Source organism: Haematobia irritans, chromosome 5 (genome assembly GCF_050003625.1).
Source record: "Haematobia irritans isolate KBUSLIRL chromosome 5, ASM5000362v1, whole genome shotgun sequence".
Classification (NCBI taxonomy): Eukaryota; Metazoa; Arthropoda; class Insecta; order Diptera; family Muscidae; genus Haematobia; species Haematobia irritans.
The window spans coordinates 60640691-60712779 of NC_134401.1; the positions used below are offsets into that span (position 1 = coordinate 60640691).

General features: G+C 33.7%; 2 protein-coding genes and 1 long non-coding RNA gene across 4 annotated transcripts in view; 2 read left to right on the top strand and 1 right to left on the bottom strand.

Moving 5' to 3' along the window:
• Nucleotides 1–1067: 1067 nt before the first annotated feature.
• LOC142238448 (tsukushi) lies at nucleotides 1068–26505 on the top strand. Of its 2 annotated transcripts, XM_075310088.1 has the most exons (7): nucleotides 1068–1217; nucleotides 1650–1894; nucleotides 11025–11564; nucleotides 11624–11811; nucleotides 25503–25597; nucleotides 25666–25778; nucleotides 25843–26505. In XM_075310088.1, the coding sequence occupies exons 2-7, from the start codon at nucleotides 1730–1732 to the stop codon at nucleotides 26287–26289; spliced, it is 1548 nt and encodes a 515-aa protein (XP_075166203.1). In that variant the 5' UTR covers nucleotides 1068–1217; nucleotides 1650–1729; the 3' UTR covers nucleotides 26290–26505. The 2 variants fall into 2 exon arrangements, with proteins under 2 accessions (XP_075166203.1, XP_075166204.1); XM_075310089.1 differs by lacking the exon at nucleotides 1068–1217 and having other exon boundaries at nucleotides 1632–1894.
• A 6038-nt stretch (nucleotides 26506–32543) lies between these two features.
• LOC142238363 (uncharacterized) lies at nucleotides 32544–33387 on the bottom strand. The gene is made up of 2 exons (XR_012722709.1): nucleotides 33306–33387; nucleotides 32544–32758 (listed from the first exon to the last, which is right to left on the bottom strand). It is a non-coding gene; the product is annotated as an uncharacterized LOC142238363 (long non-coding RNA).
• A 9695-nt stretch (nucleotides 33388–43082) lies between these two features.
• Fatp2 (Fatty acid transport protein 2) overlaps nucleotides 43083–72089 on the top strand; it is a 158910-nt gene continuing 129903 nt past the window's right edge. Inside the window, exon 1 of the mRNA XM_075313392.1 lies at nucleotides 43083–44214. Within this exon, the coding sequence (XP_075169507.1) occupies nucleotides 44179–44214 (36 nt within the window). The 5' untranslated portion in view covers nucleotides 43083–44178. The remainder of the gene's footprint in view (nucleotides 44215–72089) is intronic.

Below are 72089 nucleotides of genomic sequence, written 5' to 3' on the forward strand. Positions count from 1 at the left end.
CATAACGGGCTCTAGTTATATATAGCCCTCAGATAAATCGATCACCAATCACACAAACATTGGTCCATATCAAGTTCATGATTGTATATAGCCCCCATATAAGCGACCCCCATACTTCAATTCTGGCTCTCTACGTACCGTGCAAAAATCCATACCGATTCGTAATTATTTGTAGACTTACCTATACACACCTTTTGTGTCAAATATGTACCACGTATGGACTAACTCACAATTTAGAAAACAATGGTAAGAAGTTTTAAGATACCACAACCCAAGTAATTCGATTGTGGATGACAGTCTTTCGTAGAAGTTTCTATGCAATCTATGGTGGAGGGATTCGGCCTGGCCGAAGTTACGGCCGTATATACTTGTTTTTTTTTTTGGTTTGAATTAGTCTTTATGAAATGTTTTTACATCCCGTAAAAGAATCAACTTTTATCACATAAAGTATGTATGTACTTTTCTTCCAAACAAACTTCCTTACAGCGAAAAGCAAATGTTCACCGTCTAAAGAGATGGAATATGATCACCTCTAGAAGGTGATCATATTCCTTCTCTGCATACAATGGCAAATCCTTTATTGGTAATTTCCCTAATTTACATTATCAAAATAACTTCCATAAAAGTGAAAATGATACATTTCACAGGTAAGAATTAATTGTGTGGTCTTTTTATTATTAAATTTTACAATATTTAATTGTCTAAACTTCACAGATATTCTCAGTGTATATCACTCCATGCAAAGTATTGAGTGACTAATTGCCACATAAGTTCCATTACAAATATTAATATCAAAACTTGAAAACATTTATTTGTAAATCCAAACAAAGAAGTGTCTCCCAAAATATTTTGGTAAAAAAGCTATATAAAGAAAGAGAAATGGTAATTTTTGATTCTCTTAAAAATTCTGCACCTGCAGTTTGTTGTTTGGAATATGCGAACAATTGGAGCTAATTCCCCACATTTATGAGAGATAGAGAATACACTGTTGGTATGGCCGATAAGATAAGGCCCGAATCGTTACCCAAAATGTTGATAAAACAAAAACGATTCCACTCTACGGATATAAAATTCTAGTCAAAGAGGGCCAGTAATTGTTCGAGTGGTGAAGTGTTTTGTTGTGGTGGCTAAAAGCAATACCAAAATTTCCTTAGGGAGTTCATTCCGAATCGTCCGCCCACCCTACAAAGTTATCGCAGTGCATTACAGGAATAAGTGTGAGTTTTAATTATGGCCTAAAATTTTACATGAAATAGTGTCAGTTGTATAACCCCCATGATTGTGAAATTCTTTTGGTGGCGTTCCTAAAGTATTTGCCAACAAATCTATTCGATACCTGATAAATTTATAAATTCTTGTGCTTGCTTGTCTATTTACGACTAAACTGTTAACAATAAGGTTTTTGTTTGCGTCGTATAAAGTGAAAAATGTGATAAGATCAGTCCAATAGGGAAAAATGATAAGAGTCCACTTAGCCGACGCGTTGAGTCACTATCAATATCATGTCAACTTCTTTCTCTATCTAGAGCGGAGTGTGTGATATCAATTAAAAGCCAAATTAAGAAACTTGGAAACACTACTAATCAATAACTTAACAGTGTCATTTACAAAAAAAAAAAAAAACAGTGAGTAAATTTCCTTAATTGCAGATATTTGAAAATTTCGATTTTCTCTCCAAATCTTGGTCGAACTAGTTCCGCGAATCAGCTAAATTTTGATACACATTGAAATGACTCGACACTGGAGATTAATCACGTTGGCATGCTGCATTTTGGTATGCCAGCTAAACTTTCTGCATGCCGTGGACCAGACAACCCAAAAAGCAGTACCCTTAGCAAATTCAACAGCAGCACCATCATCTACAACATCCGCTCCAACAACCCCCAAACCAAAGGTAAGCTAATCAATTTTGCAATATAAATGCATTCTATTGTTGTTTTTATACCCTCCATCATAGGATGGGGGTATATTAACTTTGTCATTCCGTTTGTAACACATCGAAATGTTGCTCTAAGACCCCATAAAGTATATATATTCTGGGTGGTGAAATTCTGAGTCGATCTAAGCATGTCCGTCCGTCCGTCTGTTGAAATCACGCTAACTTCCGAACGAAACAAGCTATCGACTTGAAACTTGGCACAAGTAGTTGTTATCGATGTAGGTCGGATCGTATTGAAAATGGGCCATATCGGTCCACTTTTACGTATAGCCCCCATATAAAGGGACCCTCAGATTTGGCTTGTGGAGCCTCTAACAGAAGCATATTTCATCCGATCCGGCTGAAATTTGGTATATGGTCTCTAACAACCATGCAAAAATTGGTCCACATCGGTCCATAATTATATATAGCCCCCATATAAACCGATCCCCAGATTTGGGTTGCGGAGCCTCTAAGAGAAGCATATTTCCTCCGATCCGGCTGAAATTTGGTACATGATGTTGGTATATGGTCTCTAACAACCATGCAAAAATTGGTCCACATCGGTCCATAATTATATATAGACCCCATATAAACCGATCTCCAGATTTGGCTTGCGAAGCCTCAAAGAGAAGCAAATTGCATCCGATCTGGCTGAAATTTGGTACATGGTATTGGTATATGGTCTCTAATGCGCTTTACAGACTATCAGTTATTCCGGATGGAATGTCGGTGTTTGTAAAGAATCTTACAGTGTGTCGGATCGATACGACTTGTCGGCGATGACTAAATAATCGGTAAATGTGTTATCGATCCCATAAACATGCAGCAGTATCGATTATGCCTTCGGACTTAACTTATAATGTGCACAATATATGGGATATGTTCGACACGAGCACTGTCGTCCGGAAAAACTGATAGTCTGTAAAGCGCATAACATCCGTGAAAAAATTGGTCCACATCGGTCCATAATTATATATAGCGCCCATATAAAACGATCCCAAGATTTGGGTTGCGGAGCCTCAAAGAGAAGCAAATTTCATCCGATCCGCCTGAAATTTGGTACATGATATTGTTATATGGTCTCTAATAACCATGCAAAAATTGGTCCACATCTGTTCATAATTATATATAGCCCCATATAAGCCGATCCCCAGATTTGGCTTGCGAAGTCTCCAAGAGAAGCAAATTTCATCCAATCCGGTTGTAATTTTGAACATGGTGTTAGTATATGATCTTTACCAACCGTGCCAGAATTGGTCCATATCGGTCCATAATTATATATATATATAAAACGTTCTCCAGATTCGACCTCCGGAGCCTCTTGGAGGAGCAAAATTCATCCGATCCGGTTCAAATTAGGAACGTGGTGTTAGTAAATGGTCGCTAACAACGATACCAAAATTGGTCCAATCACACAAAAATTGGTCCATATCGGTTCATAATCATGGTTGCCACTAGAGCCAAAAATAATCTACGAAAATTTTATTTATATAGAAAATTTTGTCAAAATTTTATTTATATAGAAAATTTTGTCAAAATTTTATTTATATAGGAAATTTTGTCAAAATTTTATTTCTATAGAAAATTTTGTCAAAATTTCATTTCTAGAGAAAATTTTGTTAAAATTTTATTCGGTTCATAATAAAATTTTCATCATTGTCAAAATTTTGTTTCTATAAAAAATTTTGTCAAAATTTTATTTCTATAGAAAATTTTGTTCAAATTTTATTCGGTTCATAATCATGGTTGCCACTCGAGCCAACAATAATCTACCAAGATTTTATTTCTATATAATATTTTGTCAAGAGTTTATTTCTATAGAAAATTTTGTTAAAATTTTATTTCTGTAGAAATTTTTGTCAAAATTTTCTTTCTATAGAAAATTTTGTCAAAATTTTTATTCCTATAGAAAATTTTGTCAAAATTTTATTTCTAGAGAAAATTTTGTTAAAATTTTATTCGGTTCATAATAAAATTTTCATCATTGTCTAAATTTTATTTCTATAAAAAATTTTGTCAAAATTTTATTTCTATAGAAAATTTTGTTCAAATTTTATTCGGTTCATAATCATGGTTGCCACTCGAGCCAAAAATAATCTACCAAGATTTTATTTCTATAGAAAATTTTGCCAAACGTTTATTTCTATAGAAAATTTTGTTAAAATTTTATTTCTGTAGAAATTTTTGTCAAAATTTTCTTTCTATAGAAAATTTTGTGAAAATTTTTATTTCTATAGAAAATTTTGTTAAAATTTTATTTCTATAGAAAATTTTGTTAAAATTTTATTCGGTTCATAATAAAATTTTCATCATTGTCAAAATTTTGTTTCTATAAAAAATTTTGTCAAAATTTTATTTCTATAGAAAATTTTGTTCAAATTTTATTCGGTTCATAATCATGGTTGCCACTCGAGCCAACAATAATCTACCAAGATTTTATTTCTATATAATATTTTGTCAAGAGTTTATTTCTATAGAAAATTTAGTCAAAATTTTATTTCTATAGAAAATTTTGTCAATATTTTACTTCTAGAGAAAATTTTGTTAAAATTTTATTCGGTTCATAATAAAATTTTCATCATTGTCAAAATTTTATTTCTATAAAAAATTTTGTCAAAATTTTATTTCTATAGAAAATTTTGTTCAAATTTTATTCGGTTCATAATCATGGTTGCCACTCGAGCCAAAAATAATCTACCAAGATTTTATTTCTATAGAAAATTTTGTCAAAAGTTTATTTCTATAGAAAATTTTGTTAACATTTTATTTCTGTAGAAATTTTTGTCAAAATTTTCTTTCTATAGAAAATTTTGTCAAAATTTTTATTTCTATAGAAAATTTTGTTAAAATTTTATTTCTATAGAAAATTTTGTTAAAATTTTATTTCTGTAGAAAATTTTGTCAACATTTTATGTCTACTTTGTCAAACTGAATTATATACGTATTGGATCGATCTTTTTTGATTTAATATATACCACGTATGGACTTACATACAATTTAGAAGATGGTGTTAGGAGGTTTTAAGATACCAAGCGTTACCGCAACTTAAGTAATTCGATTGTGGATGGCAGTGTTTAGAAGAAATTTCTACGCAATCCATGATGGAGGGTACATAAGCTTCGGCCTGGTCGAACTTACGGCCGTATATACTTGTTTTTTTCTTAATTGCTTAATTTAAATCAGAAACACTGACATAACATCACATCTAACTAACTGAAAAGTTGACTTCCGTCCTATGACAATCCCAATTAAAATTCAAATTCAAATTGTTGCAACCGTGGTGCGTTAAAAACATGATCAACAGTACTACAATCAATTGAAAATTTTTACTCGAGAAATATACCTTTTATACATTTTATGAAAATATTTTCTGATTGGAGAATCGCATTATAACCGCTTACTTAATCCAATAAACGCCAAAAAATATGTTATAGATAAACATGAGTATTATTATTGCATGCGATATTTTATCTCATCCCTAAAGTATGCTCAGTATTTCATATTTTTCTTCTTTATGTTACCAGATGTTTTATTATCGCTTGACTCGTAGAATTTACTTCTTTCTGAATACTCGTACATTAAGGCCGGTATTCTAATGAGCGAAATTAATAAATGTTAGATAAATTGTATTTTATACTAAACAAGCTTTTCGGCAGTTTTGTAATTGATTGACTGTTCTATGTTTGTTCGGCTGTTTCTATTTTGTTTTAGCGTGCGTCAAAGATGAACACTAGCGAAGTGAAAATACACAATATTTTACAATTTTTCTTCCCTCTCGGCCGTGTACACTTGACATTGACGTAAGTCATCCACTTTTCATTGCTAATTCAACGATTTTGTGGCGATTCTGCAGAGATTCGAAGTCTACGGGAATTAATTCCCCCAAGAAATAAGGCCCCAAATAGGAAAAGAAATCATGCCCAAGTTTTATAAAAATAAGGACACATTTATTTATCACAAATGACGTTTAGTGATCTTGGAGAACATAGATATAAAAACAACTTCAATTATGACTTTAGTATATATTTAATTATTTTAAGCCAACATGTAAGTTATTTTATAATGCCCCAGCAAAAAAATGGAAGTTCTTCCAAAGGCACAACTTTAAAAGCACTTCCAGAAATTGCACTCCCAATGATGTTCTTTATTTTAACTACCCAGGAAGTTCTTTTAATTCAATTTTTATAACTTGTTGTTTTTTATACTTTTAATGGATTATTTAAACTTTTTTTGCTTCAAATAGGTTAAAAATAGAGTAAGAATACACAAAATGGTACAAATCATTTAAATTTTGTCAAAAAAATGCTAAATCCAATCTGAAAAAATTGTGAATTTTTGAAAATGTTTGAGGTCACACGTTTCCGACAAGCGTTAGAATCCATTAAAAATTATAAAAATTATTTATTTGAAAAAATATCACAGAATTTTTTAATTTACATCCAAAACATTGAATTCGTATCACACCTACACTGAAAAAAATATTGTCGTGAAATCAAAGATTTCATGTCTTTAAAATACGAATACAAATTTTGCTTAGCATAGAAGACGCATTTCTCTAAAATAAAGTTATTTTCCTTGTCCAAAAGTCGATAAACTTTTCAATGAAGTCGTATTGTCCTTATAATTAAGTGATTTGACTTAAAAATGGGTATCTTAACATGAAAGAAAAAATTTATAGGCTAAGGTCAACTTGACTTTAATAATTCAGAAAAATTCTTTAAATTTAATGAAATTGTCTTTAAATTTGTTGTCTTTTTGCATCTTGACTACAAAGCAAAAAATCGTTCAAATATAGGACATGTTTTTCAAAACTTTATTTTAAAGAAGTTTTTTACTTCAAGCATAGCATAATTTCTACTGGAAGCCGAGTCCTAATTTGGAAAATAAAGTTGCCGTTAACTCGTTTTTAAAGCACTTTGATAGCATATGAAGAAAAAAAGCTGAGAAAGCGAAAAATTAAAATTTGCTTCCTAGAAGCAAGTACACAAAACCTAAATTTAAAAGAGAGTTGTGTCTTAAAAGTATCCTTACTTGTATTCTCCGCTTCTTTGGCTCGGAATCAATACCAAATTTTTTAAAGTAAAGACAAAATCTTTGGAACCGAGTATGCTTTTTTTCCAGTGTAAAGAAGTGATGCAAATTCAGTGCAATGGCTGTTGAAATGGAGGACTTCCGTCCTATGACAAGCCCATGTTAAATTCATCGCTTCTGCGTCAATTTTGCACCACTTCCGGATCCAAAAAGAACATTTTCACTTTCTTGGCGTCGCTTTTTTAGCTGGGACGTAATAGGAGAGCAGAATTGCGAAAAGTTTTACAATTTTGCTCAAGTATAGTGGTAGGAAAAAACATCACCAGAATTTGTTGGTCGTTTTTGAAATTTAATGCTATCGAGAATACAACACATGAAAGAAATGGCGAAATAAAACCAAGATGTTGTACAAGTTGCAAAGAATTTTACTCGAACAAAATCTTTATTTTATTTCGCCAACTGAAAAAATGTAGTTTGTGTTCGATTCTTACAATTCATTGCAAGCATTCATTCAATGCGGTAACTGTAATGGTACCAGTCTACAGGTTTAGTAAAGTATTGTAAGTTGTACAATAAAAAAAAAGTTTATTTGGACCCAAAGATTTAGACCTTCCCTTAAGTATTTTGGTATTGATTTTGAGCCAAAGATGCGGCTTCTTAAAAAAAATACATTTTTTAGCGACCTATCTGTCTTTAAATCTAGGATCAATAAAATTAAAATTAGGGTACTGATCTCATTTATCGAACTTTAATTCTTTTTTCGCGGTGTATTAATAACGCTATTACGTACAACCAAATGCCAGTTTCAAATTTTTAGCGGATACTTCAAACTAAAAAATGTTTTCTAATTCCAAAAAAAAAACTTAAAACCAAAGATACCAAATCTTCAAGATAAGTTTTAGCCTATATTTGAAGCGTTTTTATCTTAAATTTAAAGATTCAACATTTCAGTTAATTTAAGGACGATTTCTTTAAATCAAAAATATGTTGCTTTACTTAAGAAAATTTTGCCTTAGGACAGACATGCGGCTTTAACGGAGCCGCATGATGCAAAGATTATAAATTTTATTTTAATTAAAATTTCCTTATTAAAAAAAAAATTGTGCTTAATATTTTGTTAAGTGCGCATCCCAAAATTAAGGTTGCGTAATCTTGATAATCACGTAAATACTTTTTTCAGTGTAGTAACAAACTGAAATGAAACAAGTATATATAGCAGAACTGATCCCAGGCAGATCAGTTAAACCAGTACGCTTCCTGAAGATAAATGTAAAGATTTTAACTATGAAGACTAGATGAGATTCTGAATTAATAAGAACCATTTTTTATTTGAATTTTAGAGGAATCATAAACATCTCTTGTAAGTGTGGAAGAAAATGATGAAATAACGTCTTGATTTGAAATCTAAAATCTGTAGATTTTTACCCCAATTATTTAAATGATTACGAGAAGTAAAATCTGGAAATTTTACATTCAGTTTCAAGCAACTTTCATGATCAGTGCACCTTCTGTACCTTCAAGATCTGAAATCGGTCTATATGGAGGCCTTACCAAATGGACCGATAAAAAGTAAATCATATACACTTTTTTGTGGGTCTAAAATGCCAGCATATTTTACGAGAAGTAAAATCTGGAAATTTTACATTCAGTTTCAAGCAATTTCCATGATCAGTGCACCTTCTGTACTTTCAAGATCTGGGAATCGGTCTATATGGAGGCCTTACCAATTGGACCGATAAAAACTAAATCATATACACTTTTTTGTGGGTCTAAAATGCCAGCATATTTTCAATTTGTGGCAAATCGGACAAAATCGGGAGATCGGTCTAATGGGGGCTATGCCAAAAACATGGTGGGATACACACAATATTCAGCACATCTATTTGTAGTTCTAGAATCTGGACCCCAAATCGGAGGGCTGGTTTATAAGGGGGCTACATCAAAAACTGTACCGATAGGTTAGGTTAGGTGACAGCCCGATATATCGGACTCACTTAGACTATTCAGTCCATTGTGATATCACTGAGTACTGTACCGATACACAATATATTCGCCATTTATGGTCCTATAATACCTCTAGATTACCAACTTCATGAAAATTTGATAAAAACTACAGATTCTAGAAGCCCAAGAAGTAAAATCGGGAGATCGGTCTATATGGGGGCTATACCAAAACATGGACCAAGTAAAATCGGGAGATCGGTCTATATGGGGGCTATACCAAAACATGGACCGATACTCACCATTTTCGGCACAACTCTTTATGGCCTTGAACACTTGCAGATTTCTAATTTCAGGCAAATTGGATAAAAACTACGGATTCTAGAAGCCCAAGAAATAAAATCGGGAGATCGGTCTATATGGGGGCTATATCAAAACATGGTCCGATAATCACCATTTATGGTCCTAGAATACCCCTAGATTTCCAATTTCAGACAAATTGGATAAAAACTACGGTTTCTATAATCCCATGACCCCAAATCGGGGGATCGGTTTATATGGGAGCTATATAAAAACCTGGACCGATATAGCCCATCTTCGAACTTGGCCTGCGTACAGACAAAAGAAGATCCTGTACCAAATTTCAGGACGATAGTTCCATTATTGAAGACAGTAGCGTGATTACAACAGACGGATAGACAGACAGACAGACATGCTTATATCGTCTTAGAATTTCTCCCTGATCAAGAATATATATACTTTATATAGTCCGAAGTCGATATTTCAATTTGTTCCAAACGGAATGACAAACTTATTATACCACCGTCACCATTCTATGGTGGTGGGTATAATAATACCCCCAAAAAAACATTGGGATTTATTTTCATCATTGAATTAGGGCGTTCTTGCCAAATTAAATAACACCCTAGACGTTATTATGAAAGAAGACCCCAAATATAATTGTTCTTGTTATGTACCTAAAGGTTTTGGGGCTTTATTTAATTTCCGTTTTGGGGTCTTATAACTTGGGGGCTTGTTACCCGAAGACGATTCGCAGATGGAAATTTGTCGACGAGTTTACATCGTATGCAGCGTTATTCAAAAGATTTAAATAATGTTATGTGCAATCTGGCAATCGAATCAGAGGCCTTTACATGTCAGTGACTTCGAATTCCTTCAGACCGATCACACTGTCAAGAGAAATAACAATTTGACTTTTATGCGTCGTTTGAGTGAATCTATTCTTAAAAATAGACAGGAATTGTGGTTCGACAACTATGGGTTCATTCATTTTTCCAATATCGTTTCGGAACCACCTGTTTCAGTTGAACTTGGCATAAAGATTTGTCAGAATAAATAAAAAAAATTTAAAATTATGTTCCATGAAAGAAGAGTTTTCTTTTCACACGGACGAAAAAGACTGTTTTTCATATGTTTGGGTGTAAAAATTATATGTCTGGAAGTCAATCTTTTAACACAATATTTTTAAGTGGAAGCATATAATGTTCATAAACTAGCATAACATGTTTGGGACATATATGTTAATATGTTAGAACATATTATGTTTGGGACATAAAATGTTTGTAATTATAATATGCTTAGATGCAAACATATACTAATTTGGAAATAGTGTATAAACATATATGTGTTTAGAAAGAGAGACCTAGATAGTATGCTGCAAGTAAAATAATGGAAGTAACCAATTGGCGCCTTAAAAATATATCCACACATAGAAAATTTCATTACATTTTTTTACTACCAGTGTATGCCCTAAGGAGAAACATAATATGTTTGAACAATACAAACAATATTTTGTTTGGACCAATCCTGAAAATATTTATGCTTGAAGCCAAATATGTTTGGGGTATATGTTACAGAAGCGATTTTTTTGAGGGTGCAGGAGCGAAATTGTATTCTTTAACAGTTTGTCATCAAATCGGGATTATTTGTTCTTAAAGAAAATGCTTACATTAAAGGGGAGTTTTTTTTATTTTGGTTTAAAGTTTTGTTGTTCCCGAGGAACATATTTTTTCTTGGGGTGTACAAACTATAATTTACTATAATTTTGTATCTCCTTTGTTCGTTCTAAAAAGTTTCTAATTTTCCAATTTCTCTTTTCCTCCATTTACAGATTAAAATTGCCGACAGTGATTTGTGTAAGAAAAAATGTTCCTGTGATTTGAAATATTTTCAAATCGATTGCAGTAGTAAATCCCTTAAAACGTTGTTTAGTAAAGATGATTGGAATACCCTATTGAATGGCGATGTCATGTTTTCAACCATAAAAATGAACAATAATAGCATTACGCACATACCCGTTTTGCCTGCATATCCTGTCGAGAATTTATATCTTAGTTTCAATCAAATCAATAATATCAGCCTAGGAGCATTCCAAAATCTTAATAAATTGGCTAAACTGGATTTGTCCCATAATAATATAACCACCAAAATATTGGATCGAGATGTATTCAAGGGGAAATATTCCGCTGAAAATTATGAGCCCATAAAGACATTAATCGAACTTGATCTCGCCTATAATGATTTGCATGCCTTGCAAAATGATCTCTTCGAACATTTGCCAAATTTGGAAATTTTGATTTTATGCAAGAACACATTCCAAGTGATTGATACCTCAACATTGGTGGCTATTGCTAGTTTATCTTCACTCAAGGTAATTGGCACAATGTGAAAATTTCTAAATAATTTTCATTTTTTTCTTTTGGTTTTCAGACTCTCGATATGTCTTATATGGAGATAAGTGCATTGCCTGAAACTATTTTCCACAGTCCAAACGAATTGGAGACTTTGCTGTTGTCTGGTAATTTATTCCATGAAGTACCAGCTGCCTTAAAATGGGCCAAACATTTGAAAAAATTGGTCTTGGATGAAAATCCTTTGGGTGATTTTGTCAAGGGCAAGTGAGTAAAAAGTTTACATCATGCATACCTAAGCTTGAAATCAAGGACAATAGAGTAAAAACGATGGGAAATTAGCAGCTGAGACGCTCATACCATTGACAGCGCCAAGACCCAACTTTTTTTATACGAATTGTGTTCCACAATATAAACTATCAACAAGACGAAATTAAAACTAGGAAATAACTAAGAAGAATCGAAAATTTAATTTTTGACTTTTTGCATACAAATTAACACTATCCTCAATAAAATTGCAAATTACTAAGTGTTAACATGTATAGGTCTAGCGCCGCAAGTACAGTATTTGGTATGACACAAGCCAAATTCTTCTCTTCTCTATTGCCTTTGATTTATGATCTAAAACATTTTGAAATATTAAAATTCAAGTATACTTGGGAGCCACCGTGGTGTAATGGTTAGCATGCCCGCCTTGCATACACAAGGTCGTGGGTTCGATTCCTGCTTCGACCGAACACCAAAAAGTTTTTCAGCGGTGGTGACATTTCTGAGGGTTTCAAAGCTTCTCTAAGTGGTTTCACTGCAATGTGGAACGCCGTTCGGACTCGGCTATAAAAAGGAGGTCCCTTGTCATTGAGCTCAACATGGAATCGGACAGCACTCAGTGATAAGAGAGAAGTTCACCAATGTGGTATCACAATGGACTGAATAGTCTAAGTGAGCCTGATAACATACGTCGGGCTGCCATCTAACCTAACCTAACAGGTTGGCTGATAAGTCCCCGGTCTAACAAAGAAAAACACATTTTTTATCAAAATTCGTTTTCATTATTCAACATAGTTCCCTTCAAGAGCGATACAATGATTATAACGACCTTCCCATTTTTTGATACCATTTTGGTAGTACTCCTTCGGTTTTGCCTCAAAATAGGCCTCAGTTTCGGCGATCACCTCTTCATTGCAGCCAAATTTTTCCCCTGCGAGCATCCTTTTGAGGTCTGAGAACAAGAAAAAGTCTCTGGGGCCCAATTCATGAATTTTTGCCATCGTTCTCAATGACTTGTGGCACGGTGCGTTGTCTTGGTGGAACAACACTTTTTTCTTCTTCATATGGGGCCGTTTTGCCACAATTTCGACCTTCAAACGCTCCAATAACGCCATATAATAGTCACTGTTTTTCCCTTCTCAAGATAATCGATAAAAAATTATTCCATGCGAATCCCAAAAAACAGAGGCCATTACTTTGCCAGCGGACTTTTGAGTCTTTCCACGCTTCGGAGACGGTTCACCGGTCGCTGTCCACTCAGCCGACTGTCGATTGGACTCAGGAGTGTAGTGATGGAGCCATGTTTCATCCATTGTCACATATCGACGGAAAAACTCGGGTGTATTTACGAATTAACAGCTGCAAACACCGCTCAGAATCATCAACACGTTGTTGTTTTTGGTCAAATGTGAGCTCGCGCGGCACCCATTTTGCACAGAGCTTCCGCATATCCAAATATTGATGAATGATATGACCAACACGTTGCTTTGATATCTTTAAGGCCTCTGCTATCTCGATCAACTTCATTTTACGGTCATTCAAAATCATTTTGTGGATTTTTTTGTTTTCCCTATAGGTTTACCTACACCCTCAAAAAAAATCGCCTCTCTAACATATGTTCCAAACATATTTTGCAGGAAGCACATATATTATTGGATACTGCCGAAACATTAATATGTTTGTTTTATGTGAACATATTCTATTTTTGGAAGCATTTTGAGCCAAAAATATTATATGCTTGGAAGAATTTTCCCCAAAGAAGATTGTGCTCATTCCCTAATATAATTTTCACTTCCACGAAGTTTTTTAGTTCTTGGCACCTTTTTCTGTAATACAAATAATGTTGAAGAAATTATTCAATTTTATAATTTTTTTAAATTTTACCTTTCGCCTGGACGGAGAATCGAACCGAGGACCATACAGTTTGTAAGCCAACACACTACCACTGAGCTACGTAGCTGTTATAGTCACCAGAAGACAATTATCGTTATAAGTTACATTTATATAGCATAGTTTGCAGCGCCCACGAGCCCATGCAAACATAACATTATTTAACAGAAACATACATGTGTTGGCAACGTGGAGCAGTGGTTAGCATGTCTGCCGTACATGCAAAGGGTCGTGGGTTCAATCCCAGCTCCGACCAAACACCAATTGTTTTTTTTTTTTTTTTTAATTTACGCTTTTATATTTATACTATATTAAATTTTTATAATGAAACTTCGAAATGTGGGTTATTAAAGATTTACAGTCAGAAACAGTGCTTGATATAAACGAAATGGACTGAGCTTTTGGATAAAATATTATTTTTTTATTGCAAAAATAACAATTTTGTAATAAAAAACTGGTTTTGGTATAAAAGTTGGATATTTTGGAAGGGATTCAAAAACTCTAACAAAGGAAGAACGTGGGGTCGAGTATAAACATACATAAATAATTTTATAATATACACAAATTAAATAATATTTAGACTTAAATTAAATAATATTTAGACTTAAGCGTATAAAATTTTTGGCCTTATCATAAAGCAGTTTCCGAAACAACATATAAGCGGTTTCACAGAAATTGCTCTCTTTCGATTCTCTCGCTGTGTTAATTTGATATCTTTCGTCAACCCTCCCGGTTTTTATCTCTATTTCTTTCTCTATACTCTCTCTCTCTCTCTCTTTCGCTCTCTGAATAAAATATCACAACATATATATGTTTACTCGAAATTTGTAAATTTATATATGTTTACATTCACACATATAATTTTTATGAAACATGCATGCCCCAAACATAATATATTCTAACATATTAACATATGTGTTCCAAACATTTAGTGTTAGTTTGAGAACATTACATGTTTGCACTTAAATATATTGTGTTTAAAAATTGTGCCCGAAACACATTTTGTTTATATCGAAACATATGAAAAACATATTTTTCTAACAGTGTAGCCAGCAAAAAAAGTGTAGACAAAAAAACAATGAAAATATTCTTTATGGATCCGAAAGTGGTACAAAATATGAACTTGTCATAGGGCGAAGGTCATGTTTGTAAGTAACCGCTTCATTCATTGCGCATCAGTTCCTCAAATGTGATGCTATTTCAGCATTCCAGATTTCGATTTAAAAGAATTAGGATAAACGTAAAAAATATAAATTTTCTTAACTTTTTCGATCTTTTTTTTTAATAATACTTCCAAATATCTACCGAGAAATGAATCGGTAAACTTTTCAAATATTTTTTGGATATTTCCATTATTATAAAAAAAATCGCATCTGTAACATATACCCCAAACACAGTTTGCTTCAAGTATATATATTTTCAGGATTGGTCCAAACAAAATATTGTTTGTATTGTTCAAATATGTTATGTTTAATATATGTTTTCATCTAAGCATATTACATTTACAAACAGTTTTTGTCCCAAACATAATATTTTCTAACATATTAACATATATGTCCCAAACATGTTATGCTAGTTTTTGAACATTATATGCTTGCACTTAAAATATTGTGTTAAAAAATTTGCGTTCTAAACATATAATTTTTACACCCAAACACATGAAAAACAGTCTTTTTCGTCCGTGTATGTATCCTAAGTGTGTTTCATATGCAGTAAAGCTAAATTTATTTAAATTTATTGTAAAAACTGCGTAAAACAGAAAGGATTGTTTTATATCACCTCAAAAGAGCTTCTTGTGAAGTGAAGTCCATCTCTACACCCGCAAAAATAATCGCCTCTGTAACATAGAGTGTCAAACATATTCTGCTTCAAACATATTTATTTTGAGTATTTGTTCAAACAAAAAAATGTTTGTACTGTGCAAATGTTTCACCCTAAGCATATCTTTTTTCATGCCCAAATAGTTAATTCTAGTTTCTAAACATTTGTTTGCTTGCAGACTTAAACATTTAAAATTTTTGAAGAACATCGTTCATGTGCCAGACGCATTTATGCACCATATGCGCTCATTTGATTCTCACACAGTGTTATGTTGATGTCTTTCGTTATCTATCTCTGTTGCCATCTTTATCTTCTTTCTCTAATCTCTCTCTCTCTTACGTTTCTAAAAATATATATTTTTATTCGTTGTTTCTAAATTAATATATGTTTGCATCCACAGACATTATATTTAAGAAAATGTGATGTCCCAAATATAATACCATATTAAAATATATGTCACAAACATGTTATATTAGTTTATGAACATTATATGCTTCCACCTAAAAAAATGTGCTAAAAAATAGCAAAATTTTTACACCGAAACATATGAAAAACAGTCTTTTTCGTCCGTGTAGAAGAGCGTTCTAGGATGTAACCACTCTATCTTTATCTTTTTTCTCTACTCTCTCTCGCTCTCTCTCTCTCTCTTACGTTTCTAAACCAACCAATATTTGGTTGCATCTAGAGATATTATATTTAGGAAAATGTAATGTCCTAAACAAAATATGTTCTAACGTATTAACATATATGTCCCAAACATGTTATACCACTTTATGAACATTATATGCTTCCATATAAATAAAATGTGCTGAAAAAAAACATAACAAGTATATACAGCAGTAAGTTCGGCCGGGCCGAATCTTAAATACCCACCACCATGAACCAAATATTAGGGTTTCCTTTGAAATTTCAGGAGGGCTTGAGGACTTGAGGACACAACCCTAAGATAAATTTAAAGATTTCACCTATGAGGACTATATCAGATTCTGGATTTATAAGAACCATTTTTGTTTGAGGTTTAGAGGAATCATTAACATCTCTTGTAAGTGTGCAAGAAAATTATAAAATAACGTCTTGATTTGAAATCTTAAATCTGTAGAAGTAAAATCTGGAAATTTTACATTGAGTTTCAAGCAATTTTCATGATCAGTGCGCCTTCTACACCCTCAAGAAGTGAAGTCGGTCTATATGGAGGCATTACCAAGTGGACCGATAAAAACTTAATCCTATACACGTTTTTGTGAGCCTAAAATACCAGAATATTTACAATTTCAGGCATATCAGATAAAAACTACGGTTTCTAGAAACCCAAGGAGTTAAATCGGGAGATCGTTCTTATGGGGGCTATACTAAAATATGAACCGATACTCACCATTTTCGGCACACCTCTTTGTGATCCGAAAATACCTCTAGATTTCCAATTTCAGGCAAATAGGATAAAAACTTCGGATTCTAGAAGCCCAAGAAGTAAAATTGGGGAATCGGTCTATATGGGGGCTATACCAAAATATGGATCGATACTCACCATTTTCGGCACACCCCTTTATGGTCCTAAAATACCTCTAGATTTCCAATTTCAGACAAATTGAATAAAAACTACGGTTTCTATAAGCCCAAGACCCCAAATCGGGAGATCGGTCTATATGGGGGCTATACCATAATATGGACCGATACTCACAATTTTTGGCACACGTATTTGTGGTCCTACAATACCTCTAGATTTCCAATTTCAGGTAAATTGAATAAAAACTGCGGTTTCTATAAGCCCAAGAAGTAAAATCGGGAGATCGGTCTATATGGGGGCTATACCAAAATATGGACCGATACTCACAATTTTTTGCACACATATTTGTGGTCCTACAATACCTCTAGATTTCCAATTTCGGATAAATTGAATAAAAACTGCGGTTTCTATAAGCCCAAGAAGTAAAATCGGGAGATCGGTCTATATGGGGGCTATACCAAAATATGGACCGATACTCACAATTTTTGGCACACGTATTTGTGGTCCTACAATACCTCTAGATTTCAAATTTCAGGTAAATTGAATAAAAACTGCGGTTTCTATAAGCCCAAGAAGTAAAATCGAGAGATCGGTCTATATGGGGGCTATACTAAAACGTGGACCGATACTCACCATTTTTGGCACATCTCTTTATGGTCATAAAATACCTCCAGATTTCAAATTTCAGGCAAATTGGATAAAAACTACGATTTCTATAAGCCCAAGACCCCAAATCGGGAGGTCGGTTTATATGGGGACTATATCAAAACCTGGACCGATATAGCCCATCTTCGAACTTGACCTGCCTGCAGACAAAAGACGAGCTTGTGCAAAATTTCAGCACGATTGCTTCATTATTGAAGTCTGTAGCGTGATTACAACAGACAGACAGACAGACAGACAGACAGACAGACAGACGGACAGACGGACATCGTTATATCGTCTTAGAATTTCTCCCTGATCAAGAATATATATACTTTATATAGTCGGAAATCGATATTTCGATGCGTTACAAACGGAATGACAAACTTATTATACCCCCGTCACCATTCTATGGTGGTGGGTATAAAAACATAAAGGAAAAGTACGAAATATATAATTTTTACACCGAAACAAATAAAACAGTTTTTGTCGTCCGCGTACTCGCTATCACAGTAAATTCTATTCGACATAAATGTGTCCTCAACTTCATGTGTTCCAGCAGAACTGTCATTACCCTGCTGACCGCCTGCTGATGTCAAAAGTGGGAATTAATTCCTTGTTTATAGTTTTAACTTTTTTCGGTCAAATTCACTAAAAGACATAAAACCAATCAAATTTTAAATATTTTTTAGTCCACATTTTATTTGTTTTCCATTAGTTAATTTGCAACAACAACAAAAAAGAGAATGAATATCTGCTTTTTGATCTGATTCTTAACAATTATTATCATCATCATCAGTAAAATTACTATATGTATCATTATCATCAACACTGGCATTTTGATCACCATCAAGATTTGACTCAAATATCAACATTTGAATTGCTTCCATAGGCAAATTGTGGAGTTTCTTCTCTTTTAATTTTCTCATTTCTGATATAACTGGATCCGAAGTAATAAACAGTCTTCACAATGTCTTCATTTGACTTTTCTCTAGAACATTTTCGCGAAAAATGCTCTCTAAAATTTTTAAAATCTTTGTTTCGAGCTTCTTGCGCTTCTTCCGACAACTGTCCAATTGTAAGTAAATCGTGGTTAATTTTTTCTGCTCCATGTAATAAATATTTGTGCACAGTTGGGGACATATAGTACCAGGGATTGAAAAATGTATTTCAATTTAATTTCAAAATGTGCAAAAAAGTGCAGACAAATTTTTCATCTATGCTTTCAAAAGAGTTTATTGTTTTAGAAAAATTTTTTTTTTTACTTAATTTGGCTTTATTCACAACTATTTGTCGACATACTTCTCGAAATCCTCTAACTTATAGACTTTCGAGCGAAACTAAATTGCAAATAATAACACAAGTCACACATAAAAACAAAAAACACAAAAATAATCTTATTAACCTGAGGATGAAGGTTCCATTATTATTTTTTTAATTATCGCTTCAGAAAACACTCAAAACTAATTTTTAAAACACCAATAATTTTCATTTATATCGCACGCAAGGAAAACGTAAAATAACTTCAACTTCAAACATATATAGTGACACAACGGTACTTGTCAAAGACACAATTTTTGCGCTAGTGATGTGGAATTTTGCGTACTTTTACCGCCTATAAAATTTTTTTCGGTTCTCCTAAATTTCATTTTTCAATTAATTCCCATTTTTGGTATCAAAAACCCCAATGTGCGCCGTCCAATTACATTTCTGTAGCTCCCTGTTTTGATCTCAGTCGCGTTCCCCTATAGTGTTATTGTCGTTCTTCCGGCTGTTTCACACTTCCACACTCCTATATATTTACCCAGCAGCCATTCCATAACCTATGTGGACTATTTCGATCTTGTATTGTCTATGTTTACTTCCTGTAACTCTCTTAAACTTTTGTATTCTTCTTAATCTCTTATGGCACCCAAACAATTTTAAATCTAAAATTGAATATCCGTGTTAAGCCAGACGTGAGCATTACGTACAAAATGTATTAGATTAGGTCCATTGTGATACCACATTCAACTAAAAGTACCTATTACATATGGGCACTTCTAGTTTTAACCGCTGAACCTTCTCGATTATTTCCTTCTGTTGAACCAACCAGATTGTTCCAAAAACATTAGCAGACTGCTTAAGTTAACGTTTTCCAGGTCCGCCAGTAATCTAAAGCTATATGCCCCAAAAATTCGCTCACGTCTTACACAAAAAAATATATTAAGTTCATAGACCTAATACATTTCCCCTACGTTTTGGTATGCGTATTATTTTTGAGCTCAAACAAAAAAGTATTCAAATGGAAACAAAATTTGTTTACCCTTAAAAATTGATATAGTTCTTCTATAGAAACACAATATTGTTTATAGATTAACTAATGATACCAATGTTTATATTTGGACGGAAACCATATAGAGATCATAAATATATTTTATTATTGTGTACAAACATATAGTTTTTGGGATGGAAACATACAAAATGTTTGGAACTGGGACTACTCATACATATTATATATTAGAAGAGATCAAAAATATAATGTTTGGGCAATACCCAAAAATTTACTTGCTTGAAGCAAAATGTGTTTTTGGAGTATATGTTAAAGAAACTATTTTTTTTTGTTTGAGTGGTGATTCGGGTAAATGTTCAGGGTATGTGAAAGGATGACGCGTGTAATATGACGTTTGATTACAAATGGGACATACGTCAGCCAATCCCTGATTAATAGAAATTGAGGCAAGTACACTTGTCTCTTAGGTATAGTTGCAGCCCGACTCACTTAGAATATTTAGTCAATTGTGATACCACAAGTGGTGAACTTCTCTCTTATTAATGATCAGACGAGGAAGCCACCGTGGTGCAATAGCTAGCGTGCCCGCCTTGAGTACAAAGTGTTGTGGGTTCAATCCTAGTTTCGACCGAACAACAACAATTTTTTCATTAGAAGATTACTGCCTCTCATTAATGGTGGTGACATGTTTCAGTGTTGCAAAACATCTCTAAGTGGTTTCGCCGTAATGTAAAAAGTCGTTCGGACTCAGCTAAAAAATGAGATCCCTCGTCATTGAGCTACAAATGGAATCGGGCAGATCTCAGTCATGAGAGAGCAGTTCACCACTGTTGTATCACAATGGATAAGTCTAAAAACACGGGCTGCTACTATACCTAATCTTACCTACTATCTTCAGCTATTATTCTAAATCTTAAATTATACGACGATTATATGTCATTAAGTTTTTACCTTTAAATGCATCAACATTTCAAAGGTCAAAGTGCTTTCCCTGAATTAATTAAGACTCATTTCCATTATTTTGATAAAATTAGAAAAAAAATCCAGGTTGATTTGATGACGAATAAAAAATTTAATATAACTTCCAAACCTATTCTTTTCTATCATCTAAGCTCTTTTTTAGTATCTTTGCCTATCAGTAGGTTTTACCGCGCCATAACTAAATCGAAGCGATTCTTTGATTTGTTCTATTACTATTTGCTTTTATTTGGATATTAAATGCTAGAGTCAACAAACCATTCATTAGCACATTCCAAGATTTTATTGTTTACCTAATGACTCAAAAAGAGTTTTAAAGTTCAGTTTTCTATTCATTTTATTTGTTAATTGAACTGGACATTTTTATATAGTCAAAGATTTAAATAATTACATCGATTATTTACACAACTAATTTTAAAAATTCGATCCTGCACGGACGAAAAGACTGTTGAGATATGTTGAGGAAACAACCTAACTTTAAATCTTCGATTTATGAAATTGAAATTATTTCTAAAAAAAACATCAGAATTGTTTCAAACAAAAATATTGTTTGTAACGAGCATACATATTATGTTTCACCCTAAGCATATCTATATTCAAGGCCCCAAGCTTCCAAATATTTGTTTACTTGCGACAAATTAACCTAAATATAATTTTGTTTGGCCACAAATAAAAATATATGTTTGTACTATAATTTGTTTGAATATTACACCTCAAAAATTTAGGTTAGGTTAGGCTATGTGGCAGCCCGATGTATCAGGCTCACTTAGACTATTCAGTCCATTGTGATACCACAGTGGTGAACTTCTCTCTTATCACTGAGTGCTGCCCGATTCCATGTTAAGCTCAATGACAACACTGTTAGAAAAATATGTTTTTCATATGTTGCGATATAAACAAAATGTGTTTCGGGCACGATTTTAAACCACAATATATTTAAGTGCGAACATGTAATGTTCCTAAACTAACACTAAATGTTTGGGACATCTATGTTAATATGTTAGAATATATTATGTTTGGGGCATGAATGTTTCATAAAAATAATATGTGTGAATGTAAACATATATAAATTAACAAATTTCGAGTAAACATATATATGTTGTGATATTTTATTCAGAGAGCGACAAAAAGAGAGTATAGAGAAAGAAATATAGTTGGAAACCGGGAGGGTTGACGAAAGATATCAACACAACAAAGCGAGAGAATGAAAAAAGAACAATTTCTGTGAAACCGCTTGTATGTTGTTTCGGAAAACTGTTTTATGATAAGGCTAAAAATTTGACATGCTTAAGTCTAAATATTATTTAATTTGAATAAAGAGAATAGACATTCGGAACCAAGAGAATAGAGAATAGAATTTGAAAAACAAACTGCATATGTTTTCGCCTTGAGAGCAGCATTTTATGCATGTTTGAACATGTGTTTTGTTTATCATTTTGGCATTATGGGCACAATTTTTCGTTAAAATAAATCAGGGATCTTCATAAAAATAACGAAAGGGCACTATACTCTTTTTGGAGTAAAATGAAATAAGGAGGAAATAGTGAAAAATTACACAGTAAAATGTAAAAAACAAACTTTAGTTCCTCTTTATTAAAAAGTAGTCCACGAGAAGTTGACGGACACCATCAAATATAAAAGCGGACATTAAGTTCGAGTTTTACAGCTAAAACAATTTAAAAAGTTTATTTTCTTTAAAATGAATTATTAAAGAAAAATAAAAGGAATTTTAGAGTGATGGTGTTAAATGCTAGTAAAAAAATGTTCACTCCTAAATAAATTTATGTTTATATTATAAAATTATGTATGTATGTTTATACTCGACTCCACGTTCTTCTTTTGTTAGTTTTTGATTTCCTTCCAAATTTTACAGTTTTGTACAAAAACAGTTTTTTTTTTAAAGTTGTTATTTTTGCAATAAAAAATAATATTTTATCCAAAAATCAGTCAATTTTGTTTATATCAAGCACTGTTACTGACTATAAATCTTTAAAAACACACATTTCGAAGTTTCATTTAAAAAAATTTGATATAGTATAAATATAAATGTTTTAATTTACAAAAAAAAATGTTCGGTCGGAGCAGGGATTGAACCCACGACCCTTTGTATGCAAGGCAGACATGCTAACCACTGCTCCACGTGGCAAACAAATGTATGTTTCTGTTAAATAATGTTATGTTTGCATGGGCTCGTGGGCGCTGCAAACTATGCTATATAAATGTAACTTAAAACGATAATTATCTACTGGTGACTATAACAGCTACGTAGCCCAGTGGATAGTGTGTTGGCTTACAAACTGTATGGTCCTCGGTTCGATCCTCCGTGCAGGCGAAAGGTAAAATTTAAAAAATTTATAAAAGTGAATAATTTCTTCAACATTATTTGTATTACAGAAAAAGGTGCCAATAACTAAAAAATTTCGTGGAAGTGAAAATTACGAGTATGTTAGGGAATGAGCACAATCGTGTTTGGGAAAAATTCTTCCAAGCATATAATATTTTTGGCTCAAAATGCTTCCAAACATATAATATGTTCACATAAAACAAACATATTAATGTTTCGGCAGTATGCAATAATATATGTGCTTCCTGCAAAATATGTTTGGAACATATGTTAAAGAAGAGATTTTTTTTGAGGGTGAAGGGTCCTCCTTTTTATAGCCGTGTCCGAACGGCGTTCCACATTCCAGTGAAACCGCTTAGAGAAGCTTTGAAACCCTCAGAAATGTCACCAGCATTACTGAGGTGGGATAATCCACCGCTGAAAAACTTTTTGGTGTTCGGTCGTAGCAGGAATCGAACCCACGACCTTGTGTATGCAAGGCGGGCAACACGGTGCAATGATGCTAACCATTGCACCACGGTGGCTCCTCAAAAATTTATTCATATACAAAATACTCGTATGTATGTCAGCAGAGTTTACTCAGCAAGTTAAATTTTTACTTTTTTGTAATTAAACTTGCAGTCTTCGATTCGATATTCCTCCATGTTGAATTGTTACACAACTAATTTGTAAATGTCTTCTGAAAACACACGAAGATTTCAATCAGTGAATTTTGTACTTTCATTTGTATTTGTTTTACTCAAGACTGCGTCATTTATTTATACTTTAATTATTTACGAAGAAATGGAAAATTGATATGGTTTTAATACACCTCATTGGAAATGTATGCATTATAAGAGCTTTGTTCGTTATAAAGGATGGTTAAAATCCCAAGGGCCGATGTTGATTTTGAATAAAACACAAACTATTTAGGAAATTATTGTAATTTTATTTTATTATGATATATTGGTATTACTCAATTATGTATGGAAAAAAATATCGGCCAAATGGGCGCCGCGACCTCGGTGGCACACCTTCATCCGATGGTCCAAATTTTCGATGACGCTGAGGCATAATGGAGGTTCTATGCCGTTAATGTGCCGAATTATCTCATCCTTTAGCTCTTGAATTGTTGCTGGCTTATCGACGTACACCTTTTCTTTCAAATAACCCCAAAGAAAAAAGTCCAAAGGTGTCAAATCCATATTTTCCAATTCGGGCCATAAAAAGTTCGTTATCATCTCACGATAGCGAACACCATTCACAGTAACTGCCTGACCGGCCTCATTTTGGAAAAAATACGGCACGATGATGCCGCCAGCCCATAAACCGCACCAAACAGTCACTCTTTGCGGGTGCATTGGTTTTTCAACAATCACTCTTGAATTCTCATTCGCCCAAATGCGGCAATTCTGTTTGTTGACGAATCCACTGAGGTGAAAATGTGCCTCATCACTGAAGATGATTTTCTTCGAAAATTGATCATCCACTGTTGCCATTTCTTGGAACCATTCTGCCCATTCACGACGTCCTTGGTTCAAATTGAGTAAGTCTGAAATAGAGAAATGTAAAATAAAATTCGAAAAAAATCTTGGCGTTTAGGTGTGGTTCACATTCAACATCGGCCCTTATAATTTAACCACCCTTTATTTGGTATTCACTATCGCATTACTATCTACAATTACTACAATCCCTAGTTTGAACCTTCTAACAAACCACAGCATTTTTTTATTTTTATTAAATAATTCACATTGGAAATTTTCAATTCTTACCGCTGTTTTAGTTTTTTGGCGGAAAATTTCGTCTCACTCATTGTCAGTTTCGACACCAATCTGAAAATTTGGTTGTCCGGTTCCAAAGATTTTGTCTTTAATCTTTGGAACCGGACCATCTATTTTAGAGTGTGACATCAAAACCAATCCTAATTTAATGTTAATTTAAAGAAATGTTTTCTTTATAGTGAGGAGCCCGATATTTCAGGTTCACTTAGACTATTCAATCCATTCTGATACTACAGTGGTGAACTTCTCTCTCTTCACTGAGATTTACCTTAGTTCGAGGACATATGACTTCAATAAATCGACGAAAACTTCAAAAAATAAGCAAACGTTATTACGTTAAAATAACATTTTTATTTTTCCTTGTAAAATTTGTGCTTAATTTTTTATCCTAAAATTTAGGTTAAAAAAGATTTTCTGGTTACGCAATATGTTTTGGTCAATATGTTTTCAGTGGTTTTGTGTTTTGATATTTCTTTTTAGTTTTTCTGAAACGCTCAATAGTTTGGAGTATTTGAGTATTTCATATCTGCTCGACACTACTCGTATTGGTCCTGGAGCTTTAAATGTTTTACAAAGTAAGTTCGACTGTTTGGGGTGTTTAAAAGGAGAGACTATTTAATTAAATCCATATCACCTTCCGCAGATCTCACAACACTGATTGCCACCGATAATCCACTTTTGTCGTCCATTGATGAATTGGCCTTTACCAAAAATACAACAAATCCCGAAATATTTGATTATCCACCACTGAGAGAAGTAGGTGTACTGTAGGCTAAAATGTTTGTTCTATTCACTAAATATGGTTCCGATCCCATTCTAGATGTATTTGAATAACAACAATCTTCAAAAACTTGAACGCAATTGGATCCAACGTTGGGATTTAGTTAAGACCATTGATTTGCGTTATAACCCCTGGGCTTGTGATTGCACCAACAGCTATCTGATACATACCCTTATGAAAGAAATCAATACCACTACCCCTCAATTGACAAAAGATGTGTTATGTGCAACTCCCGAAGCATGGAAGAACAAACCACTCTACCAATTGACAACCGATGATAAGGAGTTATTATGTGAAAATACAAGCCATCCAGCAAAGGATGGTTTGGTGTTGATCAGCATTTTGGTAGGAGTTTTAATTGGTATTCCCTTGACTTTGGGTGCTTTAGTCGTATATCGCCGTGGATGCTTTGGCCTATTGAATCGTGTAAATCCCGGTGCTCCACGATATAATCGTGCCAGCTTTGCTGATGACTTCCATATATAAGTAAAAATCTACAGACATTCTATTGAAATTGTATATAATTTTATATCTATATATGTTAGATCTTGTTAAAAATTCCTTGCCATTTTTTTCGTAATGTAATGAAAAAATAATAAAATGTATACAAACATTAGTTATATAAAAAACAATAAAATAAAAAATTCTAATAAAGAAGACTGATGAGGATGTGAAGATCCGAGATAACAGTCTTCTCACCAACTTGGACTTCTATTCACATGTACAAAAAGTACGTTTCTCATATCCATCTTGCAGAGCCTATGTAATGCAACAAGGTAAATTGCTATATTCTTTTTAATTGTTTATAAAATTTTACAATCACTTTAAATTCGAATTGGCCAACTTTGGCACAATCACTTTAAATTCGAATTGGCCAACTTTGGCACACTGCACGCAAGTAACTGCGGTATTTTGACCCATTATCGACGAAGTGCCTTCTTGAGTTGATCGACAATTTGGTATTTTTAGTGCCTCCTTTACTCCCCAAAACGCCCCAGGCGTAAAAGTCAAACGGATTGAGATCCGGAGATTATGGTGCCCATTATACCAAACATAGTTTTTTTAACATTCTGGCTAGTTGCATCCTCCGTCATATCTTTCTCACTTTCAGGCAGTTTATTAGCTCTCAGCTGTAATACAAATCATATAGAAGAAATTTCGACCAGACGGTGAATCGAACCGCAGACCATATATTTTGTAAGCAAATAGACCGCATTATTAGTCATACACCCTCAAAAAAAATCGCTTCTCTAACATATTTTGCAGGAAGCACATATATTATTGGATACTGCCGAAACATTAATATGTTTGTTTTATGTGAACATATTATATGTTTGGAAGCATTTTGAGCCCAAAAATATTATATGCTTGGAAGAATTTTCCCCAAAGAACATTGTGCACATTCCCTCACATAATTTTCACTTCCACGAAATTTTTTAGTTCTTGGCACCTTTTTCTGCAATACAAATATTGTTGAAGAAATTATTCAATTTTATAATTTTTTAAATTGTACCTTTCGCCTGCACGGATAATCGAACCGAGGACCATACAGTTTGTAAGCCAACACACTATCCACTATAGTCACCAGCAGATAATTATCGTTATAAGTTACATTTATATAGCATAGTTTGCAGCGCCCACGAGCCCATGCAAACATAACATTATTTAACAGAAACATACATTTGTTGGCCACGTGGAGCAGTAGTTAGCATGTCTGCCTTACATGCAAAGGGTCGTGGGTCCAATCCGTGCTCCGACCGAACACCATTTTTTTTTTAATTTACACATTTATATTTATACTATATTAAATTTTTATAATGAAACTTCGAAATGTGGGTTATTAAAGATTTACATTCAGAAACAGTGCTTGATATAAACGAAATGGACTGAGCTTTTGGATAAAATATTATTTTTTATTGCAAAAATAACAATTTTGTAACAAAAAACTATTTTTGGTATAAAAGTTTGAAATTTTGGAAGGAAGTCAAAAACCCTAACAAAAGAAGAACGTGGGGTCGAGTATAAACATACATAACTAACTTTATAATATACATATAAATTTATTTAGTCGTGAACAGTTTTTTACTAGCATTTAACACCATTTTAAATGCATTTAAAAATGATCGTGTTTTGTACTTAATTTCATTTTTACCTTTAAGGCCGGTATTAAGTTGGCATTATCGCTCTAAAATGACCCTTTTACTTTTCTTTAATAATTCATTTTAAAGAAAATAAACTTTTTCAATTGTTTTAGCTGCAAAACTCGAACTTAATGCCCGCTTTTATATTTGAAGGTGTCCGTCAACTCCTCTTGACCGTCTTATTAATAAAGAGGAACTAAACTTTGTTTTTATACATTTTACTGTTTAATTTTTCACTATTTCCTCCTTTTTTCATTTTACTGTCCCAACTCTAAAAAGAGTATAGTGCCATTTCGCTATTTTTATGAAGATCCCTTTGTATTTTTTGTACATTTTCCAAAATTTTGGCCTTATCATAAAACAGTTTCCCGAAACAACATACAATCAGTTTCACAGAAATTGCTCTCTTTTCATTCTCTCGCTGTGTTATGTTGATATCTTTCGTCAACCCTCCCGGTTTCCATCTCTATTTCTTTCTCTATACTCTCTCTCTCTCTCTCTCTCTCTCTCTCTGTCGCTCTCTGAATAAAATATCACAACATATATATGTTTACTCGAAATTTGTAAATTTATATATGTTTACATTCACACATATTATTTTTATGAAACATTCATGCCCCAAACATAACATATTCTAACATATGTGTCCTAAACATTTAGTGTTAGTTTAGGAACATTACATGTTTGCACTTAAATTTATTGTGTTTAAAAATTGTGTCCGAAACACATTTTGTTTATATCGGAACATATGAAAAACATATTTTTCTACCAGTGTACACAAGCCGATGTAAAGAAACTTTATTTAAAGAAAACAAACCAATTTCTTACAAACTATGTACATAACAGAACTTTTGGAAAATGAAATAAGACAATTTTACGTGTATTCCACAAAATGTTCACAAGATTTCGAGAAGTTGTTCGGCATTACAAACAACTATATTCCATTTTTATATGTTTATGTCTTACTTAAGACAAAAAGTCAGAAAATAACAGTGGCTATGTTAGGTATAGCGGGCTGAACGGTCTTAGGCTCACTAAGACTCCTCTGTTATCAATGAGTGCTGCACTATGTTTAGCTCAATGATCACCTTTTAATAGTAGTTCCACTAATCGAAACAATTACATTCCAGGATAGTGAACGGACGGTAACAGAATGAAACGAAAACGTTCACGAAAAATCGAAACGGTTTCGTCCACGTTCACGATTTCATGAACGGCTTTCGTTTTTCTTTGGCCATGAAATGTCTTGGAATAATCGTTAAACGTTGTTATGGAAACTCCTTTGGTGGTGCAATGTGCTAAGGCGACTTTTAGGAAGTATGGGAGTATTGGTAAAATATGCTATTTGGCCGTTTAAAGTAAAAATTTAAGTTTTGGGCAATTAAATGTCGCAAAAAGAATAGAAAATCAATAAAAAATTAAAAAACAATGAAAATAAATTTAAAAATGTTACCCCCGTGGAGAGTTGAACATGTACATGTGTCAGTTGACTTTTTCACATGCAAGGAAGGTATTTTGAGAAGGTTTTGCATTTTTTATACCCTACACCACATAGTGGTCAGGGTATAATAAGTTTGATCGGCCAAAAAATGTGCCTACCAGAAATATTGATTTTAGACCCCATAAAATATATACCGATCGACTCAGAATCACCTCCTGAGTCGATCTAGCGCTTGGTGTCCGTCCGTCCGTCCGTCCATGTATTTGTTGTTCACAGGATTCCGGTCGCAATTATTAACCGATTTTGATGAAATTTGGTACAGGGAGTTTTTTGGGCACAAGGACGAACGCTATTGAATTTGGAAGAAATCGGATCAAATTTAGATATAGCTCCCATATATATGTATCGCCTGATTTCGACAAATGGGGTCACGTTGCGCTTTTTTTCAAACGGATCGTCACCAAATTTGGCAAAAGGTAATATTTTCCATCGCCCTTCAAGTCTGCAAAATTTCATCCAAATCGGTTCAGATTTAGATATAGCTCTCATATATATGTATCGCCCGATTTTCCCAAATTTGGCCGCAAAACCTTTATTTATCAACCGATCTTACTCAAAGTTGGCTAAATATAATCTTCTATAGCACTAACTATATGTGCAAAAAATCATCGAAATCGGTTCAGATTTAGCTATAGCTCCCATATATATGTATAGCCCGATTTTCCCAAATTTGGCCATAGAACCCTTATTTATTAACCGATCTTACTAAAAGTTGGCTAGATCCAGTCATCTATAGTACTTACTATATGTGCAAAATTTCATCGAAATCGGTTCAAATGTAGATATAGCTCCCATATATGTATCGCCCGATTTTGAAAAATTCGCCCTTATAACCTTATGTTTGACCATACAGGCCTCATTTCCTAACTGATCTTACTCAAATCTTGCACAAGGTAACCTTTTGTGATATTAATCAAACCCGCAAAATATTATGCAAATTGGTTCAGATTTAGATATAGACTCCATATATATGCATCGCTCGATTTTCCCAAACTTGGCCATAGTACTCTTATTTATTAACCAATGTTACTCAAATTTTGATGTACTAGCCGATCGTACTTATACGTACTTGTAGCTCTTACATAAGAATATTGCTCGATTTTTACAAATTTGTATTTATTACCCACACTAATTTAACGATTTTCTCTTTTTTAATAATGGGCTCAATATTAGTGACATACTAGCTCCGTAGGCGCAATATCAACACAGCCAGTGTTGCTAGAAGTAGGGGAAATTCCCTATATGTATGGTTTTTCTAATATTTAGCGTAGGGCCACAATGTAGGACATTTTCACTCAACACAATTTGTAATAATTTTTACATTTTGATGCCTCTAGAGGAGGAAATTAGAAGCCTTGATCTTTATCAATGTGTGGTAAACTTTATTCCTGTAGAAAATTTTGTCAACATTTTATTTCTATAGAACATTTTGTCAAAATTGTATTTCTATAGACATTTTTGTCAAAATATTATTTCTATAAAAATTTTTCTCAAAATTTTATTTCTGTGGAATTTTTTCTCAAAATTTTATTTCTATAGAATTTATTGTCAAAATTTTATTTCTATAGAAAAATTTCTCACAAAAATTTGTTTATAAAGGGTGATTTGTTAAGAGCTTGATAACTTTTTTTTAAAAAAAACGCATAAAATTTGCAAAATCTCATCGGTTCTTTATTTGAAACGTTAGATTGGTCCATGACATTTACTTTTTGAAGATAATTTCATTTAAATGTTGACCGCGGCTGCGTCTTAGGTGGTCCATTCGGAAAGTCCAATTTTGGGCAACTTTTTCGAGCATTTCGGCCGGAATAGCCCGAATTTCTTCGGAAATGTTGTCTTCCAAAGCTGGAATAGTTGCTGGCTTATTTCTGTAGACTTTAGACTTGACGTAGCCCCACAAAAAATAGTCTAAAGGCGTCAAATCGCATGATCTTGGTGGCCAACTTACCGGTCCATTTCTTGAGATGAATTGTTCTCCGAAGTTTTCCCTCAAAATGGCCATAGAATCGCGAGCTGTGTGGCATGTAGCGCCATCTTGTTGAAACCACATGTCAACCAAGTTCAGTTCTTCCATTTTTGGCAACAAAAAGTTTGTTAGCATCGAACGATAGCGATCGCCATTCACCGTAACGTTGCGTCCAACAGCATCTTTGAAAAAATACGGTCCAATGATTCCACCAGCGTACAAACCACACCAAACAGTGCATTTTTCGGGATGCATGGGCAGTTCTTGAACGGCTTCTGGTTGCTCTTCACTCCAAATGCGGCAATTTTGCTTATTTACGTAGCCATTCAACCAGAAATGAGCCTCATCGCTGAACAAAATTTGTCGATAAAAAAGCGGATTTTCTGCCAACTTTTCTAGGGCCCATTCACTGAAAATTCGACGTTGTGGCTCGTTAGTAAGTCTATTCATGATGAAATGTCAAAGCATACTGAGCATCTTTCTCTTTGACACCATGTCTGAAATCCCACGTGATCTGTCAAATACTAATGCATGAAAATCCTAACCTCAAAAGAATCACCCTTTAGAAACTTTTTCCAAAATTTTATTTTTATAGAGATTTAACAAAATATATTACTAATTTGGGTAGAATTCTACCAACTGTGGCAACCGTGGTGGTAATATAAATTTATATTCTAAGTTATATACGTTGCATATTCATGTTTTAAGATAATAAAGTACTTAGAACCATTTTTGTTTGGTAAAATTTGTTTAAATTTAACGAAAATATTGTAGGGAAAATTGTTTGGGAATGTATGGGAATGTAGGGAACTTTTTTTGTCCTTGTAGGGTAAACAGAACGTTTTCCCTGGCAACACTGACTATGAGCTATAGTCAGATTGAGACAAAACACCCATAAACATGTACCCCTTAATTTTATTAAATATGCAACTGCGGTTTATCTTCCAATGTTACCCCACAAATGCTTATGATTACTAATTCAGTAAGGGTGGTTTAGGGTATGATATAGTCGGCCCCGCCCGACTTTCTACTTTACTTACTTGTTTTTTGGTTGGGTTTAAGTGGAAAAACGATGTAAAACATAAAAATATAATCTTTTAGAAAAATATTTGGTAAAAAATTCACCGCTGGCGAATTTTGAATATGCATCCTTTATTTGTTCATTCATACTAATAAAGAACATCTCGAGAAGTAGTTGTTAGTAGTAGAATGTTATGCCTTGTTGTCATATTACGATGATATCACAAACATTTGTATTGACGTTTCGACGCTTCGTGTCCGATGGCTTTTGTGGCTGAGTGTGCTAAGGCGTTCTGTTATGGTGCCAACAAAGCCATGTTCAACCCCCTGTCGGAGCGAAAAAGTTTTTCAAATTGTAAAAATTAGATAATAGGAAAATAAAAATAAACAAAATATTGATAAAAGAAATAAAAGGTAAATAAATTTTGTTTTTTTAATTTTTTTTAATTTATTCATTCAAATGAACTTCCAAGGCACAATTTCTAAAGCAATGCATATGCATTTCATATCATTTTGACAACGTATAGTGTCATTTTAACGTTGTCGGATTGACACCGTCTGTTCTCTGTTTGACACCACATGTGTGTTAATTTACTTTCATGAACGGATCGTTTTGAAACGCCCATGGAACTATGGGCGGAAATCGTAAAAAAACTGAAATCAAATTTTCACAATAAAAAATTGTTAGATATTCCAATTGACATTGCTTTAGAACATCTTGGATAGTATAAAACGAAGGTAAAAAGCTGTCCATGAGCAAAAAACTGTAAATGTTTACCAAAATCTATGCAATTGTAATAAAGAGCAAAAATTGAAAAATTTCGCAATAAAAGTTAATAAAGAAATTAAATGTGGATTCTAAAGGTTGACTTACATATCATGCGTTAATCCGTGCGTTGATGGAAGGATTGATATTTTTCAGTTTGAAACACTCTAACAAAACTGTTACTTTCAAAGATAAAATTCAACTCTTCAATCAACGGACACATTAGCGCATGGTATGTAACTCGCCCTTAAGAGGAGAGATAAGCAGTTCAAAATGTTGTAAACACTTCAAAAAAATATTTTTGTTTTTGAACTTGTATTTGTGGTTTCAACAGTGCTCTTTATTTGTGAAAATTTTAGTACATATGTATGTAAATTTGCGAGGAATAGATCTAGAGTTGTTAACGTTTGTTAATGACGAAGTATACTTTTACGCGTTGTAAAATTTGTCTGCCCTTACTTGCCCATTCTAAAATAAATTTAATTTTTGTAGAAATAGAGATAATTCTCATTTTGACTGAAAAGCAATAAAGATACAAATGCTACACGCACGGAAAAAACACGTTAGGACATGGTTGCCGCATCGATTTAATGTTTATCTAGAGTATGTAATTAGCTCCGTTCGAGAACCCGATAATTTTTGATAATTATTACAAATTTTTACTGGAAGTCGTTCGTTTACACCAAAACGCCAGCAAAAGAGAGCCGGAGAGAGACTACATTTGATAGTTATGAGATAGAGAAATTGCAAGTTTTTGCTAGAGATTTTTTTCCCAGTAAAATCTTGCAAACCATAGCATACGTTGCCAGCTGGTTATTGATAACAAACAAAGTACCAATGCAATGTATATGTTCGGCAACTACGGTTGGAAGTTAAATAGACAGGATTCGTTTTTTATTTTCAATGTTTTAGCAGCTGAAATTTTCAATATGTAAATAGTTACTGGATACCGTTCGTGTACTTTTCAGCAATTTTAAGCAAAGAGTCTAAAATACACTCTTACTCTCTTGCTAGTTTTTACTGGAAAAGTAAGCGAACATACCTATTGTCGCGAAAACCATGTATTTTGTCTTTGTAAAAATAATTTTCGAGCGGAGAAAAATATATGTTGGCAATAAGTATTTAAATGGTTCTCAAATGCTGCAAACATGTTATATTATTTAAATGATAGAATTTGAGACCATTACAGGGTCGGGAAAATCATGTACCTGACCATCCAATTTTTTTTTACTTTTTTGCAGGGAAAAAAGTATTTTTACGGGTTACGTATAGACATGTCTAGAACCATTACATGGCCATAGAGACCATGTAAATTTTTTCGCGATCATTTAATTTTTTAACTTTTTTTGCAGCGAAAAGAATTTTATAAAAGCATTGAGCAGGTACACACGATTTTCATTTTGCGCGTCAGTCGTGTGTTGATTGTTTCTTGGAATGGACGGAGAAAACGGAATTACTGTGTTTTGTGTTAATTTATTTATTCAGAAGTGGCACGTGGTTTTATGTGAACACAAAAAAGGGAAGTGTAATTGAAAAAATGTACCTGTTTTTTATTCTGCTTTTTGATATATGGTATAATTTATTTTTATTTGCAGTTACATGATGTCTGCGTTGGTACTTTTGATGGGCAGGAAGTAAATATGGAATGATTACTTATTGTTGAAATTGAACCAAAATAGAGTGTTTAAAAATATGTGATGTTTGCTTGCACGACATTATAAATACAAATAAACAATGAATTAGTTCATAAATAAATAAAAACAAATAATTAAAGTTAATTTTGTGTTTTCTTTTCTCAAATGAGGGTCCTATGGCCAAAATTGGGAAAATTGGACGATACATTTATATGGGAGTTATACAAAAATCTGAACCGATTTCAATTTGTTGAAGATATAGTTAGTACTATACAAGTTTACACTTTGCTAAATTTGAGTAAGATCGGTTAATAAATAAGGGGTTTATATTCAAATTTGTGAAAATCGGGCGATATACATATATGGGAGCTATATCTAAATCTGATCCGAGTTTGATGAAAATTGCACACTTTAAGGGTACTATAAAAAAATACGTTGTGTGAATTTGAGAATAATCGGGTAGTAAATAAGCAATGTGATCACATTTTTCGAAATCGGACGATGCATTTGTATGGAGGTTATAACATATCTAACATTGATCCGATTTCCAAATTCAACCTTTTGCCAAGAAAAAACATTTAATCAAAATCGGTTAATTATTGCGACTGGAATCCTGCGAAAAACAAATGCAGACGGACGGAATTAGAATTAGATACCGAAGAATGCGATTTTGATATAATTAAATAAAATTAATGCAATAAAATGAGAACTGGTTTCTACTATTTACATGAAGTTCTGGTAATATGACACTTTCTTAATAAGGAAAATTCTGACCCCTCTCTAGTAATGCATCTGGAATAAGGGGGATTGATTCCCTTTTTGTTGGTAACATTTGATTTTGATAAGAATATCGATATACCATGTTTGAAGATGCTAGATTGATTGTAAATAACAATGGTTTAAACTGAAAATGTACATTTGATGATAGGTGACTTTTCTTATGTATTTTGATCTGCTTAATTCGAAAAAATGTTTATTCGAAAAAAATTTTTTATGGAACCGTTTTTGAGATATCCCGTTATTTTTAGTTTTTCTCTCTTTTTTCACTAAACAAATTATAGCTCGAGTTAAAAATTTCCGATTATATAGTTGTTTTTAATTAAATGACAAATAATCGTGTATAATTGGATCTGTGATAAGTTAAGTGGTTAAAAAAAAATATCGATGCAAAAAGGGCACATTTTCAAAAAATCATGTTTTACAGTGACCCTTTTCCACCGGAATAGTACAAACCATTGAAAAAATCCTTTAACCTTTATGGTCGTATAGATGATTCTCTAACGTAAGTAATAAGACCAACTAGAAGAAATCGACCGAAAAATGACAAAGTTATAATCAATTGAGTGAACAAATCCGATGTCAAATCATGCAAATACGAGCCACTCACCCACACAAAAATTCCACTCGGCCACACAAAAATGCATTTTTGCCATTTTTCCATCGATATTTTTTGAACCACTTAAATTATCACAGATCCAATTATACACGATTATTCGTCATCTCAATACCTTTCATTTAATTACCAACAACGATATAATCAGACATTTCTAACTCGAGATATAATTTGTTTAGTGAAAAAAGAGCGAAAAACTAAAAATAACGGGATGTCTCAAAAACATTCCATAAAAATTTAAATTGTTTTTTCGAATTCAGCAGATCAAAATACATAAGAAAAGTTACATCTCATCAAATGTACATGAACAAAAAATATTTTGTAAACTAGTGTAATTTTTGCCATACATTTTCAATTTCCGCCCATAGCGCATGGGTGTAAAGTTTCATAATAGCTTCGACAAAAAGTTGGAAACTCTAATTCCCAACAGTGAGGCGTGGTGCACACAGATCCCAGAGAATAAACGTTATATAGATTTCTACACTGATGGCTCCAAATTGGATAGACAAGTGGGTTTCGGAGTATATTCTAAAGACCTGGAACTTCGAATAGCGAAATAAGTCACTGTAGTGTTTTTCATGCGGAAATATTAGCAATAAGAGAGGTGACGAATTGGCTGAGAAGTAATGTTCCAACAAATATTGGCATTAATATACATATAGCATTTTCACTTCAATTGAAACCTTTTACATTTCAACTGAATCCTTTTTCAAATCAAATGAAACCTTTTTTTCAAATCAAATGAATCCTTTTTCAAATCAAATGAAAACTTTTACAAATCAAATGAAAGCTTTTTCATTTCAAATGAAACTAAAATGAATGAATCTTTTGTATTTTTTTTTTAATTTTGAACTACTTTTTTATTCGAATTCATATTGTAAGACTGAAATATTAGAAAATAATTTTGTGAGCTAATTAAAAATTCATTCATTGATTTTATAGTTTCATTTGATTTGCAAAAAGTTTCATTTGAAATGAAAAAAGTTTCGTTTGATTTGAAAAAGGTTTCATTTGATTTGAATATAGTTTCATTTGAAGTTAAAATGCTATATACTCAGACAGTCAACCTGCAATAAAATCCTTGGACTCTGTGTTCCTTTACTCGAAAACGGCCATCGACTGCCACAAATCTCTCAACGTGATGAATGAGCAGTACCCATAGGAACATACCGCGAAACTGCGTAGCGGATGAGTTGGCAAGGCTAGGAACTACCTTACATATAAAGGGTCGCTGCCTGATAGACGAGTTTGCAAAAACTATTGGCGCGAAGTATAATGACATGAGTTGTCATGATGCAGAAGAAAAGGAATAGATTAAACACCTCTTGTGTGTATGTCCTACATTTTGTGTAAAGGCCGGTATGCACCTCTAGCGAAATTTTCGGTAGCAAAAATTTATTTAAGTCTACAACAAAAAAAAACAGGGCTGTGAACACAAATTTTAAACCAGCTAATCGCTTTTAAAAATTGTTAATATATGTTCCAAATATTCCTCAAATAAATTGTTTATTATTTACAGACCTTTTAAAACTTTTGCGCACACAATGATTGTAATAAATTAAATGTTTGCTGCTAAAATATGCTTTTGACAACCCTGTTATTTTCATTAGAGGTGCGTACCAGCTTTGGAAATTGAACACTACCGAAAATTTCGTTAGCATAAATAGCAATGCATTTCTTATGGGAATGAAATTTTTCGGTAGAGGTGCATACCGGCCTTAAGGCGTAAACGAACATTAGGGGCAAACAGCTTTGGATTACTTGCGGACCTGGAAAATGTTAACTTAAGCAGTCTGCTAATGTTTTTTTGGAACAATCTGTTTGGTTCAACAAAAGAAAATAATCGTGTAGTTTCAGCGGTTAAAACTAGAAGTGCCCATATGTAATAGATACTTTTAGTTAATGTGCACTCGAAAAAAGTTTACTTGGATCCAAAGATTTTGACCTTCCTTTAAGGATTTTGGTATTGATTCCGAGCCAAAGATGCGGCTTCTTTAAAATAAAGACATTTTTTACGGACCTCCCTGGCTTTAAATCTAGGATCGATAAAATTAAAATTGGATACAGATCTCATTCATCGAGTTTTTATTCTCTGTTTGTGATATATTAATAAAGGTATTGATGTACAAACAAATTCCAGTTTCAAAATCCAAATTATGCCAAGTACTTCAAAGTAAAAACTGTTTTCTTAATATTAAAACAAAAAAACTTTAAACCAAAGATGCAAATCCTTAAAATAAGTCTTAGCCTATATTTGAAGCGTTTTTATCTTAAATTTAAAAATTCAATATGTCAGTTGAGTTAAATTAAAAATGTGTTTCTTTATTTTAAGGAACATTTGCCTTACTTCAAAGATCTACATCTTCAACAGAGGGTTAATGAAAACAATTTTTGAAGCAAGGATTATAAACTTTCTTTTAATTAAAATGTCATTATTTTAATGAATTTTGTCCTTAGCATTACGTAAATTTCGAGTCCTAAAATTTAAGTTGCATAATCTTCCATATTAGGTCAATATTTTTTTCAGTGTGGTATCACAATGAACTGAATAGTCTAAGTGAGCCTGAAACTTAATCGGGCTGCCACTTTAACCTAACCTAGCCTTCATGGTAATTAGAGGACAAAGACTGACATCATGTGTCGAAACCGCATCGAATGAAAATTTGAGCCTCAACACCCTCAAAAAAAATCGGTTCTTTAACATATGTTCCAAACATATTTTGCAGGAAGCACATATATTATTGCATACTGCCGAAACATTAATATGTTTGTTTTATGTGAACATATTATATGTTTGGAAGCATTTTGAGCCAAAAATATTATATGCTTGGAAGAATTTTTCCCAAACACGATTGTGCTCATTCCCTAACATACTCGTAATTTTCACTTCCACGAAATTTTTTAGTTATTGGCACCTTTCTCTGTAATACAAATAATGTTGAAGAAATTATTCACTTTTATAAATTTTTTAAATGTTACCTTTCGCCTGCACGGAGAATCGAACCGAGGACCATACAGTTTGTAAGCCAACACACTATCCACTGGGCTACGTAGCTGTTATAGTCACCAGTAGATAATTATCGTTTTAAGTTACATTTATATAGCATAGTTTGCAGCGCCCACGAGCCCATGCAAACATAACATTATTTAACAGAAACATACATTTGTTTGCCACGTGGAGCAGTGGTTAGCATGTCTGCCTTGCATGCAAAGGGTCGTGGGTTCAATCCCTGCTCCGACCGAACATTTTTTTTTTTGTTTTTTTTTTTTTTTTAATTTACACATTTATATTTATACTATATTAATTTTTTTAAATGAAACATCGAAATGTGCGTTATTAAAGATTTATAGTCAGTAACAGTGCTTGATATAAACGAAATTGAATGATTTTTGGATAAAATATTATTTTTTATTGCAAAAATAACAATCTTGTAATAAAAAACTGTTTTTGTACAAAACTTTAAAATTTGGAAGGAATTCAAAAACTAACAAAAGAAGAACGTGGAGTCGAGTATAAACATACATACATAATTTTATAATATAAACATAAATTTATTTAGGAGTGAACAGTTTTTTACTAGCATTTAACACCATCGCTCTAAAATTCCTTTTATTTTTCTTTAATAATTCATTTTAAAGAAAATAAACTTTTTAAATTGTTTTAGCTGTAAAAGTCGAACTTAATGCCCGCTTTTATATTTGATGGTGTCCGTCAACTCCTCGTGGACTACTTTTTAATAAAGAGAAACTAAACTTTGTTTTTTTACATTTTACTGTGTAATTTTTCACTATTTCCTCCTTATTTCATTTTACCGTCCCAACTCTAAAAAGAGTATAGTGCCCTTTCGTTATTTTTATGAAGACCCCTGATTTCTTTTAACGAACCAAGAAAAAAATAATGCCAAAATGATAAACAAAACACATGTCCACACATACATAAAATGCTGCTCTCAAGGCGAAAACATAAACTATTTGTTTTTCAAATGTCTATTCTCTTGGTTCAGAATGTATATTCTCTTTATTCAAATTAAATAATATTTAGACTTAAACATATCAAATTTTTGGCCTTATCATAAAACAGTTTTCCGAAACAACATACAAGCGGTTTCACAGAAATTGTTCTCTTTTGACTCTTTTGCTGTGTTATATTGATATCTTTCGTCAACTCTCCCGGTTTCAATCTCTATTTCTCTCTATACTCTCTCTGTCGCTTTGAATAAAATATCACAACATATGTATGTTTAGTTGAAATTTGTAAATTTATATATGTTTGTATTCACACATATGATTTTTATGAAACATTCATGCCCCAAACATAATATATTCTAACATATTAACATAGATGTCCCAAACATTTAGTGTTAGTTTAGGAAAATTACATGTTCGCACTTAAATATATTGTGGTTTAAAATCGTGCCCGAAACACATTTTGTTTATATCGGAACATATGAAAAACATATTTTTCTAACAGTGAAGAGGCTCCATAAGTCAAATCTGGGGATCGGTTTATATAATCTAGATCAATAAAAACAAACTACTTATGCCAAGTATAAACCCGATGGCTTGTTTCAATAGACAGACGGACGAACGTAGCTAAATCCACTCAGAATTTTATCTCGACAAAGAATATACATACAAACGGATTGACACAAATTTTTGTTTATAAATCACTACCCATATTATGGCAGCTAAATTGGACACACGTTTTTTTTTGCAATTTCAACTTTATTTTTATTGAGCTTCGTGTAGATGAACAAAATTGGGAAAATGTTACATGCAACGGCATTAAAATATGTTCAATCCCACACCCTCAAAAAAAATCGCTACTTTAACATATGTTCCAAACATATTTTGCAGGAAGCACATATATTATTGGATACTGTCGAAACATTAATATGTTTGTTTTATGTGAACATATTATATGTTTGGAAGCATTTTGAGCCCAAAAATATTATGTGCTTGGAAGAATTTTTCCCAAAGACGATTGTGCTCATTGCCTAACATACTCGTAATTTTCACTTCTACGAAATATTTTAGTTCTTGGCACCTTTTTCTGTAATACAAATAATGTTGAAGAAATTATTCACTTTTATAACTTTTTTTTACCTTTCGCCTGCACGGAGAATCGAACCGAGGATCATACAGTTTGTAAGCCAACACACTATGCACTGGACTACGTAGCTGTTATAGTCACCAGTAGATAATTATCGTTATAAGTTACATTTATATAGCATAGTTTGCAGCGCCCACGAGCCCATGCAAACATAACATTATTTAACAGAAACATACATTTTTTTGACACGTGGAGCAGTGGTTAGCATGTCTGCCTTGCATGCAAAGGGTCGTGGGTTCAATCCCTGCTCCGACCGAACACTTTTTTTTTTAATGTACACATTTATATTTATACTATATTAAATTTTTATAATGAAACTTCGAAATGTGGGTTATCAAAGATTTATAGTCAGTAACAGTGCTTGATATAAACGAAATTGACTGATTTTTGGAGAAAATATTATTTTTTTATTGCGAAAATAAAAATTTTGTAACAAAAAACTGTTTTTGGTACAAAACTTTAAAATTTGGAAGGAATTCAAAAACTCTAACAAAAGAAGAACGTGGAGTCGAGAATAAACATACATAAATAATTTTATAATATGAACATAAATTTATTTAGGCGTGAACAGTTTTTTAATAGCATTTAACACCATCGCTCTAAAATGACTTTTATTTTTCATTAATACATAATTCATTTTAAAGAAAATAAACTTTTTAAATTGTTTTAGCTGCAAAACTCGAACTTAATGCCCGCTTTTATATTTGAAGGTGTCCGTCAACTCCTCGTGGACTACTTATTAATAAAGAGGAACTAAACTTTGTTTTTATACATTTTACTGTCTAATTTTTCACTATTTCCTCCTTATTTCACTCTAAAAAGAGTATAGTGCCCTTTCGTTATTTTTATGAAGACCCCTGATTTCTTTTAACGAACCAAGAATAGAATTGTGCCCATAATGCAAAATGATAAACAAAACACATGTCCACACATACATAAAATGCTGCTCTCAAGGCGAAAACATATGATGTTTGTTTTTCAAATGTCTATTCTCTTGGTTCCGAATGTCTATTTTCTTTTTTTTTGCCTTATCATAAAACAGTTTTCCGAAGCATCATACAAACGGTTTCACAGAAATTGTTCTCTTTTGATTCATTCGTTGTGTTATGTTGATATCTTTCGTCAACTCTCCAGGTTTCCATCTCTATTTCTTTCTCTATACTCTCTCCGTCGCTTTGAATAAAATATCACAACATATGTATGTTTAGTCGAAATTTGTAAATTTATATATGTTTGCATTCACACATATGATTGTTATGAAACATTCATGCCTCAAACATAATATATTCTAACATATTAACATAGATGTCCCAAACATTTAGTGTTAGTTTAGGAACATTACATGTTTGCACTTAAATATATTGTGTTTTAAAATTGTGACCGAAACACATTTTGTTTATATCGGAACATATGAAAAACATATTTTTCTAACAGTGCATAATTTGATTGCGGTATATGACAATCATTCATGGTTTCTGTGTGATAAACATGATGTTTGTACTACGTTGTTTACGTGGAATTGCCCATATACCCTGTATAAAATATTCATGCATAAAAAAAGCTTTATCAATTTTTTTTTTACCAAAAGAAACTTGAAAGCTCCCTATCGGTAGCTGGACTTGGCACCCAGCAATGATATCGCTGTTGTTGATCGTCAACAAACTCCTCGTTTAATGCTGATTGCTGTCGATCGCATAAGCTTTGTTTGTTGCTGCACACAGCACACAGCACATCAACAAAAAACAAACCCGCAACAACACGAATTGCTCGGCCACAAGACTGGTAAACGACCCCAGCAAACCCAAAACCCAAACGTCAAAGTATTAATCGTTCGCTAACTTAGCTGTGCAACAGACCGGCAAGCGCGTAAACAAAAGTCCCAAGTTTTTTTAAATTCGACCACTAAAAACCGTCAACCTGAAACCTCCAGCAGCCTCTAATTTTGGGGATGCTAGTGGAATATTTTTGTGTGTATTTAAAGCGATTCCAGTTCAATCATTAAATCAAACAAAAAAATATTAAACGCTGAGCGGAATTTATTCGCGGGCTTCACACCATCGCTATCAACTTTTACTTGTAACTGTATTTTAGTTCAGTCATTGGGGATTTTCTTATGCTCCAAAGATCGCCTAAGTGTTTAATTGACCATACCGTTTAATATTACCCAGCTTGGGTGTTGCAACAACAGTCGTTTATTCAGTGTTCAGTGGTCATGAATGAATGGCTAGTCATTGATATGGGAAAATAATCGTAATTACCCAAGTGAGTTGAAGAGTAAGTGATTAAGTCCATCCAAAAAGAAAAAGTCCATGGATCATACATCCCAAGTGATGAAAGTGAAATTTTCGTGGTCGTTCGTTGAAAAAAGCACAAAACAAAGATAAATCTGTACACAGACAACCTCACATTCACAAAAAACGCCTGAAGTAAAAGGCCGGTTGGTTAGGTCAGCGCCATAATAAGTGTTGTAATATTTAACCGTTGTAAAATCTCATCATAAAATATAGATGCTGCGATAAAAGAAAACCACAAAAAACAGAAACGGAAAAAAAGTTCGCGGGTTACCATAACCAATCGATCGATCGATAACATCGAGTGAGTGACCTTAGCAGAAGCAACGTAACAAGGTAGTGTGCGTGTTGTGGATCACCTCCAAAGTGAAGCTGCAATTTCATAGCCGATCTGTGATTACTTAAAGTGAATTGTGAAAATCATTCACACGCACACACACACACATAGACCAACAAAAACCAACAACTTCCCCATCAACAAAAGCGATTTAAAAAAAAAATAAAAAAAACACACATCTTCTGTCTGTACGATCAAATATATACAAGCACTATGTCTTCAAGTGAAAATGCTGTGGATGTTGTCGAGGTAAGTTGACTTAAAATGCAATGCTCCGTTATTATCTTTAACATACTTGGTGCTAGGTTGCTGCACCAGAAAAAAGTGAAAGAGCTCATGTTGTGTTTTCTCGAACAAAATTTACCAGAGGAATAAGGTGAAACCAGATTTAACAAAATTTATCAAAAATTAAAACAAAAAAAAAATGAGACTAGTATCTGAACGAAATCAACAATAAGTTTACACCCTTCAATCAAGAGACATTGAATTGCATTTAAGACCCTTAGGTTAGGTTAGGTTATGTGGCAGCCCGATGTATCAGGCTCACTTAGACTATTCAGTCCATTGTGATACCACAGTGGTGAACTTCTCTCTTATTTAAGACCCTTGGTACTAATTTGAGCCAATAGTGATAGTTTTAGGGAAACAACTGGATTAGGTTGACATCAGCTCAAATTCCAAATTCTAATAGAAGCTACATACACCCTCACCATATTGCTTCTTACTATATAGGTACATACACGAAAATTCTTCACTTCCAAATGAAATTTTAGACATCGTTTAGAAATTTTGTTCTCGCGGTAAAAAGGTTTATTTGCAAGAATAATAAATTATGTTTGTGGTTAACGTTGACGTCGTCTAAGCCAAAAGAATTCTCTGCGTTAATTTTACGAAACGTTCTTTATTAATTATTTTCCGAAATTCTTCAATAAAACAGCGAAATTTTAATTTTTTTACAAAGAACTTTTTACCAATACACGAAATGTGTACGAAATATTATACATTAACTTTTCTTCGGAAAAAGTTCGTACTTTTAACGAAACTTTCTTCACAATTTTAAGATTTTTGTAAAGAAGTTTTTAATAATATTTTACGAAACATTCTGCATTTAAATTTCTTCATCAAAAGTACGAAACGTTTTTGTTGAAAAAAGTGAGTCAACCAAACTGAAAATTATTCAAAATCTTATGGTTTAAAGTAGTGATGACATTTTTCAAACTTGTTACTAAAACTAAATGCACTTTTGACAATAATATTTTTAATAAAAAGTACGAAGATTTGTCATAAAAAATACGAAGCTTTTTTATAAAAAGTACGTATAGCACCCATATAAACGGACCCCAAATTTGGCTTGCAGAGCCTATAAGAGAAGCATATTTCATCCGATCAGGCTAAAAATTTGGTACATGGTGTTGGTATATGGTCTCTAACACCCATGCAAAAATTGCTCCACATCGGTCCATAATTATATATAGCCCCCATATAAACCGATCCCCCGATTTGGCTTGGGGAGCCTCAAAGAGAAGCAAATTTCATCCGATCCGGCTTAAATTTGGCACATGGTGTTGGTATATGGTCTCTAACAACCATGCAAAAATTGGTCCATATCGCTCCATAATTATATATAGCCCCCATATAAACAGATTCCAAGATTTGGTTTGTGGATCCTCAAAGAGAAGCAAATTTCATCCGATCTTGCTGAAATTTGGTACATCGTGGTAGTATATAGTCTCTAACAACCATGAAAAAATTGGTCCACATCGGTTCATAATAATATATAGACCCAATATAAACCGATCCCCAGATTTGACCTCCGGAGCCTCTTGGTCCGGTTCAAATTTGGAACGTGGTGTTAGTACATGGCCGCTAACAACCATACCAAAATTGGTCCATATCGGTATATAGTTATCTCCAATCACACAAAAATTGGTCCATAACGGTTCATAATCATGTTTGCCACTCGAGCCAAAAATAATCTACCAAAATTTTATTTCTATAGAAAATTTTGTCAAAATTTTATTTTTATAGAAAATTTTATTTCTATAGAAAATTTTGTCAAAATTTCATTTCTACAGAAAATTTTGTCAAAATTTCATTTCTATAGAAAATTTTGTCAAAATTTTATTTCTATAGAAAATTTTTATTAATTTTTTTCCTATAGAAAATTTTGTTAAAATTTAATTTCTATACAAAATTTTGTCAAAACTTTATTTCTATAAAAATTTTGTTCAAATTTTATTTCTATAGAAAATTTTATGAAAATTTTATTTCTATAGAAAATTTTGTTAAAATTTTATTTCTATAGAAAATTTTGTCAAAATTTTATTTCTATAGAAAATTTTGTCAAACTGAATTATATACGTATTTAAACGATTTTTTTTATTTAATATATACCATGTATGGACTTATATACAATTTAGAAGGCGGTGTTAGGAGGTTTTAAGATACCTTGCCATCGGCAAGCGTTACCGCAACTTAAGTAATTCGATTGTGGATGGCAGTGTTTAGCAGAAGTTTCTACGCAATCCATGGTGGAGGGTACATAAGCTTCGGCCTGGCCGAACTTACGGCCGTACATACATTTTTTTTAATTTCTGGACTAAATTTATCTCTTCCTACAACTCTCTCACTTCCATATGTTTTATTTACACGCAAAAAACGTTTGGAAAACGTGTACGACACAAAAACGTTTTTCTTTTGTTAGAGCTTTTTGAATATCTTCGGAAATTGTAAACTTTTATCACCAAAAAAAATCGTTTGTTACAAAATTTTTATTTTTTCAATAAAAAAATATTTTTGAACCAACAACACAGTCCATTTCGTTTATATCAAGCACTGTTCTTTTCTCATTTTAAGTCTTTAATAAGACACATTTTACAGTTTCATAGTAAAAATTTAATATAGTAGTATGTAATGTTGAACATCTTTTCGGAATCTTCCGAACATATCTGGTATATATGTACAAAAAAAAAAACTCTTTGGTATTGGTCGAAGCAGGGATCGAACGCAGGACCCTTGGTATGCAAGGCGGACGTACCAACCACTGCCCCACGGTGCCCAACTAAATGTGTGTTTCTGTTAAATAAAATTTGTTAAATCGGCTCGTGGGCGCCGCAAACTATGCTATAGAAATATAACTTATAAATATAATTGTCTACTGATGACAATAGCAGCTAATATGATGAATTTCTACGTTGTATTAACGAAATTCTTCATTAAAAGTCAGCCAAAGTAGCATTTCGTTTTAGCAACGTAATTTTACATTCTATTTACGAAACCCTTTATGGAATACATTTCGTAGTATAAACGAATAATTACGTTGCTGTTACGTAGCCTTCTCGTTGTATTAACGAATATTATTCGTTGTATGAATGAAATTTATTCATTGTATGGATGCAGCTTATACGTTGTATGAATGAAAATCAATCACAGTTTTTTCATTGTATGAATGAAAGGCGAACGTTGTATAAATGAACACAAACGTTATATTAAAGAAACCCAGCCAATTATTGCATTTGAGTGAAGTCATTGGTAGTGTACACACAAAGAAAGTTTCATTAAAAATCAGCCAACGAAACATTTTCATAGATATAACGAAGCATTTTCATAAATACAATGAAAATATTCGTTAGTAGTACGAAATGTTACTTTGATTTACAGAAAATTCGTTATATTAACGAAAAAATTCGTTGCATTAACGCTTTTTTTTCCTTGGCTGACTTTTAACGACACATTTCGTTAATATAAGGAAACTTTTTCTATTAGTGTTCCGCCTTCTTCATCTGAAAGTTCACTTCCCCGGGGCATTTTCACTAAAGATTAAAAATGTACACTAAATTTCTTGCGAATATACAAAAAACACCAATTCAACTCAAGATTTGCCCATCAGACAAGTTTTCAGTTGAACTTTTTACCGTTTGTTTTTCAATATGCACACGCAAACATGTGCTTATTGTCATGTTTACATGTGTATGTACAAATTACATAAACGCTACAGTAGAGGTGTGTACGTGAGTAATATTTAACACACGCACACTCACGACCGAAAATCTTACTCACGCACGATATTGTGTGTAGGACTCACGCTCACGAAAAGAAAATTGTTACTCCCGCACGAAATGTCGTGACTCACGAAAAATACCGTGACTCACGAAGAATGTCGTGACTCACGAATAATTTTATGACTAATTTACGTGTTTTGAAACACACGTGTTTGAAAACGTGATCATGATTAAAATCGAGAGCGTTATTAGACTCTTAAAATCCTGGGTGTCATTAAAATTGTAAATAAATTCATCTCGTAAGCGTTTTATGTTTGTTGGCGGGATTATTTTTGTGAGCGTGTTTTCCAAAATTCGTTACTCACGCACACTCACGAAGAAATTATTTTCGTGGCTCACGCTCACGCCGTTGCCATCAGCGTGAGTCTCGAAATTTTTCGTGATTCACGACAATTTCGTACACTTGCACACCTCTACGCTACAGACGCATTAGAGAGAGTATGGAGAGACGTTTTAGAGGGAGAGAGAGAGTAAGGAGAGGCAGAAATACTCAAACTCCCATTCGTATTATTAACGAACATATTTCATTAATATGACGAAATAAAGGGTGATTCTTTTGAGGTTAGGATTTTCATGCATTAGTATTTGACAGATCACGTGGGATTTCAGACATGGTGTCAAAGAGAAAGATGCTCAGTATGCTTTGACATTTCATCATGAATAGACTTACTAACGAGCAACGCTTGCAAATCATTGAATTTTATTACCAAAATCAGTGGCAGAAAATCCGCTTTTTTATCGACAAATTTTGTTCAGCGATGAGGCTCATTTCTGGTTGAATGGCTACGTAAATAAGCAAAATTGCCGCATTTGGAGTGAAGAGCAACCAGAAGCCGTTCAAGAACTGCCCATGCATCCCGAAAAATGCACTGTTTGGTGTGGTTTGTACGCTGGTGGAATCATTGGACCGTATTTTTTCAAAGATGCTGTTGGACGCAACGTTACGGTGAATGGCGATCGCTATCGTTCGATGCTAACAAACTTTTTGTTGCCAAAAATGGAAGAACTGAACTTGGTTGACATGCGGTTTCAACAAGATGGCGCTACATGCCACACAGCTCGCGATTCTATGGCCATTTTGAGGGAAAACTTCGGAGAACAATTCATCTCAAGAAATGGACCGGTAAGTTGGCCACCAAGATCATGCGATTTGACGCCTTTAGACTATTTTTTGTGGGGCTACGTCAAGTCTAAAGTCTACAGAAATAAGCCAGCAACTATTCCAGCTTTGGAAGACAACATTTCCGAAGAAATTCGGGCTATTCCGGCCGAAATGCTCGAAAAAGTTGCCCAAAATTGGACTTTCCGAATGGACCACCTAAGACGCAGCCGCGGTCAACATTTAAATGAAATTATCTTCAAAAAGTAAATGTCATGGACCAATCTAACGTTTCAAATAAAGAACCGATGAGATTTTGCAAATTTTATGCGTTTTTTTTTTAAAAAAAGTTATCAAGCTCTTAACAAATCACCCTTTATAACAATTTAAAATGTATGTTTTAACGATCCATATCATTATATTAACGATCGCTTTCGTTTTATAAATGAAATTTTCAATTCCAGTTTCGGAGTATATAAAACGACTGTTTTAAGTGCTAAAAGTTTCCAAAAATTACTCTCTATGTGCACATGATTATAATAATTTCATCTTGGAAAAAATTTTTATTCTAATTCTTGAAAAAATTACAAAGTTAATATCCGTTATATTAACGAAAAGTGTTTCATTAATATAACGAAACCCAAAACAACAAAATTGTCTTTTAACGATTGATTTCATTATATTAACGATCACTTTCGTTCTTATAACGAAAAATTTCGTAATATTAACGAAAAACAGTCAACGAAGCCCGTTCGTTAATAGTACGATAGAGTGTTGGCTTACAAATTGCATGGTCTGCGATTCGATTCTCCGTCCCAAAAGGTTAAATTAAAAAAATATATAAAATCGAATAATTTCTTCTACATTGTTTGTATTACAGAAAAAGGTGCTACACTAGTAGAAAACGTTTCGTTATATTAACGAAATGTGTCGTTAAAAGTAAGCCAATGAATTCGTTAATACAATGAATTTTTCGTTAATATAAAGAGTTTTCTGCAAATCAACGTAACGTTTCGTACTATTAACGAATATTTTCATTGTATTAATGAAAATGTTTCGTTATATCAATTTTCGTTGGCTGCCTTTTAATGAAATTTTCTTTGTGTGTAAGAACTAAAAACACATCATCGATGTGAGAAATGAGGAAAATGCAATTAGCCAGAAAAGACTTTTTTGAGTTAGTCTTTACGAAATTGTTTTTACAAAAGAAGCATATAAATTTACTAAATTCGCATTTCCCACAAATTTGGTATAGATTACCAAAAATGCAAAATTTTTTGAATTTCGACTCCACTTTTTTAGGGTAACTAGAAAGAATCTGTTTACATAAAAGTGTCTGTTCTAATTTTTAATTAAAAAAAAAAAAAAACGGAATCAATACTAAACTCCTTAAGTGACATCAAAGATTTGGATCCAAGATTTGTTTTATATTTTTAGTGTAGAAAAAGCACTACTCTCACGTGGAAATTTTTATTTGGCCTGAATGGTTAACTCTAGAGGAAAGTTATCCTCTAGAGTTATCCATTTTAAAATGGCTCTAAAGAAACACAAAAAATATCATAAAGCCACCTAAATTTTACGAGATTAAATGTATACAACATTAGGACAAATTTTTCAATACAATTAAATTTTTATTAAAAGTAAGTTTAAACACATCGTTTAAACAAAGATTAACTTAGAGGTTTGCGTCCCTCCGTGCAAGCCCTATGTATACACATAAGTAAGGCAAAAACATTTCTGTCTTAAAAATTTAATCTTTAAATTAACTAAAATATCGACCATATGAATTTAAAACCATTTTCAAAAGTCAGATTGCTTTCCCATTAAGGTTTTATTTCAAAGATCAAAATCTTTGTATCCAAGTAAAGCTTTTTTGCTTAGATCCCTTAATCTGGTTCAATCATTGGAGTTGAATTTCTGTTTTAGCAATGATCCAGCAACAATTTTTTCTTTAGGCTCTGTGACCAAAAATCAAGCAAAAAAACACTGCTAATGTATGTTTGTATGACAGTGAAACTTGCATTTTTTTCTTGGCACAACATTCTGCCTATGAAATGGGGAGACTGGTTCGTTTGTACCAACCATGTTAAGTCAATGTCGTTGATGCCGGGGATTGTTGCTGATGGACGGATGATGACGTTGTTGCTGACTTTGGAGGTTGATTTGATTGAAAACAATTTCACAGAAATCATAGATCAGACAAAGAAAATCGGAGTTCATTTTTTCCATGTCTAGAGATAATTAACTTTTACTTTATCGCATTGTGGGGAGGTTTGCATAAATCTTTTAATCAGAGAAAAAGAAAGGCAAAAAACTACAGTGTCGAATCTGCAAGTTTTTTTTGTAATGAAGAGAAAGGAGTTTATTGAATAATTGTTTTTGGGAATGTATGTAAGCTCCTGCAATGAAGGAAATGAAGTTCGCATTTTATTATTCATAACTCTACATTTCAATTATAAGCTCGTCTAAGATGTTGTTGGAAATCTGAATTGCTATGCCAAAGCAAAGTTCACTGGATCTAAATCATACACACCTAATGACTTTATTACATGAGTACTCACCAACCAAAATAATGATTGCTTTTGCTATTACGTGTTCAAATGAACTTTAATTAGAAATAAGGCTTACAATTTCAATCCATGGCATTGGGTTAGGTTAAAGTGAGAAAATTGATATCAGAGAAATATACACTCAAAGAAAATTTACAGTAGACCAAGGTTAAAGTGACTGCCCGATTAAGTTTCAGGCTCACTTAGACTATTCAGTCCACATTAAGTAAAAGTACCTATTACATATGGGCACTTCTAGTTTTAACCGCTGAACCTTCTCGATTATTTTCTTCTGTTGAACCAACCAGATTGCTCCAAAAACATTAGCAGACTACTTAAGTTAACGTTTTCCAGGTCCGCCAGTAATCTAAAGCTATATGCCCCTAAAATTTGCTTACGCCTCACACAAAATGCAGGACACTCACACAAGAGGTGTTTAATTGATTCCTTTTCCTCCGCATCATGACAGCTCATACAATGATGCGGAGGAAAAATACATCAAGACTATGTGGCAAAGCCAAATTGTTATTTTTGGATAGGCAACAATGTTATTTTCTAGCCAAACATAAAATTGTTGTCGAAATCAGATACAAACGCCTATTGTCCGCCGAGACCAAAAAAATAAGTTTCGACGAATTCAAGAAAAATTATTACCAAAATTAAGCAAAAATGTCACTTTCTCGCCAAACATAAAAACAGTGAACCCACCAGGAAGGAACATTTGGGTAATTTTAGAAAATTAGGTTCATATACGAAAATGTTAACTAAAATGTTCAACAAAAGCCTATAGCCCGCCGAGATTAAAAAATATATGTACCCTACGGGAAATTAGTGCAAATTGCCACTAATGGACCCATTACAGGACTAGTGCACCAGTTTATCAAATTTTTTAATTGTCATATAATTTATTGATTTTTATAGTCACTTAATATTAAAATATTTTTGAATCCACACTTTTACTACAATACAACTATCAGAATTATTTATTGTTCAACATATTACTTTCTCGTGCGATACGGATGGAAACAGGGCCTTAAAAGTTTGTCCCAGACTGTTTCATGAGCAGTTGTCTATGGGGTAGTTGTTCCAGGACGTGTCCTTTGGGATGAGTCCAAGTCGTGTCCTAAAGTGTAAATTTTCCCAGCCAATGACAAACCCATCTTAAAGTGACCGGTCCATTCCATACGTTTGGAGCAGAACTGTGAATGGTCCATACAAACCATGGACTAACCCTGTACCGGTCCTGGGGTTGATTCATTCACGTTACCAAAAAAATTCGTTTGTTACAAAATTTTTATTTTTGCAATAAAAAAAGTTATTTTTGAAACAACAACACAGTCCATTTCGTTTATATCAAACACTGTTCTTTTCTGACTTTAGGTCTTTAATAAGACACATTTTACAGTTCAAAATTTAATACACTACAATGTAATGTTGAACATTTTTTCGGAATCTTACGAACATATCTGGAATATATGTAAAAAAAAACAAACAAACTTTCGTCGAAGCAGGGACCGAACCCACCCTTGGCATGCAAGTCGGACGTAGCAACCACTGCTCCACGGTGGCAAACTAAATGTTTGTTTCTGTTAAATAAACTTTGTTTATTCGGTTCGTGGGCGCCGCAAGCTATGCTATATAAATATAACTTATATGGATATTTATCTATTGATGACCATAACAGGTACATAGCTCAGTGGTTAGTGTGTTGGCTTACAAAGTGCATGGTCCGCGGTTCGATTCTCCGTCCAGCCGAAAGGTAAACAACTTTTAAAAATTTATAAAATCGTATAATTTCTTCTACATTGTTGGTATTACAGGAAAAGGTGTTAAGAACTAAAAAAACTCGTGGATGTGAGAAAGATGTGAGGGAAAATGCAATTAGCAAGAAACATTTTTTTTTTTTGAATTTGTCTTTATGAAATTGTTTTTACATCCTGGAAAAGAATAAACGTTTATCACAAAAAGTATATACTTTTCTTCCAAATACACTTCCTTACAGCGAACAGCCAATGAGAAACGAACTTTGTTTGTCTAAAATTTCGTTTGGGAGGAAAGAATTATTTTTTGCGTGTAGGAAAATTAGTCATTTTTACAACTTTTCGACTAAGCAGTGCCGATTTAAGAAGGAAAATGTTGGTATTTTGACCATTTTTGTCGAAATCAGAAAAACATATATATGGGAGCTATATCTAAATCTGAACCGATGTCAACCAAATTTGGCACGCATAGCTACAATGCTAATTCTACTCCCTGTGCAAAATTTCAACTAAATCGGAGTTGAAAATTGGCCTCTGTGGTCATATGAGTGTAAATCGGGCGAAAGCTATATGGGGGATATATCTAAATCGGAACCGATTTCAACCAAATTTGGCACGCATAGCTACAATGCTAATTCTACTCCCTGTGCAAAATTTCAATTAAATCGTAGCAAAAAATTGGCCTCTGTGGTCATATGAGTGTAAATCGGGTGAAAGCTATATATGGGAGCTATATCTAAATCTGAACCGATTTCAACCAAATTTGGCACACATAGCTACAATGCTAATTCTACTTCCTGTGCAAAATTTCAACTAATTCGGAGCAAAAATTGTCCTCTGTGGTCATTAGAGTGTAAATCGGACGAAAGCTATATATGGGAGCTATATCTAAATCTGAACCGATTTCAACCAAATTTGGCACGCATAGTTACAATGCTAATTCTACTCCATATGCAAAATTTCAACTAAATCGGAGCAAAAAATTGGTCTCTGTGGGCAAATGAGTGTAAATCTGGCGAAAGCTATATATGGGAGCTATATCTAAATCTGAACCGATTTGGCTGATATTTTGCAAGTTTTTCGAGACTCATAAAATATTCGGATGTACGGAATTTGAGGAAGATCGGTTGATATACACGCCAATTATGACCAGATCGGTGAAAAATATATATGGCAGCTATATCTAAATCTGAACCGATTTTTTCCAAAATCAATAGGGATCGTCTCTGAGCCGAAACAGGACCCTATACCAAATTTTAGGACAATCGTACCACAGTAGTGGTGAAGGGTATAAAAATTGGTGTTTAAATGGACAAAATGTCTTTAGCGCTGTACGAAGTTCACTATGGGCGCATTTGTGGTAAAATGTACAATAACTGCATTATTTTGTGGGAGAGGCGATTTTAGTAAATCTTTATGCTTCATTTGTGTATATTTTTCCCTGTTTTAGTTTATTTAACTAACGTACGCAAAAAATTATTAAAGTCTAGAAAACTTGTTCAAAACATAATGACCCCATGAACTAAAATAGAATAAAATTGGCTTTAGTGCAATATACACACAAAAAATTTTTCTGATTCAATCACGGAATTAATTGATCCAATTAATTTTTACCCTCTACCATAGGATGGGGGTATATTAACTTTGTCATACCGTTTGTAACACATCGAAATATTGCTCTAAGACCCCATAAAGTATATATATTCTGGGTCGTGGTGAAATTCTGAGTCGATCTGAGCATGTCCGTCCGTCCGTCTGTTGAAATCACGCTAACTTCCAAACGAAACAAGCTATCGACTTGAAACTTGGCACAAGTAGTTGTTATTGATGTAGGTCGGATGGTATTGCAAATGGGCCATATCGGTCCACTTTTACGTATAGCCCCCATATAAACGGACCCCCAAATTGGGCTTGAGGATCCTCTAAGAGAAGCAAATTTCATCCGATCCGGCTGAAATTTGGTACATAGAGTTAGTATATGGTCTCTAACAACCATACAAAAATTGGTCCACATCGGTCCATAATTATATATAGTCCCCATATAAACCCCAGATTTGACCTCCGGATCCTCTTGGAAGAGCAAAATTCATCTGATTCAGTTGAAATTTGGTACGTGGTGTTAAAATATGGTCTCAAACACCCATGCAAAAATTGGTCGAATTCGGTTCATAATTATATATATAGCCCCCATATAATCCGATCCCCAGATTTGATCTCCGGTGCCTTTTGGAAAAGCAAAAATTCATCCGATCTGGTTGAAATTTGGTACGTGGTGGTAGTATATGGTATTTAACAACCATGCCAAAAGTGGTCCATATCAGTCCATAATCATATATAGTCTCCATATAAACCGATCCCGAGATTTCGTTTTGGAGCCTCTTGGAGGAGGAAATTTTCAATTCTGGCTCTCTCTACGTACCGTGTAAAAAAAGTCCATATCGATTTGTAATTATTTGTAGACTTACCTATACATACCTTTTTTTGTCTAATATATACCAAATATGGACTAACTCACAATTGCCATCAGCAAGTGTTACCGCAACCCAAGTAATTCGATTGTGGATGACAGTCTTTCATAGAAGTTTCTACGTAATCCATGGTGGAGGGTACATAAGATTCGGCCTGGCCGAACTTACGGCCGTATATACTTGTTTTAATTATCACAAAAATGATCAATCACGGTTTTAATATACTTGATTACTATTTCATTGCCAAATTTCAATTAATTTTTTAATTTATTCAATTAAAAATTTAATTGATGTTGATTGCAAAACTTAATTAATTTTTTTAATTAAAAAATGTAACTATTTTCAATTACTTTCTGATTTGGCTTTGTGGTTCTAGTTTGATTAACAATTTATTGTTTGAAACAAATTTTTAATTGAAAATTAACCCTTGTGTGCGTGATGAGGTCCCGCTGATCTTTTCTGATTTTTATTCATACATAACTTTATTTTTTATATGATTTGCAGCGTGATGGTTTATGACTTCTTGTATTAAAGTGTTTTAAGTTGAAAACCTTACTTTTTTATGTGATAAAATCATTAAATCGGTTTTTATAGGCATTTGAAAAAGTTTAGTGCGATTCTACGTGATGAGGTCCAATGCCCATCGGCTCCTGGAATTTGGCAAGATGTGCCTCTATTTGGAACAAGTTTGAAGCCTCCACTATGCACATAATACTGCGAACAAAACGAACGCCACTAAAAAAATTGTATTGTTTTCCCTTCAAAAATCCAGTTTGTTCAGAACACTCAACCACCAAAACAATATATTGTTGCTTGGTACGTATAAGGATACTTATAACATAGGTACCACGCCTGGGACAAACATCAGGGCCTCTAGAATACTTGTTAAAAATTTAAACATCCCAGAAAAAAAATTTGGAAGTTCTTCTAAAGTCACAACTTTAAAAGCACTTCCCAAAATGAACTCCCAAAGATGTTCTTTATTTTAACTACAAAGGAAGTTCTTTTAATTCAATTTTTTATAACTTGCTTTTTTCATGAGTAATTTTTTAATTTTTTAATGAGTAATTTTAACTTTTTTTGTTTCAAATAGATTAAAAACAGAGTAAGAATTAATAAAATGGGACAAAGAATTCAAATTTTGCCGATAAAAATACTAAATCCATTCTAGAAAAATTGTGAATTTTTGAAAATATTTGAGGTCAAACGTTTCAAACATGCGTTAGTATGATTGACTTATTTAACTTAATGTTTCTATCTTGAAAGTTTCTATATGAAAAGTTAATTGTTACAATTAATTTATTAATTGAAAAAAAAAATCAACTTCAATTAACTTTTTAAGTGGAAATATTTTGGTGATATTTTTTCTGTGTAGGGTTCACTTTTGTTTGAGTGTACATCTGCTTTCCCTTGTTTAGGTGTATGTGCTTTATGTGGCGCATTTGTGGTATATTATACACATTTTTAAAATTCTAGACTTGTGGGAAATACGAAATTTAATAAATCTTTATACTTCATTTGTGTACCTCTCGCCATGTCAAATTTCAAAGTAAAAAAATCAACTTTGAACTACAAACTTCGATTCCTATTCAACCGTCGAACGGAACGGACGTGTTTTTTTTCAATAGCGGATAAACTCATAGTAATAGGTACCTACTACGAATTTCAAGTGTGGTGGGATATTAAGCCACCATGCAGCGAAATTCCAAGTCATCCACTGGGTTGCTAACTTCAGGGCCCAGTGGACGGGTATCGACTGGAGTTATAAATCTGGGCAATGACCAAGAGTTAGGCCCAATTAGTCGACCTGTAGACGGGTCGACAGGTGGCGACACACTGACAAGTCGAACTTTTTCTAAGGTAACGACATCAAAAGGAGGTAATCCCTCACGAAAGAGATTCAAGGAACGCAGAAATGCTTTGTTTATCCTAAAGAAGTTAGGATCAGTCGACCCAAGCACGTTGTCGGCTAAACAAAGCGATTCCTTAAAATGGGCTCAAGGAATTCTTGAGACTGGAAAAAGGGAACGATCGCCGGATGAGCTGCCATCCTCCAAAAGGGATCAAAGATCGTTTGCCTCAGTTGCTAAAGATAGCCTTGTGATGGCTATCATTAATAAAGGAGCATTGGACGGTATGGTTCCAAAGCAAAAATGGGGGGAAATTGAGAATGCTCTATCTGTCGTCTACTCACAGGTACTGGAAAAGTTTCCCGGCCCAGATCCTCGACACCAAGAGGCTGGTTGGTATCAAGGACGATTTAAGCTAGTCGCATTTGAGGACCAGAGGTCTATAGAATGTTTTAAAGCTGCTCTGATACTAATTGGTGAAGTTTGGGAAGGAGCTGCTCTAGAGTTAGTCGAGAAGAAAGACATACCGGCTAGACCTAGAGCACATGCCTGGATACCTGCAAACCCTTCTGACCCTGAATCTATTTTAAATAGACTGAAACGATGCAATCCAGATCTTCCAACAGCTGATTGGAAGGTTGGCCGTTTGGATGAAGTGGATGGACCAAGACGGCATGCAGTGTTTATATTGAACACTCAGTCTTTGCCACATCTGGCAAAGTCCCAGGGCCGTGTATGTTATGGCTTTCATTATATCCAAATGAAGGTGTATAAAAACGATCAGCTAAAGGATTCAGAAATGGACAAGCCTCTGTCTGAATCAGAAGTAAGCGGATCCTCTTGCGAAGTCGAGGGAGATACCAAAGTTGAAGACATGGATAGATACCGTATGCGTGAGGAGGCTTCTATTGCCTCAGAACTCACCAAAGTCGAACCTATGGTTATTGAGAGAGTCACCGATATCTCTGAAGAGGACATTCTTGATGACTCGATCGAAGCGGCTGATGTGACGGTTGTTGAAAATCTCGATGGTCCTACGGATCCTCCAGATAAATCTTCATCATTGTAAGGCTGCATGTGCTGCCTTAAAAGTTCTCCTGATGAAAGGGGACATAGATATAGTTCTTATTCAAGAACCATATGTTTACAAAAACAAAATATGTGAATTAAGTACTCCGGGGTTCAAACTATTGCAGTATACTGGTAATGATGTAAATCGAGCCTGTATAATTGCTAAAAACGAGCTCAATTTGTTTCTGCTTCCCTCAATGTGCAATACAGACACTGTCGTTGCAAGTTTAGAAATAGCCAAATGCAAATATTGGGTATCTTCGGTCTACATGGGACATGACAGGGAGATGCCTCCATATGCCGTTAAGACCTTAGTGGAGGAGTCACTGAAAACAAAGGCGAAACTCATTATGGGATGCGATGCGAATGCACATCATAGTATATGGGGAAGTAGTGATACTAATGCAAGGGGAGAGTCGCTAATAGAGTTTATTTTGCGTACTAATCTGGTAGTTTGCAACAAGGGAGATGTCCCAACCTTTGTCACTAAAAACAGGCAAGAGGTTTTGGACATCACCTTGGCCTCGCAAGAACTAAATGAAATGATATCTGAGTGGCAGGTTTTAAGTGAACACAGCTTCTCAGATCATCGCTACATCAGTTTCAAATTTGATGTTCATATCACCAAGATCATATTTCCGCCAAATGTTAGGAAAGCTGACTGGAATAGGTATAGGGAATCGTTCAATATGATGATACCGGAAATAACAGAGACAAATATGAGAAATGTGCAAGATATCGAACACGCAGTGGAGCGGATTACTAAGGCCTTCAACATCTCACTGAAAGCTGCTTGCCCTAGAGGAAAGCCAAGGGGGAAACATCGACCACCATGGTGGTCTACGGAATTAAGTAATATGAGGAAATCCTGCAGGAAGCTCTTTAACAAGGCAAAGTCCACCAGAGCCCCTGAGGACTGGGACGCTTACAAGAAGAATCTGAGAGGATACAAGCGAGAACTGAGAAAGGCTCAGCATAACTCTTGGAATGCTTACTGCAGCAGTATTGAGAATACGTCCGAGGCTTCCAGACTACGGAAGGTTCTAGCATCCACCAACTCCGCTCCAGGTTTCATTAAAACATCGGAGGGCAATTGGACAACGTCCAGTAAGGAGACGCTGGAGGTACTATTGGACACACATTTTCCTGGAAATCAGACGGTTGAACCATGTACTGGCGGTGCCACAGTTGCTCAGCGGTCGTTTCCTGTCGAGGAAATTGTATCGGAAACTAGAATAAGATGGGCGCTAAATAGCTTTGGACCATTCAAATCCCCTGGACCTGATGGAATTACTCCGGCGGAGTTACAAGCTGTAACTGACAAAATTATCCCCTGGTTGTCGGTGATATATAAAGGATGTATCAACTTATCATATATCCCAGGAAAGTGGAGGGAAACAAAAGTCGTTTTCATACCTAAAGCGGGAAAAGCCTCTCACTCGAGGGCGAAGGATTTCCGACCAATCAGCTTATCCTCATTCCTACTTAAGACTCTGGAGAGGATGATAGATATTTATCTTAGAACTAGCATCGATTCAAGTTTGTTCTCGAAACGACAGCATGCATACTCGAAGGGCAGGTCTACTGAGACCGCACTACATGAACTAGTCAGCTTTATTGAAAGCTCACTATCTGTCAAAGAATACACAATCGTGGCGTTTCTAGACATCGAAGGGGCGTTCAATAATGTCCATCCGAGCTCGATATTAAATGGACTGACAACTCTGAATGTTGATCCATGTATACTCAGGCTGTTAGACGAACTGCTAATGAAGAGACGTATTTCAGCCACACTAGGACAAGCAAACATACAAAGGTATGTGAACAGAGGCACTCCCCAAGGAGGAGTCCTATCACCTCTTCTTTGGAATGTTGCTATAAATAGCCTTCTGGTTACTCTAGAAAAAGAAAGGATAAAAGTGGTGGCATACGCAGATGATGTGGCTCTGGCAGTCAGGGGAAAATTCCCATCCACAATCAGAGATATTATTCAGAGGGCCCTCCGGATGACTGAGAAATGGGCGAAAGACAATGGTCTTGGGGTAAATCCTGCAAAGACAGAATTAGTCATGTACTGCAACGATCGCAAAACTCCCACGGTTAGGCCTATTTCCTTAGGGGGTATTGAAATTCCCTTTGGTGAATGTGCAAAATACCTTTGCGTTATTTTGGACAGGAAGCTGAACTTTAAGCTTAATATTGAAGAAAGGGCGAAAAAGGCAACTGTAGCTTTGTACTCGTGCAAAAAGGCAATAGGAAAAAAGTGGGGACTGAAACCAAAAATTGTGCATTGGCTATACACGGCAGTGGTTAGACCTATAATGCTATATGGTGTTGTAGTCTGGTGGCCGGCACTTCAGAAACCGACTTGTTTAGATAAAGTTCAGCGTATGGCGTGTTTGTGTATTTCAGGCGCATTCAGCAAGACAGGAACAAATTCCCTTAATGTCGTGCTGCATCTATTGCCTTTAGACATTTTGGCCAAACAGTCAGCTGCAACAACGGCTGTGCGGTTGCGCGAACTATCGCTGTGGTCGGAAAAAGGTTACGGTCACAGTTCTGTCCTCAAAACAATGCCAGATGTGCCTAACGTAGTGGATTACACTTTGGCGAGTCCACTTTTCGACAAAAAGTTTGAGACTCTAATCCCCAACAGTGAGGCGTGGTGCACACAGACCCCGGGGAATAAAGAATATATAGATTTCTACACTGATGGCTCCAAATTGGATGGACAAGTGGGGTTCGGAGTATATTCTAATGATCTGGAACTTCGAATAGCGAAAAGATTACCTAATCACTGTAGTGTTTTTCAGGCTGAAATATTAGCAATAAGAGAGGTGGCGAATTGGCTGAGAAGTAATGTTCCAAAAAATGTGGGCATTAATATATACTCAGACAGTCAACCTGCAATAAAATCCTTGGACTCTGTGTTCCTCAACTCGAAAACGGCCATCGACTGCCGCAAATCTCTCAATGAGATGGCTGAGCAGTACAATATTCACCTAATATGGGTGCCTGGCCATAGGAACATACCGGGGAACTGCGAAGCGGATGAGTTGGCAAGGCTAGGGACTACCTTACATATTCCAGGGGAACTAGAATTTGTTGGTATGCCCCTAGCTACCTGCAAGCTCATGCTGCGTGAGAAGGCTGTTATGATGGCAAATGTTCGATGGGAGAATTGCAAGGGTTGTAACGACACCAAGCAAATATGGCCCCATTTCAACTTAAACCGCACACTAGATATGCTAATGTTCTCGAGACGTCAGATATCACTCCTGATATCTGCTATAACGGGTCGCTGCCTGATAGGCGATTTTGCAAAAACTATTGGCGCGAAGTATAATGACTATTGTATGAGCTGTCATGATGCGGAGGAAAAAGAATCAATTAAACACCTCTTGTGTGAGTGTCCTGCATTTTGTGTAAAGCGCAAGCAACTTTTAGGAGCATATAGCTTCAGATTACTGGCGGATCTGGAAAACGTTAACTTAAGCAGTCTGCTACTGTTTTTGGGACAATCTGGTTGGTTCAACAAAGAAAAATAATCAAGAAGGTTCAGCGGTTAAAACTAGAAGTGCCCATATGTAATAGGTACTTTTAGTTAATGTGGTATCACAATGGACTGAATAGTCTAAGTGAGCCTGAATCTTAATCGGGCTGCCACTTTAACCTAACCTAACCTAACCTACAAACTTCGAATATGTTTATTTAAACTCCGTGAATAAATGAATTTAGAAGACATAGATCTCATTTATCGAATTTTTACAATGGTAAACTGATTTTCAAATATTTCTAAAGATGTTAATTTCAAAATTTAGAAAAATTGATTTTTTTGTAAATACATCTCAATCCGAGAATTGGCTACATTTGTTACACTGCCTAATATCATACTTCAAAAATACATTTCATTATTCATCATATAACCTTAGATTTGAATACTCTTTTGTGTTTGCAATCATTTATCTTTATTATAATCAAATGAAAGTCGTATAACAAAATGTTTCAATTTTCAAGAAAATATGTAGCAGGCATTGAATTTATTTTTTGTCAGTAAAAACATATATTTAGACGTGTTGGAAAAAAAAAAATAAAACTATCAATGTTTTCTTTCATTTTAAAATTAAAAAATATGCACATTAACTATACTTTCGGATTCATTGAATATAAAATGTAAGAAGGTGTCAAGTTCTTCACTCATTTACTTAATAAACAAACCCCTCTTCAAATATTTGTATTTGTTGTATTAGAAATAATCAAAACAAATTATATGCAATTTTTATTGGATGTGCATTACAGCAACAATGTAAATCACATTTATTAACATGTACTCGTACTTTACACTGCACGTGTAAAGCTAATTTAAATAAAATTGCTTTGGCAACTATCGGCGCTAAGAGCAATTAAAGTCTATGAACTGATATATATGAGTAATTCTCCGCTAAATTGAGTAGATTAGGTAGCTTAATAATGATATAAATATTAAATTAAGTAGTAACATACATGTTTGCTTTTAACGATGAGGCTATCCAGTTTGGTTATTTTAATTTGTGTGGGTATAAATATTGGCGATAGAACCAGAAATAAAATGTACATTTAACTTCATTTGATCCGAACAAAAAGTTTAACATCTATAAGGAGTATTTTCTATGTTGAGTTGTATATTATAACTCACGTAAAACTTAAGTAATCGTTATAATATTACAGAATATGTTACTTTTATTCAACTTGAATCGAATCGAATGCTAGCACCCCGCTTTGTCAAAATGGTGCAAATGAAGCTTGAGAGTTAATTATATTACCTTAAATTACTCATAAACTTTAGCCGATAAGTCTACCGTACATCCATAGAAATAATCGTGAACGGCATTCACGCTTCAAAATGATCCATGCACGAAAACGAATCAATCGGTGAACAGACGGGGTCAATCTGACAACTATAAAATGACACCATGAGTTGTCATAATAGCAGCCAGCGAACATGATCTGAAAACGTAATGGTAATGAATTTATAATGAATTTATAATTTATAATGACACAAGTACGTTTAGTGGAAAACAAGTGATGTGAGGAACTAGGACTGACGTGGTTCGTATCCCGTATCGGACAATTTTATTATTTTGCTGCAGCATAATTTTTTTTCAAAATTTCAAGAGTTTGGGGACTTATTCCGAAAAAATGTAACTTCAATCGAAGTATTGTGCATCGATAGCGATTGTCGTATTATTTTATTAAATTGTAAACCGAAGGAGCAATTTCTGGGTTGACACTAAAAGAAAAAATGACGTTCCAGAATTGAAATATGAGGGTCGCTTTATATGGGGGCTATATACAATTATGAACCGATATGGACCAACTTTTGTGTGATTGCGGATCGGTTTAACTGAGGGCTACATATATAGACATGGTTAGGCATGGTTGTTAACCCTCGGACAGACACATGAGCCTGGCCAGACCTTTTTCGATTCTAATTGTAATTAAAATACATTTATAATATAGCTAGAGACTTGAAACTTCAGGTACCCTCCTAAAATTTTATTACCTATCGATCAGGACGGAAAATACGACAGTAATAATGTAATAATATCAACAAAATAGCATATTTTCCATATAAATACATTAAAATACATAGTGGGTCTGGCCAGGCCTCATGTGTTACGAATGTGACTATCGAAACATGTGTATGACGGAAGGTTAACGGTCATATACTAGTACAATGTACCACATTTCAACTGAATACAAGAGGCTCCAAAACCAAATCTGGGGATCGGTTTATATTGGGGCTATATATGATTATGGACCAATTTAGGCATCGTTGTTAAAGACCCTATACTAACACCACGTACCAAATTTCAACCACATCGGATGAATTTTACTTCTCCAAAAGGCTGCGGAGCCAAATCTGGGAACAGGTTTATATGGGGGCTATAAATGTAATTATGGACCAAGAGGCTCCAAAACCAAATCTGGAGATCGGTTTATATAGGGGCTATATATGATTATGGACCAATATAGACCGATTTTGGCATTGTTGTTAAAGACAATATACTAACACCACGTATCAAATTTCAACCGGATCGGATGAATTTTGCTTCTCCTAAAGGCTTCGGAGGTCAAATCTGGGGACCGGTTTATATGGGGGCTATACGTAAAAGTGGTGCAATATGGCCCCTTTGCAATACCATCCGACCTACATCAATAACAACTACTAATGCCAAGTTTCAATTCGATAGCTTGTTTTGGTTAGAAGTTAGCGTGATTTCAACAGACGGACGGACGGACGAACATGCTTAGATCGACTCAGAATTTCACCACGACCCATACTATATAACTTTATGGGGTCTTAGAGCAATATTTCGATGTCTTACAAACGGAATGACAAAGTTAATATACCCCCATCCTATGGTGGAGTGTATAAAAACGCCGAAAGAACCTTTTAATACCTAACGAAATGTAAAATACTTTTCACAGAAAAAGGAATTAATCCAAAATCAATGAATTTATTGTTTACTTTTTTCTATTCTCTTTACTCCCTACATTTTATTTATATATTTGAGGAGATTCACGCGAGACATCATTGCTTTTTTATTCATAAAATTATTCAAACACGTTTAATATATTATTCAATATAAAAAACACTAATAATTGACAAAGAAAACAAAATAAATTCCTTTGAAATGTTGTTTATTATTAATGAAAAAGGTAGAAATGGTCTGCTTTTTGTGTCATAAATGGTATTGACCATTCATTCTGCAGTGTAGGAAATCATTTCTGTTCGATACAACCTGAAATGTTATCACGTAATGCATCTCTACTTGCGATCAATGCAAACAAGGTTTGATGGCGAGCGAGAAGGTTAAGAACCGATTTTTCATTATTAATTGTGTTGGTATAACAGCTATTCTTACTAATGATTTGCATATCAATGCGTCAGAGTTTAATTACATGTAAGAAATATTTTACTGCAATCTTTTCGTATTCATCGCTTGGAGATGTAAAACACGTAGATACCGTTACGAATTCATTTGTTTTATTTTATTACACTGAGCAATGAATATGAGATAATTTTGGGAAATTATGAGGAAGTGCTAAATCATGAGTATATAGTTATAAGTATTGTTTATAAACAAACCCGACTTTTTGTTGGTTCCGAAATAGAGGTGACAATCCTTACTTAAAAATAACTAAGTCACTCAGCAAAGAAGTGGTTCACAATTAGCGCCGAAGCGATGAATTTAACACCGGCTTATCATGGGATGGATGACCACCACTTCAGCATCCGTTAGGTTAGGTTATTTGGCAGCCCGATGTATCAGGCTCACTTAGACTATTCAGTCCATTGTGATACCACAGTGGTGAACTTCTCTCTTATCACTGAGTGCTGCCCGATTCCATGTTAACCTCAATGACAAGGGACCTCCTTTTTATAGCCGAGTCCGAACGGCGTTCCACATTCCAGTGAAACCACTTAGAGAAGCTTTGACAGCCTCAGAAATGTCACCAGCATAACTGAGGTGGGATAATCCACAGCTGAAAAACTTTTTGGTGTTCGGTCGTAGCAGGAATCGAACCCACGACCTTGTGTATGCAAGGCGGGCATGCTAACCATTGCACCACGGTGGCTCCCCCGGAGCATCCGTTACACTGAATACACTTCATTATTTATTAAATAATATTTGCCCAAAATGAGTGCCACACTTTTGAAATATGTATATGGATACAATTTTGGAAAATACTCTTATGTCATGTAATATATCCAATATGAGCTAAAGTGGTTTGCTGGTTGTGGAGACGAATTCCTTTTTAATTTCTGTCAAATATTTTCCCAGTCTGACCGTACTGTAACGCTTTATAACATTTGAGCTCAAATAATTTAGAAAATTCGCAATGTTTCTAGAAGGGAGTTATCTTCTGAAAAAAATTAAAATTATTTATTAAAAATTCGGAAAAAGCGAGTTAAAAAAATTGAATTAAAAGAACAATTTTGGTAGTTAAAATAAGGAACACCTCTGTGTCTTTAGACCAACTTTCCAACTTTTTGCTGGGTATAATATTGGAAAAGCGAATCATATTTTTAAATTACCCTATAAGTACTAAGCCATATTAGAAGAGCAACTTTCTATAGCGTGGATGCGGAAGCCATTACTAATTACATTAATAAAGGGTGGTTAAAATTTCAAGGGCCGATGTTGATTTTGAATAAAACACAAACTATTTAGGAAATTATTGTAATTTTATTTTATTATGATATATTGGTATTACTCAATTATGTATGGAACAAAATATCGGCCAAATGGGCGCCGCGACCTCGGTGGCACACCTTCATCCGATGGTCCAAATTTTCAATGACGCTGAGGCATAATGGGGGTTCTATGACGTTAATTTGCCGAATTATCTCATGCTTTAGCTCTTGAATTGTTGCTGGCTTATCGACGTACATCTTTTCTTTCAAATAACCCCAAAGAAAAAAGTCCAACGGTGTCAATTCACATGATCTTGGCGGCCAATTGACATCGGCATTACGTGAGATAACACGGCCATTGAATTTGTTGCTCAAAAGAGCCATTATTTCGTTAGCTGTGTGGTAAGTGGCACCGTCCTGCTGAAACCACATATCGTCCACATCCATATCTTCCAATTCGGGCCATAAAAAGTTCGTTATCATCACACGATAGCGAACACTATTCACAGTAACTGCCTGACCCGCCTCATTTTGGAAAAAAACACGGCCCGATGATGCCGCCAGCCCATAAACCGCACCAAACAGTCACTCTTTGTGGGTGCATTGGTTTTTCGACAATCACTCTTGGATTCTCATTCGCCCAAATGCTTCAATTCTGTTTATTGACGAATCCACTGAAGATGATTTTCTTCGAAAATTGATCATCCACTATAGAAATTTCTTGGAACCATTCTGCCCATTCACGACGTCCATGGATCAAATTGTTTGTCTGAAATAGAGAAATGTCAAATAAAATTCGGAAAAAAACTTGGTGTTTAGTTGTGGTTCACATTCAACATCGGCACTTACAATTTAACCACCCTTTATTTTAGTATTTCAACATGGATGTATGGCTTTCAATTCAGTCTTAAAAGATTGTTAATTAAAAGAGATAGTATGTCGTTTGCGAATATAAACATAAAGGGTGATTCTTTTGAGGTTAGGATTTTCATGCATTAGTATTTGACAGATCACGTGGGATTTCAGACATGGTGTCAAAGAGAAAGATGCTCAGTATGCTTTGACATTTCATCATGAATAGACTTACGATCTGCCACAACGTCGAATTTTCAGTGAATGGGCACTAGAAAAGTTGGCAGAAAATCCGCTTTTTTATCGACAAATTTTGTTCAGCGATGAGGCTCATTTCTGGTTGAATGGCTACGTAAATAAGCAAAATTGCCGCATTTGGAGTGAAGAGCAACCAGAAGCCGTTCAAGAACTGCCCATGCATCCCGAAAAATGCACTGTTTGGTGTGGTTTGTACGCTGGTGGAATCATTGGACCGTATTTTTTCAAAGATGCTGTTGGACGCAACGTTACGGTGAATGGCGATCGCTATCGTTCGATGCTAACAAACTTTTTGTTGCCAAAAATGGAAGAACTGAACTTGGTTGACATGTGGTTTCAACAAGATGGCGCTACATGCCACACAGCTCGCGATTCTATGGCCATTTTGAGGGAAAACTTCGGAGAACAATTCATCTCAAGAAATGGACCGGTAAGTTGGCCACCAAGATCATGCGATTTGACGCCTTTAGACTATTTTTTGTGGGGCTACGTCAAGTCTAAAGTCTACAGAAATAAGCCAGCAACTATTCCAGCTTTGGAAGACTACATTTCCGAAGAAATTCGGGCTATTCCGGCCGAAATGCTCGAAAAAGTTGCCCAAAATTGGACTTTCCGAATGGACCACCTAAGACGCAGCCGCGGTCAACATTTAAATGAAATTATCTTCAAAAAGTAAATGTCATGGACCAATCTAACGTTTCAAATAAAGAACCGATGAGATTTTGCAAATTTTATGCGTTTTTTTAAAAAAAAAAGTTATCAAGCTCTTAACAAATCACCCTTTACTTTTTGTAACTTTTTAAGTTATGTTTTTTTAATTGATTTTTATCACAACTCTAACGGATTTAGGCGATTTTTGTTTGGATAATGTCTTTTGTTATCTCTTATTACACTAAAAAAATATTAACCTTATTTGAAAGATTATACAAGGTAAATTTTAGGAAACGCAATTTACGCAATATTAAGGACAAATTTCTTTGAAATAAAGTAATTTGAATTAAACAAGTTTTTAATCATTGGTTTAAATATGTTCTTCTTTATATTTGCAGTACGGAAAATTTTTCTTAAAGTACGGAAAAACATTTTTGATTTAAAGAAATAATATTTAAATTAATTGAGATATTGAATCTTATGATTAAAAAAGATAAAACAGCTCCAAATATAGGCCAATAATTATATTAAGGATTTTGAATCTTTTGTTTAAAGGTTTCTTTTTAATTACAAAAATACTTTTTACTTTTAAGTATCTGTCATAATGTGGCTTTTCAACTGACTTTTATTTATAAATCAAGACCATTTTTAATGTATGACAAAAAAAGCGATAAACAAATAAATTTTAAATTTATAGAGCCTAGATTTAAAAATAGATACACTAAAAAAAATGTGTTCTCTATTTAACTAAAGCCAATATAACTTTATTTTAGTTCATGGAATTATTATATTTGGAGAAAGTTTCCTTTAAGCTAATAATTTTTTGCGTACGTTGGATAAATTAACTAAAAAACGGGAAAAATTGTACATAAATTAAACATAAAAATTTACTAAATTCGTGTTTCTCACAGCATAGTTAATTATTTCTTTAATTTTGTAAATTTTACAAGAAATGCGTTCATCATGACCCTCGTATATCACTAAAGACATTCTTGCAATTTTGAACTCCAATTTTTTCCTTCAAACTACAAAATTTTCTTTAACTAATGAAAAAAGTTAATTATGTCCAATATTTTTTCTTGAATTTGTCGAAAAATATTTACTTATTTTTGTGATATCGGCATGATGCTAGCGTTTGTAATACTGTTTAGTTAAAATTCTCTAAAAATTTTAAAAACTTTCTAAAATTAATCGAAAGTTTTCTTTCCTGGGGGTTCACTGTTTTTTCAGTGTAGCTAGATTAAAAGTCAGTTAAATTATAAAAGATACTTCAAAATAACCACTTTAAACTTAAGATGCAAAATCCTCAAAATAAGTATTAGCCTTTTTTTTACCATTAATCCAAAGATTCAATGTCTAAGTTAATTTAAATATTATTTCTTTAAATCAAAAATGTTTTTCTTTACTCTAAGGACAATTTGCTGTACTTCAATGACATACGACTTTAACGAAGGTAAGCAAATTTAAAAGACTCATGTCCTAACCCTAAAGAAGAAAACTTTTAACTCAAAGATTATGAACTTTCTTTTAATTGATTTCTTTATTACAAAGAAATTTGCCCTTAATATTATGTAAATTACATATCATAAAATTGAGGTTTACATAATCTATATAATCAATATTATTTTCAGTGTATGAAATGAATTACATAATTGGTATAATGAGTTTAATTGTAAGTTAAATTTAATAATATTTTATAAATGGTCAATGGTCGGCTAATATTCAAATTGTGTTTATCACAAGTCATTCATAATTGATCATAAGTTATATGTTTGCAAAAAAGTGGACTTAGCATCCGTTTCTTTTCAAAACGTTAGAGATAAATAATTGCTAAGGTATTTTTTCAATAGCAAGAGATAATTTTTTCCTATTAAGACTGACTCACACAAGGTGAAAAGGTTGCTGCGATTTTTAATATGTGTTAATAAGGGAAATCTGATTACTATTCAATACAAACAATCTGCTATTAGTTGTTCAGAATATAGCGACTAATGTAATGCACAGAAAAAAATATCACCAAAATATTTCAAATTAAAATGTGGATTGAAGTTGAAAATTTTTTCAATGAATAAATTAACTTTTTAATCAGGATAGAAACATTTAGTTAATTAAGTCAATAATTGGAAATTTTAAAGTTTTTAATTAAAAAATTAATTGATACAATTAACTTTTTAATCAAACTCGGAAAACTATGTCACTTAAAAAGAAGTGATGGATTTTTTTTTAATTTTTAACTAAAAATGTATTTCAAACAGTCAATTTTAAAACACTAACCCCCATTTTTGGGAGCCACCGTGGTGCAATGGTTAGCATGCCCGCCTTGAATACACAAGGTCGTGGGTTCGATTTCTGCTACGACCAAACACCAAAAAGTATTTCAGCGGTGGATTATCCCACCTCAGTAATGCTGGTGACATTTCTGAGGGTTTCAAAGCTTCTCTAAGTGGTTTCACTGCAATGTGGAACGCCGTTCGGACTCGGCTATAAAAAGGAGGTCCCTTGTCATTGAGCTTAACATGGAATCGGGCAGCACTCAGTGATAAGAGAGAAGTTCACCACTGTGGTATTACAATAGACTGAATAGTCTAAGTGAGCCTGATACATCGGGCTGCCACATAACCTAACCTAACCTAACCTAACCCCCATTTTCATGAAGCTCCGTTAGTGAAACGCTACCTAACGAACTTTTAAACCGTAGTATAGACATATCTGTCATCTTGTTTATATATTCCATATGTCATTTAGGAACTTAACTGCTGAACAATTTTCGGTTAAAGTTAACCGGATAAAATATATTCCCATTTTTCTTTCTGTTAACTGTCAGTTAAAGCCTAACGGAGCTACATGAAAATGGTCGTAAGTCAGTTAAGAAAATAATTAAAAATAGTTACGTTTTTAATGAAAAAATTAATTGAGTTTTGCAATCAACTTCAATTAAATTTTTAATTGAATCAATTACACAATTAATTGAAATTTGCTAATGAGATCAATTATTTTTGAATCAAGCATTTTTTAATGTCCAATTAAAACTGTGATTGATACTATCATTTTCGTGATTGTAGACATTTCAATGAAAAAATTAATTGGATCAATTAATTTCGTGATTGAATCTGAAAAAATTTGTTTGTGTGTGGTATCAAATATAATAAAATTAGAGTAACCCTTTATACTCTTTTAAATGGAATCAGGGTGTAACATGGTCATTGCATTAGTAACGGATATGTATTTGTTTTTTATTTTGTAAAATTCTTAGTCAATATAGTGATATCCATTTGTTTTAAATCGCGCCAGCTTCCGAGTGACGCAGATTTGAATTTTTGAGT

Coding starts and splice junctions, on each gene's coding strand:
- LOC142238448 (XM_075310088.1), top strand. CDS start 1,730: ATGACTCGACACTGGAGATTAATCACGTTGGCATGCTGCATTTTGGTA. Junction 25,598..25,665: donor AGCTTTAAATGTTTTACAAA/GTAAGTTCGACT, acceptor CACCTTCCGCAG/ATCTCACAACACTGATTGCC. Junction 25,779..25,842: donor ATTATCCACCACTGAGAGAA/GTAGGTGTACTG, acceptor ATCCCATTCTAG/ATGTATTTGAATAACAACAA.